At 39.5% G+C, this 72,089-nt stretch overlaps 2 pseudogenes; both read left to right on the top strand.

Moving 5' to 3' along the window:
• The first annotated feature begins 27,128 nt into the window (after window positions 1-27,128).
• LOC147431533 (uncharacterized) lies at window positions 27,129-27,617 on the top strand (annotated as a pseudogene).
• Window positions 27,618-28,174: 557 nt separating this feature from the next.
• On the top strand, window positions 28,175-59,561 carry LOC147431534 (uncharacterized; annotated as a pseudogene).
• The last annotated feature ends 12,528 nt before the right edge of the window (window positions 59,562-72,089 follow it).

The following is a 72,089-nucleotide window of genomic DNA, read 5'->3' on the forward strand; positions in this document are numbered from 1 at the left end:
AATTATGAAGCAATTGATCTCCAAAGCCCACATAACTAACTCAATTTCTAGTTTTACTATCTTCTATTGATAGACAATCAATCTTCTTATGAAAGGTAGGAGTATTTTGGGAATTTTGGAAAATTTTGTGGGGCATTTTGGAAATTTATGAAAAGATATTGGGGTTTTTTCCGGGATTTTTTAAATTTGACGAGTATTTTGTAAATTTCCACATATTAGAGGGGTATTTTGGTTTTTTTCATATATATTTATATCTATATGTCTTTATTACATTCATTGAGAGATTTTTATACTCAATTCAAATTTATTTGTGTGTGTCTATTTAAATATGTAGATATACATATATTTTTACATTGGTATATATGCATGTGTGTGAGCACGTGTACGTTCTTACACATCTATATATTAGTAAAAAAATATACATTCCATAAAAGTCTCAAATAGTGAAGAAGCAGAGATTGAAAAAGACTACATGCCTAAAAATGAACATTTGACATGCAACACAAAGCAGCCAACCTATGTAGAGGAACATGATGTTCCACGTTGTCGTGCTGTGACACGTACATAGTGGGAACGCATCCTACAAGAGTTATCTTGTAATTTCTTAGATACATAATTATCTTTCCTATAATGTACATATGCATATGTAAGTATAATAATACGCATATGTAAGTAACCTATTCTTACTTTACCATTAAAAAAAATAACTATGGAAAAAGCGTCAATAGCTCCGCCTCTTTAACTTGGGGCAAAAAGCATTGATTCTTTATTTCTACTATCTCATTATCATCTCACACCCTGGCTAGATCCTATATCTAGGGTAAAATCCAATATATATATATTCTATGTATTTTTCATATTTTTCTTATATTTCTTTTTAAATAGCTACTAGGATGGAATCAAATCCTAGTGGGACACTAGGTGGCATGATTTCAAAGATACATTTATTTTAATGCATTATTGCAAGCATGATTACAAAGCTGTGTCAAGGAGCAATGTCATGCTTTCATATGGCATGAGGTGTCCTTTGGAATCAAATGAAAGTCTAGGCTAAGGGGACCACATGAAGACTTTTGCTGCCAGAAATGGACCCTATTTTGATGATTTTTTTACACAAGGTTCCAATCCGAATTGGAAACTGATTTTAAAATAAAAATCATAGCTAATGAGCTGAAGTTTTTGCCCATATTTTTACTTTTTTATTTGAAGCCACGGTTGAGGAGATATAATAAAAATACTGGACCCCAATCTGCCCACATCATGCAGGGACAGCTCATTTACAACTTTTTCAATTTCTGTTCACACTGGCTTTCTCTTCTTGTGTAAACCCTTGGAGGTTCCCTTCACCTATAAAAGGGGACATCTTGTTCCTTGAAAATAACTCAAGCATTCAATCCATTGATGAGAGGAATTCATGAGGGAGTGAGTAGTAATGCCAAATTGTACTTAGCCATTAACATAAGCCTAAGCCTACACTTTCTCCTAGAAGAAGACTAGCCATTCTTGCAACAAGCTAACCTTGGAAGATCAACTCTAATCAAAGAAGGTCTTGGACTTTGCGTATCAATCAAAGTGGAGTTCTCCCCTCTTCTTCTCTCTCCATCAATAATGGTGCCAAAGGGTTTGTCAAGTAAGATGTGTTCTACATTGATGTTTTCTTGATTTCTTGTTGTTTTCTTTTTCATCTCTAATTTAACATATATATATATATCTAATATCATCTCCTTAACCAAATCTATCTCTCTCACTCTTAGTAATTCATCCTCTCTACAAATTCTAGGTTCTCTTTGCTACAGGTACATATCTCCCCGCAGTATCCTTATTGCCTACGGGCAAGAATAGGTATTGGGAGGGAAACTTCTCATCTCTTCACTTCTCTCATATCTACATTTCTCACATACTATCCTAGACGAATAACCCACATGATGATAATTTCTATCGCTTTCACTCTGTACGATCTATTAGAATTAACTTATGGATTAGTCGTAAAATACACTTTCAACAACATATAGTGTTTCTCTTTGGCCCAGGAATGCTCAATGAAATACTTCTATCACCGGATCCCATTATACTACCTCTCATACACTATAACTTTTCTTTCGATGTACGCGTAGTTATCTTGCTATGAACCAAGAGGATTTGTACACACAATTAATCCCAATCACTAGACAAAATATATATATTATAGTAAGCACAAAACTACAATTTCAAAGAACAATTCGTAGCCTATTTGGTCAGCCAAGATTGAATGCCATTAACTCATCTATTAACCCTTTCATACTACCCATGGTATGATATGACCATAGCCTTGATGTTTTCATCTTTGTGTTGTTTTGACACTCTCTTTTGTGTTCTTTCTTTGTGTGTGTGAGTGCAAGAGAGAATGAGTGGGGCTTCTTTGATTGCACTTCCTTTCAAACCCTAGTCTTCATGGCATCTATGGTTTAACTCCTTCATATAGTTTTTTTTTGAGGTCTCTCACAAACTCTCACAGCCATAAGCCCAGTGCTTTCTCGGCAAGACCGCAAATTTCTCGACATATTTTGGATGAACCCGACGCAAACAAGCTGGAGTGAGAGTACGTAAAGATGACTAGCAAAGTGGAGCAGCTATATGCTGAAATGAAAGAGCTTGCAAACAGATGCAAATGGCTTGAAGAAGAAGACCGGACTCAAAAAGAGATTCAAAGCGCTAGGCAATCCGTATATAATTAGCTTAATATATTCGAAGGCTATGATCCAGAAGGATATCTTGAGTGCTATGTGAGAGAGATGAGGCTTCAAGAAATTCCAGAAGCTCGGATGATTGCAGCATTTGTTGAACGTGTGAGTGATGATTTCAAGCACCAAGCTCAAGACTATGCAAGTGTATATGCAAGCAACTGGGGTGAGTTTTCTACAACTATAACACAAGTATGCTTGGAACATCAAGACCAAGAGATGGAGCAGAGTGGAAGTGGATGTGACCAGCTAGAGTTGGTGTCTCTTGTAAGCCATGCAAGTGTCAACGCATCCATACATGCTAATTTAGAAGCAATAATAGATGCATATCTTTTTCAAGATGCAAATTTATTGTAGGCAGATGAAGCAGACATAGTGGAAGCTATTTATGCACGTTTGGGGCTTGTAACCTTCACATCTCAAGATAATGACTCTCATGATGCTATCCAAGCACCTGAAACGGCTCAAAGCAACTTAGAGGATGATGCAAACTCGTTGGCTATGATAGATGATTTGGACGCTCCTTTTGATTTGTTTGAAGATGAACATGAGTGTATATACAAGGATGAGGATGCTATGGTTTTGACAGAGGATGTGAACGGAAAACAGGTGAAAGACGGCTATATTAGTGATGTGCTACAATCTACTTTTGAGCAGATCCAAGAACTTTTACCAAGTTTAGAAGGGCCGGATACCTATGCCGAAGACATATACCAGGATGAAGAAGTCATTATCAATGCTTTCCTATGCGAGGTTGATACATGTGGTACTACCCAAATGGATATGCCTAGCTGCGAAAGTGCTAATTTAGATGGGGTGACTGAAAATATCTTCCTTTGTGAGTATAGCTCTGCTAGTAGCATTGCGGATTGTGAAGTACCTCAGCTAGACGAGGTGGAAGAAGAGGAGTGCAGTAACAGAGTAATATGTTTGTCTTGTATATATGGGGTAGCAGATGTGATGCAGATGACTCATGAAATTGTGCCTTATTTAGAGCTAGATGCAGCAAGCTTTCACAATTCCATGGTAGAGGAAGGAATGACATATGCAGATTCTCTGCATGAGGATTGGGGTTCTACGGATGAAGCTATGAATCTTCAAGATTCACAAATCAAAGATAGAGAAATGTTTGGGAATGCTATACAGGTTGAAGTGACATCAGAGGATAGAGTAGAAGAGCAAGAAACCTCTTTGGATGCAGTCTGTGATTGGGGTGATATTTTTTATCTGTGTGAAGATGCAAATAAAGATGCTTGCCATAAAGTGCCTACTATACAGGGTTTTAAGAATTTCGGTTGCCTGCAGGTATGCAAACAATATCTGAGGCATAAAAGGGATTTAGGTCTTGTGTCACAGGGTATAAATTGCAAGCAGGTTTGTGAGCATCTATCTGCTATGGATATGAAGGGTATACATGGTGATGCCTTGAAGCAAGAAGAGGATGCTAGCTCTATTTTGACACCAGAGTCATGTAATGAAGAAGGATTCTCCCTAGATGAGTGGAGACATGATTAAGTTGAAGATAATTTAGTGATGGGTCAAAAAGGAAGAAGGGGTGAAGATATTGTGTCAGAGACTAACTCCAAGGAGGTTTTTGAGCATTCGGTTACAAGTGACCGGGAGCATACCTATCAGGATGATTTGGAAAGGGAATTCGACACCATATTTGAGAGGTATGCAAAGTTTTATGATGTAAAGCTGGAGAGGTATTTGGTAAAAGGTGAGAGAATTGATGAGAGGTTTACCATGTATATCTCTCGATGTTGAGAAAGGCTATCTAGAGGATTCTTTTGAGAATGAAGATGCAGATTCAGACTTCTATGCGAAAGAGGTACATATGGATTTAGAGGTTGGTGAGAAGGTTGAAGTGCAGTTTCAAAAATCTTTCAAGTATATTACAGGAAGCCTGGAAGTGTTTTTTGAAGAGGAGGATGAGGAACTTATGTCTCTACGTCATGAAGATTTTGCGCATAATGGAGATTTGTTACAGATGTTTTGGAGACAGATGTATATAACAATTCCGTCTGATCCAAGAGGAATTAAAAGATGCGAAGAATCTCAATGCTTAGTACAATACAAGTTTTTGAGTTACCCATATGATCCTGGAGGAGTTCATGGGATGACAAGGGATACAGTTGCTTTCACAAGTTACCATGAGGTTGGCACATGCCGGAGGATGTGCAGGTTTAGAGGGGGTGGATGTCGTGCTGTGACACGTACATAGTGGAAACACATCCTACAAGAGTTAATATGTCGTGCTATGACACGTACATAGTGGAAACGCATCCTACAAGAGTTACTAAGTTTCTAGCCTGCCTGTGTTGGGTTGCGGTCTGCATTAACTCCTTACACTCATTAGCTGAAATGGCCATCGCTGGAGAAAATGACGCAATGCACTTCGAGAAAACGCCATTCACAGAGAACGCCATTGCAAGGAAGAAAATGTCGATGCCTATCACAGGTATGACTGGCTTTTGCACATGTGTTTTTTTGCTCGTGTGTTCTTGTGCATCCTTGCATCGTGTGTGCATGTGTAATTGAGATAATGTGGCAGTTTTGGACAACGACGTTCTCAATCTTCTTGTCCAAGAATTTCATGGTCTACGCAACGATTTACGCAGCGAATTGAAGAATGTGAAAGAGGGTCTGAAACAGAATCTACAGAGCGAATTGAAGGATGTGAGACAAGATCTGAAACAGAATATACAGAGCGATTTACGCAGCGAATTGAAGGATGTGAAACAGGGTCTGGAACAGGGTCTAAGTAGCGGATTGAGAAACGTGGGCAGTCATGTGAAAGAGCAACTGGGCAAGGAGTTGGTAAAGTTTTGGGGAAAGTCAAGATTCACGCAAACACCCACAGATCTTGGAGCTCACGTGAAGGAGTGTGCAGAAACAACTGATCACTGCGTTCCACAGATTGTTTCTCTGCAGCTGGCTGACAAGGTATGGGCTTCTATGATGTGGAAGTGCTTGGACAAACCAAATGCTAGAATTTCAGAAGAGGATTTCCGAACAATTCTTAACGATGTTAATCAGGATATGTGCCACAATGTAATGAGTTTTACTGGTAATGCCCAGGAGGATGGCCATTACCTTAGAAAATTAGTAGATTTTACAATCCACATTAAGGGAAAAGCTCCCCTCCCTTGCTACACCACAGGACTTCTAAGTTTGCATTCGTTGCCTGAACCTGGCAAGAAGGGCAAACCAGACAGAAAGTATAATGGCAAGCCCCATGTTGGGCATGCTATTAGCAGGGTCATTTCAGTCATGGAGAATGCAGGTCCAACAAGAAGGAGAATATTAGTAGGTGTCACAAATCTTCGAGTCATTCAGTGGTTTACTGTGGAAAGGTCTTCAGAAGATGATCGTCATTATCAACTTTTCACTTATTCTAGAAGCCCAGAAATTTGTGAAGTTCAACGCTCTCTAGTTGCTGTTTTTATGGCCAAACCAGCTGATCTCTTTGTTTGTGGTGATTTGGACTTGACTCTTCATGGTCAAAACTTAACCATCAATTCCTACTTGGGTTCAGGTGTGACAAGCAGTGTGTACAAATGTGATTATGATGGCAAAGTTGTGGCTTTGAAAATGTATAAAGCAGGTGTCTATATGCCAAGGAAGGAATTGGCTGCCCAAGAGAATAAATTCTTGCAGCAACTAAAGGATGTTCCTGGTGTTCCATTTTGTGCTGGAGTTGCAGATGATAGCAGCTTTTTGGCCATATTTCCAGTTGGAAAGAGGATAGGGACAAGTGTGCCAAAAGGAGCAAGGAAACATTTGGCTGACCTTGTTGACACATTGAAAGTGGTACACTCCAAGGCTATTGTCCACAGGGATGTAAGGCTAGGGAATATAGTGCTTCTTGATGGTCCCTCTTTTTTGCTGATTGATTGGGGTTTTGCCTGTCACACGGGCCTTAAACTCACTTATCATGGCAGTTTGCTGACAGCTTCAAAAAAAGTTTTAGTGCAGTACATTGACCATAGGCTTGCAGTATTGTATGAGCCCAATGATGATCTTGTTTCTTATGTGAAATCGCTTTATCTACTATCCCAACCTAGCTTTGATCGGCAATTGCGCAGTGTTCAACTTGTTGGAGCAGGAAATGAGGTAGCACCAGCATCGATGGTGCTAGATCTATGGGAAGAAGAACTGAAGGGATGTCATGATTGGTGCAAAGCTATATCGTTTCTCAATTGTGGGAATGGATTCTGAACTGGGCATTAAACTCTTGCCCTTATTGTGAGGATGGGTTTTGAATTGTTGCCCTTATTGTGAGGAGTCTCTGGCTGGGGTTTGAATTTTTGTTTTTTGAAGCTGGATTACTGTTTCTTTGAGTGGGGTTTGAATTGCATACTGGAGTGGGCTTTGAACTGGATACTGTTTCTTGGAGGTAGATGATGTATGCCAAATGCGATATTGTTTCATGTGTGTTTGAGGGGTTGCCTTATTAGGATATTGCCTGTTGAAATGCACTGATTGTAGGGTATGCACATGAAGGTCAAGTTGAGCAATCTGGATTGCTTCAAACAAATCCAGCATGAGAGAATCCTTCCAAATGTAGCATGGTAACCGCAAAACGCATTTCAATGCCTCTTTCAACACAAAGGTTCTGGCCTTGAAACGTTTTGGTGAAACACTGAAACACCTAACATTGTGCGAGCTTCACCACCCACTTTAGTGAACAGCATGAAACTTTATAACTCAACTAGGCTACTTGCCCAAATGGGGAGAGAACTCCTAGTAATGTAAATTGGGTCAAGGGTGAGGAAGAAAGACAAAGACCTCTTCAAAGGCAAGAATCATCTTTCTCCCAAAGACATGGAGTGCTATCGTAAAGAGAATTAATGCTACAAGTGTGGTGAACAAGGTCATGCATATAGCGCTTGTCCTTTAAGGATGGCTAAGAATGACAAACCATAAGTATCTAAGTTTGCAACACGATACAAGATCAAAGAAGATGATGCATCATGCCCGTGTTATGCATGGGGCAAAGTACGTGACCAAGATTGTCTTAGTTTGACCCACGCTCCAACCACAACTTCATCTCTCAAGAGTTAGCTAGTAAGTTGGGTATCCATTGCAAGTCCCATACATAGTGTTAGTAGTAGTAGTGCAGACCCATGTCTTATGCAATATATCCAAATTTTTTATATCTACCTCATTTAAGCATTGTATACTTTATGAGAATAACACATACATGTTTAGATTCTAACCGTGCAAAATGGACATTTATAGTCCACCCACGCTCTTGATACAATTTTGCACGGCTATAAACTACCTTGTATATTGTTGATACCTCCACCGACTAATATTATTTTTGCTGCCGGATAAGTCTGATGCACTATACAATATCTACAATGAAGCAAGCAAATAACTTTTGATTCTTTTTTGGATAGTCTCACATATATCTGTTTGCCCTCTTTCTGCACAAACATGCATATTATGTTTAGCAGAAGATAAATTTGCTTATTATATGTGAAGTGTATATTTAAATACATATTAAATTTTAGAGTTATCTTGTAAATTTTTTAGATACATAATTATCTTTCCTATAATGTACATATGCATATGTAAGTATAATAATACGCCTTCTATCTCATCCTATTATTTATCTCAAGGGTAACCTATTCTTACTTTACCATAAAAGAAAAATACTATGGGAAAAGCGTCAATAGCTCCGCCTCTTTAACTTGGGGCAAAAAGCATTGATTCTTTATTTCTACTATCTCATTATCATCTCACACCCTAGCTAGATCCTATATCTAGGGTAAACTCCAATATATATATTCTATGTATTTTTCTTATATTTCTTTTTCAATAGCTACTAGGAGGGAATCAAATCCTAGTGGGACACTAGGTGGCATGATTTCAAACATACATTTATTTTAATGCATTATTGTAAGCATGATTACAAAGCTCTCTCAAGGAGCAATGTCATGCTTTCATATGGCATGAGGTGTCCTTTGGAATCAAATGAAAGTTTAGGCTAAGGGGACCACAGGAAGACTTTTGCTGCCAGAAATGGACCCTATTTTGATGATTTTTTTACACAAGGTTCCAATCCGAATTGGAAAATAATTTTTTGAATACAAATCTTAGCTAATGAGCTGAAGTTTTTGCCCATATTTTTACTTTTTTATTTGGAGCCACGGTTGAGGAGATATGATCAAAATACTAGACCCCAGTCTGCCCACATCATGCAGGGACAGCTCATTTCCAACTTTTCCAATTTTTGTTCACACTGGCTCTTCTCTTCTTGTGTAAACCCTTGGACATTCCCTTCACCTATAAAAGGGGACCTCTTCTTCCTTGAAAATACCTCAAGCATTCAATCCATTGATGAGAGGAATTCATGAGGGAGTGAGTAGTAATGCCAAATTGTACTTAGCCATTAACATAAGCCTAAGCCTACACTTTCTCCTAGAAGAAGACTAGCCATTCTTGCAACAAGCTAACCTTGGAAGATAAACTCTAATCAAAGAAGGTCTTGCACTTGGCGTATCAATCAAAGTGGAGTTCTCCTCTCTTCTTCTCTCTCCATCAATAATGGTGCCAAAGGGTTTGTCAAATAAGATGTGTTCTACATTGATGTTTTCTTGATTTTTTGTTGTTTTCTTTTTCATCTCTAATCTAATATATATATATATATATATATATATATATATATATATATATATATATATATATATATATATATATATATATCTAATATCATATCCTTAACCAAATCTATCTCTCTCACTCATAGTAATTCATCCTCTTTACAAATTCGAGGTTCTCTTTGCTACAAGTACATCTCTCCCCGCAGTATCCTTATTGCCTACGGGCAAGAATAGGGCTTGGGAGAGAAACTTCTCATCTCTTTACTTCTCTCATATCTACATTTCTCACATACTATCCTAGATGAATAACCCACATGATGATAATTTCTATCGCTTTCACTCTGTACGATGTATTAGAATTAACTTATGGATTAGCCGTAAAATACACTTTCAACAAAATATAGTGTTTCTCTTTGGCCCAGAAAGGCTCAATGAAATACTTATATCATCGGATCCCATTATACTACCTCTCATAGACTATAACTTTTCTTTTGACGTAAGCGTAGTTATCTTGCTATAAACCAAGAGGATTTGTACACACAATTAATCCCAATCACTAGACAAAATATATATATTATGGTAAGCACAAAACTACAATTCCAAAGAACACTTCGTAGGTTATTTGGTCAGCCAAGATTGAATGCCATTAACTCATATATTAACCCTTTCATACTACCCATGATACGATATGACCATGGCTTTGATGTTTTCATCTTTGTGTTGTTTTGACACTCTCTTTTGTGTTCTTTCTTTGTGTGTGTGAGTGCAAGAGAGAATGAGTGGGGCTTCTTTGATTGCACTTCCTTCCAAACCCTAGTCTTCATGGCATCTATGGTTTAACTCCTTCATATAGTTTTCTTTTAGTTCTCTCACAAACTCTCACAGCCATAAGCCCGGTGCTTTCCCGGCAAGACCGCAAATTTCTCGACAACGTGAACAATGGGCCTTGCACAAAATGCCTATTCATTGTAATAGGAAGTTTTTTGGTGTTGTGGGTAGGAAAAATTATGGTTACACTATTAATAGTCATGATACAAGTTTGGTCACACCATGCTTTTGGTAAGAAAGATGCTACAAAGTCAAAAGCATAGAGCAATGGCTATGGTTTTGCAATCATAATGTGGAGCACACAAAGGTATTTAAAAATCAGGTAAAGGAGGTACCAATAGCTCCTATGATCTGGCCCATTGCAAGGGGTACAAAAGTCTCAAGAGAAGAGCTCGCTAGTCTTACAATGGTAGGTTTTCAAGTGGCTGGTATTAGCACACCAAACTGCAAAGAAAATAGGTTTCCATCACTATTTGGAGAAGGAGGTTCAAGTAGTAGGCGATGAAAGTGGAGGCATGGTATTTCAAAAGAAGCACAAAAAAGGATTGAAGCTGCTGGAGTGATGGTTGTAACCTTCTTAGAGGAAGTCTCTATGATTCAAAAGAAACATGTTGTGTTTTGTATACGTATTGAAAGCTATTATGATGTTCATATCAAAGGTGAGCCAAGTTTAATATGTCCAAATTTTCAGAAAAGGGTGATACCTCAAAAGTAATTCATTGCTTGTAATTAGCATATGTATTATGTGTATGTGCATATCTTGGGTCTGCAACCTAAGGAGCACATGGCAATACATCAACCTACACTGAACGTGATCGATGTTGCCTTCATACTTAGTCAGCCCTATATTGCAATCCCCGTGCTATGAACCCTTCACTTTCTACATAAAAAATAGGCAACCCCATTTTGCCCCTCCCTCTATTTAGTGAAGTAGTATGCTCTCAGGTTTTTGATCACACAATGTTAGCGTGGCAATGTTTTCTATTTTTGATGATGCACTAATTTATATATATATATATATATGTATATGTATGTATGTATGTATGTATTTTTGGTTTGTGACACTTATTGTGCTGATAATCCATTTGTTCTTTTGTTTATAAACTTACCGGGTGGTTTTGAACATTGTTTAGAACATGTATATTTGCTCTAGAAAACGACTCTAAAAAGCTCAAAAAATTGTGCATTGTTTTAAAAAAACGAAAATAAAAACTCTTTAAAAAAATGCACTCTTCTCAAGCTAATAGGCTTGAAAAATTTAAGTAGCATATGGACCTAAAGCTAATTGAGATTCACTAAATAACTATCAATGAAGACGATATAACCAAAAAAACATGCAAAGAAAAAAGCACCCTGGCTTGCCGATGAGCGGGACAACATGGAAAAAAAAGGGTAAATTACCAAAATACCCCTCTAATCCATGGAAGTTTCCAAAATATCCCTCAAATTCCAAAAGTTCCCAAAATAACCCCAATATTTTGTTATAGATTCCCATAATGTCCTTAAATTTTCCAAAATACCCCTACTCGTGAGATTAAATTTCTCTTAAGATAAAAAAATTCCTAGCTTTTCATACGAAGATTTATTGTCTATCAATACAAGATGCTAAAATGAGAATTTGAGTTGGTTATCTAGGCTTTGGAGATGAATCGCTTCATTATTTTTAAACATAATCGCCTTTTTTGTGAGGTGATTTGTGACAAGTTATGTGCTAAGCACTCAAAAATAGATCTCAATTGCCAAAAAGGAATAGAGATGACAAAATATTGAAAAATTTGATCAAAATAGATTCAAGGATATTTTGGGAATTTCCACAAAGTAGAGGGATATTTTGGTAATTTTCTCGAAACAAAATGCGCCCGTGGCTTTGTCGACAGCATCAGACAGGTGTTTAAACCTAGCACAAAACAATTGTGATAGCTGCCCATTGTTATCAACAAGCGGGGGTGATTTTTTTGGCATGATTCCCTAATGCATTATAATATTTGAATTAGTTCTTGTTTTTCATGATCACAATATAAGGAAAATTTCATGGAAATCACGAATATTCCCTTCCATTATGAAGGTATTTCCCTCATCCAAAAGGACATAAAGGATGGAAATCATGAAGATAACAACTCCCACTGTTCATAGACCAAAATCTCTATTCTAAGCCACCATGACTGCTGCACTGAAGAATATGTAAAAAGCTATTGTGGGGGGGGGGGGGGGGGGGGGGGGGTGCTAGCGAAAGGAGAAGGTCTAGCCACAACTATAGGAGTATTTTTGTCGTTGCTTCGCCATCTCTAGAGACTCATGTGTGCCATCTGGTTGCTTGTCGCACAGGTGTTGTCCTGGCTGGCCCGCTACCTACGACCTGTCTAGTGCAGTATAATGGAAGATTCTACTTATTAGGCGCTCTCCGACCTACAAACTACAATTTTGTACAAGATATTAGAAAAAATGCTCCGTTGATGGTGCTACCTATAGAAACGACTTGTGGTTTACAGATGCAACTAGTCCGCACTGGTGCGGGCTGGTTGCAGCAGCAAACCACGAGTTGCTGCTACATGTAGCACCATCAATAGAGCAGGCATTGAAGCATTGTGAAATTCTTTCTATTTGGTGGGCCGTGATGTTGTGGAGGCATTGTTGAGTCAAAAAACAAAAAGAGAATGAAAGTTAATACCCACGAGAACAACCAAGACGCGTTTTTTGTCTGCTGAAAAACAAAGACTAATAAGAGAACAAAGCATAAGTATAATGGATGTCCAAAATGTGGGAAATGATAGGGCCTACGTGAGTCTGGCCAAAGATGAAGAGAAGGGTAGACTAAGCCTGTGTGAGGCCAGACAATGACATCAATTCAGCTTGGCGTGAGTTGTTGCGCCATCAAGAACAACAATTTTCTTAGCGATGTAGATTCCACAGAGACACTCACCCTCACTAGTTGATTTAAACAAGGGTGAGAGACAAAATAGAGTATCGAGGTGCATTGTGTTTGCTGTCTCTCTCTCTTTATGGCCGCCAATTGGTGATATGATGACCTGAACACATTGACAATGACTCGACTTTCAAGGATTCTCTCTAGAGAAAAATAATTAAAGAACGGATTTCAAAAACGCACACAAACTTCAAAAACCCTAATATATATTCACTGACCAATAAAGACGATATTATTACCCTGTGGTCCTAATCTCTGTGCACCTCTAGGCCAAGGTGTGCGGGGATTAGGCTTGACTAGAGATTGTGAGGTTGTCATGTATTGTCATGTAGTTAGTAAGGTGTAGTTATAACAAGAGTGTTTTAAGTATTTGTTGCATCATTGGTAGAGAAAGTATGGACAATAGGATGGTGTTTCCTTGTGCACATTGCAAGCATCAGAGCTTTCAAAATAAAAAATCTACGACTAGTACATATAAAATCACGATCTCTTTTTGATAGAGAAGCTACAAGACCTACATTATCAATCTCATGGTCTATTGACAGTAGATCAAACTCCGCAAGTAGATATTGCTCCAACTTCATCCTAGAGAAGACATTTTTCAAACGAGTAGCCATCAAATGAGTCCTCCCAACCAATACCTGATGTGGAATTTTAAGAATTAGAGATGGAGCAGATGTTACATGCGCTCTTTGACATGGACCCCATCATTGAAAACATAGAAGACGACAACATTCAAGGAAATACTACCAACCAACCTCAACCATCCCGTCCATATCGATGGCATGATAGAAAAAAGATAAAGAGGGCAAGATGATGTAGACTCTTGCATGCATGTCGCTTTACAAAGGTGCAAAAATCACAGTTATTTGTACTACTTTGGAAATGCTTAATTTGCAGTCGGGTGGTATGACGCTTCCATCGTAGAGCTTTTCAGGTAAATACATTTTATCTTAAGCATGATAGAGTGAGATTTACAATTGCATAATGTGATCAAGGGGCTGACTTGTTCATGTAATGATAGGTTGCTCAACGAGCAAACATTGCCAGAAGGGAATCACATTCGCCCTACTCATCCAGCCGCTAAAAAGCTTCTTACTAATTTGGGCTTGGATTATCACAAAATACATGCATGTCCTAATGATTGTATACTTTTTTGCAATGAGTAAGAAAATTTGGAATAGTGTCCCAATTGTGGATCAAACAAGTATAGAGAGGACACACAAGGAAAATTTATCCCTGCAAAGGTCCTTTGACACTTTCCTATCATTCCTAGAATAAAGAGGATGTTCAGGTGCAAGTCTATAGCTGCTTTGATCACATGGCACTCAAATACAAGATCGACAGACGATGTGATGCAGGTACCTGCTGACTCTCTTGCATGGAAGCACATAGAGGAAAGTTGACCTACATTTAAAAATGAACCTCGATGTATTCGCTTTGGTCTGGCAATGGACGGAGAAAATCCATTCGGATTAAGGAGTTAGTCATGGAGCACGTGGCCTATTTGTCTAAATAATTATAATCTTCCACCATGGATAGCTATCAAGAAGGGCCATCTGTTGTTGTCACTGATCATTCCAAGAAAGTACAAAGCAAAGAACATGGACGTATATCTAGCACCACTTATAAAGAGCTCCAAATCTTGTGGATAGGAATTGATGTGGTTGATATGTCCCAACCGATTGGACGATGAAATGTACATGTGCAAGGCATTCTCATGTGGACCATGCATGATTGGCCAGGCTTCGGTGAGTGTTCAGGTAAGTGTCTTTGAGACCCTCACACACATGTTATTCCTCGTTATGCCAACGCTTTTATATTTTAATTTTATGTTTTTTCAGGCTTGAGTTACTCGAGCAATCATGCATGTAATGAGTGATTGGCTTTTAGTGATTTCAGTCACTTGAGTGTAGCTTGAGTTAGATACGAGTTCTTTGTTGTTTTCCAAGAGATTGACAACCTCTTGTAGCCTCTATGCACTAGTCAAGTCAGATTCATCCCATGGTTTGAGAAATTAATCGTGGTTCTCGCTAATACTGCAATAAGATAGGATGGTGAGGTTAGACATGCGTCCCACACACTACATTTGTTCCTGCTTTCAAGATACTGCATGGTGATTATCCCTTTCGATCTCAAACTACTCTCACCTGTCAAAAAGTTTGCTACACTGGGACTAGGACTCCTGCTACTGCAATATTAGCTTGGTGTGGCATACTCCAGCTAACATTGCAGCACGACATATTCAGGGAAACACCATGTGCACAGTTATTGGCGATTGAGTATGCTGAGTGAAGAGCGAAGGGATGAACGCTCTCATCCCACCAATTACTCAAGTTTCCTTGCCCACCCACCACAATCAACGCTTCTTTGGCCATGCTTTCACCATTGATTCCATCAACCTCAAAACCTCCCCTTCTCAAACCTCCCATCCAAGTAGATGATTGGGTGGACTCTGTCTCTCTCTCTCTCTCTCTCTCTCTCTCTCTCTCTCTCTCTCTCTCTCTCTCTCTCTCTCTCTCTCTCTCTCTCTCTCTCTCTCTCTCCTTTCACACCTTCCGTCTTCAGCCACCTCTTTTGGTCTCCATGTGTAAGAGCCAAACATTTGACTATTATTTAAAATTTTTGTCTAGGTCTCTCCTCCATCAAAAAAGAACCCTAAAGTTGGCACTTGGGTAGGATTTTCCTAGGTTTCCCTTCCTTTGACTTTTCTCTATAACTACAGAATTGGTTTCTCCAGGTACTAAGCTCCAAAGGGCGGGAATTCTCTCTCTCTCTCTCTCTCTCTCTCTCTCTCTCTCTCTCTCTCTCTCTCTCTCTCTCTCTCTCTCTCTCTCTCTCTCTCTCGCACTATTGTTTCTTGGCCTCTCTCTACCCTATCCCGTACTACTTGCCCTGGGTTCTGTACTTGCAATTAGTTTGTTCTTGCTACAATGGCGCTCTTGTAAATCCAGTGCACTTGTTAGCGCCAGGCCCTCTTCCTCCCTCGACAATCCTTAGCTACATCTTCCTCCTTTGTGCACGCTGTGTTGCTCTTATAAGCTCTAACATCATTGTGCTTCATCAAATACGTGCAGGACGATAAGTGGGGCTCTCATGATGGCTTTTTTCTTCATGGGCACCCTCTACTAGTCAATGCGTGTGCAAGCGTCGTTTCTCCAGCTCGGATATGTCGTCCCGTTGTAGCTATATCGCGCTTGCGCTACCAGCTAGCTTTAGCCTTTACTTTAATCAGGCTTATTTTGAAGGTTGGTCTCACGCAACGATTTTTATTTACATTAACACTAGGTTGGTAATGGGACACTTTTATGTCCTGGGACACTTTTATGTCCTGTTAAGTGACCATTTTCCTTGAATTATTTAAAGAGTTTCAAAATGGATTTTGAGGTTCTATCTATCTAGAAAGTTGCCTCATGAGCTGAAAAAAATTCGACATTTTTTTGGAATATCAATTCCATCTTTAACCTTGTCCTTGCACAACATTTCACAACCTAAACTGTGTGGAAAAATGGGTCCTGTTTTTGGCTTTTTCAACTTTTTGCAACTATACCACTCTAGAATTCATGTTTGTGAGGTCTATAATGCTAGAGAACTATCTTTAGTAGTCCTCAACATGTCCTGATGCTTCTAGGGATAAATAAATGTTAAAGTTGTAAGTTATGACCAAATTACAAAAATTGTCAAATCCTGTTTTTTAGCCAATTTTAGCTCTTCTATGATTTTTTTGGTGGCTTTCATGATATCCAAATGCAGTTTTGATTTTCTATGTCGCATATTGTAACATAAAGCTAATATTCCTTGAGTTTTGGGGCACCTAATACCCTATTTTCCATAGTACACAACGATGGTTGATTTTTTCAATTATAGAAGAAAACGAAACATTCTAGTATATCAAGTATAGCTTTTTCAATATTTATAGTTTCTTGTGACAACTATAAGCATTTTGTAGCTAGTAACCATATCTAGTCATAAGGATCAAATTTGGCTAGATATTGAATAGTTTCTATGGGATTCTACAACTCATAATGTTGAACCCAGTTTTTTCATGTTTGCTGTATTTAGCACTTCATCTTTGTCCCCAAGATTCCCCTTGGTAAGAGATGTATTATTATTTTGACATGCTCCATGAATCCTTATGAACCTAAAGGACAACAGGGAACTAAGAAAAAATGCATATATTATTTGTATTGAGCGTGGCTATAGAAACTTTGATGATAGGTTTGCAGAATGGTAAAAATTCAACTTTTTTGTACATATTTCTTTTGGCAAAACAAAAAATAGTGAGTGAGAAGCAATCATATGTTCTGATCACCAACACATTGAAGTTAACTAGGGAATTTATCTCAAGTCCTACAAAAATCCCTAATCTTATTTTTATGCAACAAAACGTAAGAAATGACTGTTTTGATGAAAATGTAGTGGTCCATAAACTTTGGAGGCTTGGTGTGACCAAATTAAAGATGAGAAATTTTACAAGTTTCTTATTTTTCCCATGTGTAGTAGGCCTTGAACTATAACCTCATGAAAGGATTTTACAAAATGAGTGGATCTACTATGGTTTTGGAGGTTTTTTTCAAAACCCTGAAAGGACACTTTATGTCCTGTTAGGTTACCAACCTAGTGTTAATCTTTTGTATATTGTGCTATTTGAGGCATTTGGAGAGAGAGAGAGAGAGTACACCCAAGTCTTCATACAAAAGACATGCTAAAGAGAGAGACACAAACTTGTTTCATTGATTCGTAGGGTCCTTCAACGTAGTTGTACAACCCACAAATTTGTCAAGAAAAACACTAAGTGATTCTTTTAGGAGACATGCACATGGCACGGCCTATTGAGTCTTTAAAATTCTAAAAACCAAAAAGAATTCTTCGACTCATGAAAACTTTGAGTCAAACCTAATTGGGTCTCCCCATTATGGCCAAAGCCTTTTCTCCCTTATACAACGGTCCTTGTGGTTGGTAAATCCTTTGTCCCTCCTGCTACAGGCATCAATACTCTTTGCATCATCTATTATTACATGCATATGTTGCCTTGCAATAAACATTACAAACATTATTTAGTCGTTATCTATATCTAATGCTACAATTGTAGCGATTTTTGCATTCCACATGAAACCCAAAAGTTACATGAGTGATCTTTTAAAAAAATAAGATGACAGTGTTAGGCACTTTTTGGATAAGCATGAAGTCACTAAGTCATGCCAGAAATCTTGCCCACTAGCCTCATGTATATATTATGTGTACATAGCCCTGCAAGTTGTGAAATTGACCTTGCAAAAATTCACGTTCAAAGGTGTGATTTTTCCAAGCTTGAATGCTGATGTTTTGGGTTGTTCAAGACTTCAAAATATGGTTTTTAATAAGTAGTTTTATCCGTGCTTTATAGCTTGTGAATCGGACTTGTACATCATGAGTTATGAGCATCCGAAGCGGGCGGTCTCAACTTAGAAGGTGATTGCAGGTGCATGCGAGAAGGAAAACTAGGTCAGCTTGGGGGTCTAAGATTAGAAATGCTGAATTTTTATATTTTTGGAGATAGTCGAGGTGATGGGCTTCGAGCCATGTGTTACGGTGTGTCATTCGGTGACCGGAGCAATAAGGTATGCCTCAGGGAAAATTGTTCGAGAAGTCCTCTCATGCTTTGGGAGAAGCTGGGAATTTTCGGGGAAGCTGGGAAGCTTAGGGAGAGTTTCCATGTGGCATGGAAGTAATCCCACATGGGAAGAGGAAAGGGGAAAGTGGAGGGTACATAGGGCACTTTGGGTGCCCATTATGGTGTATCAAAGGTGAAAGGAGCTCTGTCAAGGCTTGGCTATGGGGGCTCGTGGGCTCATGGGGAAGGAGATGGCACATTTTGTGAGTTCCCACTACCTAGATAGGCAACTGGCCATTTTTTTGTCCCCGGACACTTGCCCCCACCCCATTTCTTGGTCAAATGGTTACCGACAACTCATTTTTCACCCAAAAAAGACCAAAATTGGACCAATTAAAAGGTGCCCAAGGAGAGAACCATGTTCGCTAAGAGAAGACAGAAAATTCTTTAGGATAAGAGCCAAGAAATCCCCCTTTTTAATAGCTGCAATTCCCTACACACCCTTTTTCCTAACAAGAGACTAGCTTTTTTGGAGCTTTTGAGAGATACACCAACTTTGAAATCTTGTAACTCTCTCGTCTATTGTCGGAATCAAGCATATGGATACTCTATGAAGGTCTACACAACACAAGATTGATCTTCACGGTCTTGGTTTTCAGAAATTTCAATCATGGTTTGGGTTAAGGTTGTTTCCCGCCCGACCTTACAGGTGTTCGACATAGGTGTTTTTTGTAGATTTATGGTGTTTCCTTCCGACGGTGTGGTGTGTCCAGGGGTTCTCATTTTCCTTCTTGTTTGCATGCTAAAATAAAATTGGTGCCCCCACTGAGGAGCAAGTGCTCCCATGCTCCAATTCTTGTAAAATATGTTTATTCTACAAGCAGTGAATGTAAGAGGGATGTAGGTCCTTATGGACAACCGCCTATGTATGTGAAAATTGTGGACAACACTTGAGGTGGTCGTATAATTGGATTGTAGCCTTTGGAGGGTCATGAGGTTTTGTGAAGCCAGGCATTGAGGTCCAGGTTACCCAGTGTGAGGTGGATTAGGTACTGGAGCGATCCATCGACATATCTTGAGTTTTCGACGTTACATGTAAGTGTTTTTGTGGCAATCGAACATGGCAAATGAATTCCCACAGTTTCATGGATTGCCTAATGAGAATGAACAGACTTTTATTGAAAATTTGGAAGTCAATTGCTTGTTGCAAAATATACTAGACCAAGCTATATTGTTGCGGCTGCTGCAATACAGTTTATAGGATGAAGCAAAATTTTGGTTACACAAATATGAGAAGTTGATGCAGGCCCAAAATCCAGGGGTGGTTTTGGACTACAATTGTGTGAAGCAAGATTTCTTGGCAGAATACCAATCCATCAAAGTACCTGATGAAGTTTGGCATGAAATTCTGAGGTACACTCAGAGGGCTAATCAAAGTGTCGATGATTTTGTCATGCAGTTCAAACGTTTATGGAATAAATGGGCCCGAGCTTTGGGGAATGAGATTCCTCCATCCATGTTAAAGAAGGAACATTTTTTGGCAAACCTAAAAGAAAGTCTGAAGTTCAAAGTTGAGATAAAAAGACCCGTCACCTTCGAGGAGGCAGTCGCTATCGCCAGAGAGAAAGAATGGAAGGCTCAAAGACTTAATGAATATGGAAAAGCGGTCCCTGTAAAAAATAATGGTGACCAAAAGGAGGAGAATCAGGTAGAAGCTGGAGGCCCCGTTGAAAGAGCTATTAATACCAAACAGTTACAACAAAAAATGCAAGACATGATGACCATGATGCAAGAATTGTGCCTTAGTATTATTAAAGGAGGTAGTCATGGTCGTGGTAGAGGGATAGCTCAAACATGTGAAGCTCATCCTAATTCTAATGTGGGTCGTGGACAAGGTGGTTTTGAGCCGCAGAGGAGGCTCATCCTCACTTGTTATAATTGTGGTGAACTTGGTCATATCAGCACTTATTGTCCAAAGCCCACAAGGATGGGAGGGAATATATTTCCACTTCCTCAGTAGATTCCAAATAGAGCTAATGATTATGCATTGGATATATGGGGAGATCAAATTATTGGACAAGAAAATCAAGCCTCAACCTCTAGCGGTCATATGGGCATTGTGTGAGTCGAAAAGAAAGAAGCAATGTGCTTCTAGTAGGCAAAAGAGAGAGGGAAGACTATGCAGCAATAGGGCCTAGCAGAAAGAAAGGGGAGGAGAAAGAGGGTGAACATGCAAAAGCCAAAGAGAAAGAGAAAGCCTCGTAGATGATTTGAAGTGGTGGATTTACCTTTGGGAGAAAGCCAAACAGCTTATAACTGAAAGGAAGACCTGATTGGGAGGAAAGTAGATTGTACTTTTGGATAGTTGGTGAATATGGTGCCCAAACTTAAAAGGCAGTGGAAGTCATTAGTGAATCCAGAAAAAGAGCCGAAGCATGGACAAGTCAGAGTGATGTCTCTAGAAGAGTTACCCGACATTTGTCCTGTGGTGAACGCTTGGCACAAAGGTGTGGGCATGGGAGAAGCCTACATGGATGGAGGTGCTCAAGTTTGTGTGATCACACAGTCATGTGTCGAGAGACTGGGTCTCATTATATGCAGAAGCTCTGGGTTCTGGATTAGACTAGCAAACCATGCCAAAGTAAATTTTTTGGGAATGATCAAAATTTGGAAGTTGAAGTCTTTAATGTGAAGTTTATGGTGAACTTTCATGTTATGCTAGTTGGTTTGGGAGCCTTTCCTCTCATTTTGGGATGACCTTGGTTGAGAGCTACTGGTGCCGTGCAAGATTGGGGCAAGGGAAAAATCGGTGTGCATGGAAAGAAGGGTGAAAAGAAAGTGTTTGTTATGACTACCAAATAACCTATGGCACTTGGAGATGTGAGTGAGAATGATGAGTGTGAAACTACCAGTGATGATAGTTTTGAAGGCTCAGAAAGTAGCACCACTTCGAGTTCCAGTGATAAGGGTGAAGTGTCATTCTTTGTTGTTGTATGAGGAGTAGAAATAAATTAGAGAAGTGTTGCAAATATCAGGGACTATAAATTCTTCAAGCCGTTTAGAGAAATTTGAAGATTTGATGCAACCTAAACAGGAACTGCCAGTGAAGAAAAATTTGACCCAAAATATGTTGAGTACTGATTTGACACAAGGAGAGAGAAAGGAGTACTTAGCAATGTTGGACAATTTTTCAAATCTTTCCATTACCTCATATCAGGAAATAAGGGGTTTTTTTGGGGGTCCTATGAAGATCGCACTAGTTGAAGGGGCAAAACCAACTAGACAGAAGTTAAGGAGGATGGGCAAGGAGAAAATGAATGCCTTAAAGGAAGAAGTAAATAAGCTTTTGGATGCAGAGTTCATTGTGCCAGTGGATAATGCTGAATGGGTGAGCCCTGTAGTAGTCACCCCAAAGAAAGATGGGTGTTGGAGAGTTTGTGTTGATTACAAGCCACTAAATGCAGTGACCAAGAAAGATCCTTACCCTTTGCCTTTTATTGATCAATTATTAGATGCAGTGGCTGGTTTTGAAAGATATAGTGTCTGTGATGGGTATTCAGGATACTTTCAGCTTATCCTTGCTCCTAAAGACCGGAAAAAGACTACTTTTATCATGCCATGGGGTTGTTTCTGCTTTTGTTTCTTTCTTTTTGGGTTGAAAAATGGGCTGGGAGCCTTTGAAAGAAAAGTAGATTGAGTCCTTACCCCATTCCTGTCAAAGGATTCATAGATGGTTTCTCTGTATACAGTTCAAGAAAAGAGCATGTTCAAAAGCTTCAAATGAATTTTGCAAGGTATGATGAATGCGGGGGCCAGCTCAATCCTAAGAAATTTCATTTGTCACAGCCACGGGTGAAGCTTCTTGGGCATGTAATTTTAGAAAACGGGATTGAAGCAGATCCAGAGAAAGTGGAAGCCTTGCTATTATTGTCATCTCCAAAAGATAGGAGACAGTTGGCCACTTTGATACAAAAAGTTAAATATCTATCTCGTTTCATACCTTTGGCATTACAGCTATTATATCCATTGTAGCAAATAGTTAAGAATGATCCCTTGGAGTGGTCTTATGAGTGTGATGATGTTTTTGACAGAGTTAAGGAAGTGTTACCTATTATGCAAGCTCGTGACTAAGAAAAAGAGTTTTATGTCAACCCATCAGTGGGAGATGATGCTATTGGAGCTATGTTATTGCAAAGGGAGAAGAAATCTTAGTATATGAAGGAATCTCAGTGGGAGATGATGCTATTGGACGTATATTATTGCAAAGGGAGAAGGAATCTCAGTATATGAAGCCTGTTCGTTATGATAGCAAAGTGAATACTCCTCATGAAAGAGATTTTTTTGAAATTGAATTGGTGATGACCCGTATGGTTTATGCTTGCAGATGATTCAGACACTACTTGCTACAAAAGTCATTCACCTTTCTCACCAGTTACTCATTGCTTTCCTAGCTGTTCAATAATTCAAATATATCAAAAACAGTGATGAGATAGGTTATTGAGCTCCAGGAGTTTTAGTCACCTTTTTGGTGGAGGAAAGTACTTGGGCTACCCTAACAGATCTTCTCACTTATAAGGATACTCCGGTTTTAGTCAAAGAAGAGGTGGTGTGGAAAAAGAAAGTCAAGATTCTTGCCATCTCTAATGCTTCACTATTATACTTTGATGGTTCTTATCAAAGAAGTCATGATGCTGCTTCATAAGGCATTGTTATTTATGATGCACAAGGGAAGCTTATGAGGAAGCAAGGGCTGAAACTTGATGTCAAAAGTAACAATGAAGCAAAATACATGGCTCTTGAAGGTGTTTGGATATTTGCTTACGATTGGGAATTAGACTCTTGTAAATTAAAGGAGATGCTTTGTTGGTTGTGAAGCAAGTTTTGGGAGTATGGAATAATAAGAACCCTAAATTAAGAATTTATGCTTCAAAGTGAAAGCGTTGCTCAAAAATTTTGAAGCATGGAGTTTGCAGCATGTTTCAGAGGTCTCAAAATGAAGAAGCTCATGATGCTGCCCAAGAGATGATCACTTGTGTATTTGTGGTAAAGGCAGATGCTCCTTTATATCATGGGAGGGAAATCTTATTAAGGAAGTGGATTTTCTATTGACAGGTCTTCTACCTACAGGTTTACCGTCTTCTAAAAAGCATGCGTTCACAAGGAAAGCTAGGAAATACAAAATGCTTGATGGTGTGCTTTACATGAAAGGGAGTGATTTGAATTTGTGTCGTGTGCCTTGGAAGGAGGAAATTTACAAAATTCTGGAAGAAAATCATGAGGGATCTTGTGGGGGGCATTTTTCCATGAAATCATGTTGCATAAAATTTTGCAAGAAGGTTATATATGGCCAAGTATTCAACGGGATGTTAATCATTGATGCAAGTAATGTTTGCCTTGTCAAAGGATGGGAAAGAGAATTTTGAAGCTTGAATTGTGAAAGACAATTCTAGCTTTTGACGTGTTTGAGGAATGGGATCTTGATGCCATTGGACCCTTAGCTATGACTAGCAAAAGAAATGCTTACATCTTGACAACAATAGATTATTTATCACGATGGACAGAAGCCAAGGCTGTCAAAGAGACTACTAGTAAAGAGATTGGAAAATTTGTTTATGAGTACATATGTTGCAAATTTGGTGTGCCACTAGAGCTACTTTTTGATAGAGGACCAGGATTTAGAGGAAAGCTGATTGATTTCTTATGTGAAAAGCTCAATATACAACATAGGTATAGTTCTCCGTATTATCCACAATGCAATCTTAATGAAAGATTCAATGGAGAGTTGGTAAAAATCTTGACAAAGATGACTCGAACACATGGGAAGACTTGGGATTCAAAGTTGCCTTGTGCAATATGGGCCTAGAGAACTGCTATAAAAACGAGCACAAGATTTTCCCCTTATCACTTGGTTTATGGCAAGGAAGCTTTATTGCCAATTGAAGTGGAAATTCGTGCTCTCAAGTTGTTGTCATTAGAAGATGAGGAGCAGACAAATGCATGGCAAAAAAGGTTATTGGATTTACAATGCTTGCAATTGGATAGAGTTTTAGCTTTGAGTTACTATGAGGAAATGTCAAAGAAGGCTTAGCTAAAAGCCAATGAATGTGTGGAGGATAAGATAATTGAAAAGGGTGATTTGGTGTTGCGCTACAATAGTGAGTTGGACAATAACTTTCAAAAGAAGTTTCAAATCAAATGGGAGGGTCCTTTTACTGTTGTGAATAAATTTGATAATGGCTCATATCAGTTAGCTGATTTTGGGCGGTGAACAACATAAATATAATGTTAATGGTTATAGATTGAAGAAGTATCTGGCACGTTTCATGAAAATTGTGATAGATGAAATGTTATCAATGGAGGGAGACAATGTTGAGACATCTAAGGATGTAGATGAGGTTTCTGGGGATGAAATGAAGCAGTTATTCACCCTAGGGACCTCTGCTTGTCATCAATGACTAAGCAGTTCAGGAGGGTTTGGAAAGCTATGCCATGAATGTTTTGGATAAGCATGAAGTCACTAAGTCATGCCAAAAAGCTTTCCCACTAGCCTCATGTATATATGTGTACATAACCCTGTAAGTTTTGGAAGTGACCTTGTAAAAGTTCATGTACAAAGGTGTGATTTATATTGAATTGTGATGTTTTAGGTTGTTCAAGACTCCAAAGTGTGGTTTTTGATAAGTATTTTCATCTGTGCTTTATAGCTTGTGAATCGGACTTGTACATCATGAGTTATGAGCATCCAAAGCGGGCAGTCTCAACTTAGAAGGTGATTGCAGGTGCATGCGACAGGGAAACTAGGACAACTTGGGGGTCTAAGATTATAAATGTTGAAGTTTTATATTTTTCGAGATAGCCAAGGTGATGGGCTTTGAGCCGTGTGTTACGTTGCATCATTCGGTGACCGGAGCAGTAAGGTATGCCTTGAGGAAAATTGTCCGAGAAGTCCTCTCATGCTTTGGGAGAAGCTGGGAATTCTTAGGGAAGCTGGGAATTTTGGGAATTAATCCCACATGGGAAGAGGAAAGGGGAAAGTGGAGGGTACATAGAGCACTTTGGGTGCCCATTATGGTGTATCAAAGGTGAAAGGAGCTCTCTCAAGGCTTGGCTATGGGGGCTCGTGGGCTCATGGGGAAGGAGATGGTGCATTTTGTGAGCTCTCACTGTCTGGACAGGTGCCTAGCCACTTTTTTGGTCCCCGGACCCTTGCCCCCACCCCATTTCTTGGTCAAATGGTCACCGACATCTCATTTTCCACCCAAAAAGGCCAAAATTGAACCAATTAAAAGGTGCCCAAGGAGAGAACCATATCAACTAAGAGGAGAGAGATTATTTTTTGGGATAAGAGCCAAAAAATCCCCCTTTTTAATAGTTGCAATTCCCTGCACGCCCTTTTTCCTAACAGAGACTAGCTCTTGTGGAGCTTTTGAGAGATACCCCAACTTCAAAATCTTGTAACTCTCTCGTCTATTGTCGGAATCAAGCATATGGATACTCTACGGAGGTCTACATGACACGAGATTCATCTTTATGATTTTGATTTTTAGCAATTTCAATCATGGTTTGGGTTAGGATTGTTTCCCGCCCGGCTTTACAAGTGTTCGACATAGGTGTTTTTTGCAGCTTTATGGTGTTTCCTTCCGGCAGTGTGGTGTGTGCAAGGCTATAGAGGTTCTTGTTTTCACACTAACAATTGTAGATAGCAAATCTTTCATCATTTGGGATAGTGTTGACCTTAGAAAATTAGTTTGGCCTTACAGGTACATCTTCTAATGTGCGTGCTTGTTCGATGGAGGTGAGCGAGGAAGTTGTTCTTGAGCTAACTAAATTTTTTATGGAAACCCAAGAAATAGAGAATCATGGAAGGAGAGTTCTTATTATTTTTTGGTCAATCTAAGACAAAAGCCACCTTTTTACATATATGGATTGATGATCATGTTGGGTGGGATGGGAATCTAGAGCTCCTTCTTCTGAAACAGAGTCTGATTCTTGTTAATTACTACATGGTCTATTGGCATAGGGAGTCTACTTTGGTATCTGTAGATGCTATCTTACAAAGAATGGAGGAACTTTCATCTATTATTCCTTCTAGAAAACTATTTCTGAGTGCCTCATATTATTATCTTTTGTGGAGATGAGCAATGGATGTCACAAATTTTATGGAATTTGAAAGATTTGATGTAATGTCTGAATGCTTTACTTTGTGTCAACTTATAAAGACTATTATTTTTTCATTTGACAAAAGTCAGGTTTAAGTGAAGAAATATAACAAATTTGAAATATACTCTATGTTCCATTTTTGTGTCAAATAGATGGAGCATAGAGACACAAGGCTACATAGGTACCAATGTAATTATAAGTGCAAGCATAGCACTCTTGGGTATGAGCTTGTTCGTAAGAGGACATATTATGAGCACCTTCGTCAGGATCGCAATGGGGATCTTCATCCAAGCATGATTATTGGAAATTTTGAGCATCCCACCTCCAACTCTCAACCTACTACTACGGTTGAGACTGCTCAAACATCATCACATCAAGCACCTAGAAAAAAATGGTGTTCATGCAAAGCATATTGCTATGGTGGAAGGTTGGTAGCTCCATCAAACTATAAAAGACATTGGGATGCTGAGGCTAGATATCGAGAAATAAACTCGGTATTTGGCATTCAAAGTATACATGATTCATGGTGTCAAGAAACAATTGTACCTACAAGCAAAAATTAACTTCAATCGAGTTTGAATTGTCAATCTCTTGAATATAGTACTTTTGAAGCTATCGTAGATGAAAATCATGATCAAGGCTTTGAAGAGAATGAGCTTGCTATCTTCCATGGCTATGAATATCTTGCAATTTTTGAAGGTGGTCAAAACCTTGAAGAGCATGAGAATGCAAGGAATCTTGACAATGAAGATCTACTAAACAAAGACCAAGAAAAAAAATAAAAGGAAGATCTGGCCGATACAGATGATAAGATTCTCCAAAAAATAGTTCAAATGCAAGTCTTATGGGATGAACATCGGGTCTCTATTGATTTTCAAGATCAGATGCTAAAGCTTTTGTTTGAAAAAAGCACAGAGAATGGTGTAGAGAGTTTGAGTTCTCTCTTTGTAAATCTTCCAGACAAATGGGAAGGCAACCTTGGTGGCATCAATGCTTCATCATGTTCGCCAAAGTTGAACACAATGTACAGAAGCCTCGGTGTGGTAGACAATGAGAGATACCTCATTTGTATGGGTCTAAAGGGTAATACTCATCATCCTGTTTTGTACGACCCAATAAATGAGAATAAGTATGTTGGAAATGTTGTGTTGTGCTTATGCCAACAACCTGAAGGATGCAAGGGTAGGAAATTGAAAAGGAATTCTCCTCGTTTTGTTGTGAAAGATGCACAAAGTGTGCTTTGCCACGAAAAAAAATGATTTTCTTTGAATATCTTCCTATTCAAAAGCAATTAGAGCTTATATCTTCTTCTCGTACCGTGTGCCATGATATCATGTGTATGTGTCATCATAAGAATAGATGGTTGAATCGATCGACCACAAATTTATCTATGGTTATTGATGAATTTTGGGATGGTGCCAAGTGTAAGGATCTTCAAGACTTTTGGAACCCAACTTCAACCTTTGAGCTTCGTGTCATTTGTGAAAGATGTAGACACTCTTACAAGGCATGGCCATCAACATCATATGCTGCTGAACTCCTCGAATTGGATTGAGTATCAACAAATGTATGCTTTTACATGCAAGTCGTGTTGTAGATTGATGAAAAGCCCGAAGAAGACCGTCAAGTTATCTCCCTTCTTTCAAAGCACTAATAGCTTCTTGCTCATTTTTGGAAATTTTATTTATACCTTTGTATCTTGATTGGATCTTTTCCTATGATGATTGTTAGGGAGATCCTAGAAACTTTGCACTACTTCTCCATTGGGACGGTTTTTGATCATAAAAAACGACACAAAAAAATTGCGGGGTTGTGGAAATTAGAGCTTTGAACTCTAGAAAGGACTTTATTTTATAGCCTATATTGATTTTATTTATCCCTTTCATTTGCAAGAAGATTATTGGAGCCTTTGGATATCTTCTTCATGTATTTTTGGAGCCACTAATTAGGGAGTTAAAGAAATTATATGTAGATGGACTTCAAGTTAATTTCAACTATCCTTATCACTTGATTGATGCAACATTGGTCTCGTCAACGGGCATCAGATTGCGTGCAATGGTAATGATGGTCACTAAACACCACTCTGCTCAATGCAAGATTGGGCTATTTAAGGATGGTGCACAACACTTTTGTCATAGGGACGAGGCATCTTCCACTTTGGATTCATCAACTCAAACTCTTAAGGGAGATATCTCTATGAAAATTGATCGCTTCCAATATCGTTATTCACCTCTGAAGAGAAGTATAATTGAAATGCAATTTGCCTTGTCTCAATCCATTAGAGTAACTTCTCAAACTCAACGCAAAGAGATACTAAAGAGTGTGGGTTTGAGTGGAAAATCAAGCTTATGGAGATTATATGAGCTTTATGGATTTGACTTGTGATTGGATCTTGTTTATGACACAATGCACATTCTCTCATTGAATGTTTTTCAAAAGTATTTATCATTTCTTATGAAGAAATCAACCAATGACATGAAGTGCAGGATTGATGATATATCAGCAAGGGCCCTCAATTGTGCTCCATCAACAATACGCCAAGCACATTGGCCTAGAAACCCAAGCAAGTATCATGAAAGCTACAAGGCAGAAGAGAACTAGAAATTTATACAATGGTGTCTTCCACTTGTCTTGTTGAAGGTAGAGGGTTTTCCAAAAATAGCGGAATAATTGGGACTCTTGTTGATTGATGTTGCCCACATATATTTTAACTATACCAGAGACCATGGGTGGTCTAAGGAGGCTATAGAAGTAGCACAACCCCTTCTTGCATCTTGGAGAGTCAGGAGAGAAGAGTCATTGGGTGCTTAATCTTCACCACTCAAGCATGTGGTAGGTATGACTTCTTTGTGGTCTTTACAAACCAGTTTCTCTAAGTCATACGCTCTCTGAGGTAATTCTGTATTTTATTCTAAAGGTAGTGGAGGGATTCTAGGTTATGTCATTCACCGTGGAAATCACTATGTTGTCTGGTGCTTTATATATGAACACCTTGTCTCTACATATATCAACATCAAGCCGAACAACAAAGAGAGTGGAATCTCCTTTACAAACTTCCATAAGAGATTGAAAGCTTGTTATATGGGTCTTGTCCTAAATTCAAAATGATAAGGATAGACTTTTTCATTATCACGGAGAGATCCACTTTGCAAACATGGCACCCAAAGAACAAAGGATGCACGAGTGCAATATTCTTCACTATCAACAATGGCACAAAAATGAAATCTTGAGAGTATCATCCATCATAGAGGAACTTAGCATATGGATGTGACTATCCATGTGGGAGATCCATTCATGAGAAAGGCATCATCATTGGTCCACGAAGGAAAATTTGGAGACTGCCATCAAGTGAGGAGCAATGATTTATGAGTCAGTATGGGTTCAATGTTGTTAAAGTGTTACAACACAAGAAGATTCTATTCAAAGGAGAAGTATTTAGTGTAGGAGATACATTTGTGGTGAGGTATGATAATTCTCAAGAGAATGTAGCTTCTGTCGATGAGTGGAAGCACAAATCAGATCCTTCTTTACTTTGTAATCCTAGGAAGAAATTCTACTATTTTGTGGTGCAGATTATTATAGACAGTCAATCCTGGTTGAAGAAGATGTTGAAAAGTTGAATGTGGATCCGATTACAGGAATGAGCGTACTTCAAGTCACCCATATGACTTTCTCTTGGGATTTTATAAGAAAAGTCAATTCACTACTACACAAGTTTATTCAGTGGAGGTTTTAGAATTGTATTATTTCATATGAGACTAAAGATCTAGGCATTTTTAGGCACCTATTGAGTGCTGGATGTATTGGATGTGTACCTCCATGGCTTGAGGAGAAGGACATAATCCAAGTGAAAGAGTTTGTGGATGAAGAATCTTCCTCTTGTCAACTAGAATATGCTATTTTTTGAGAGGTAGACTCTACTCTAAAGCGCATACGGCTAAGAAAACTTCAAGTAATGAATAGCAGCTATGTCCAATGGAGAACGACTATCGAAGATGAGGATTGGAAGCTTATATCAACTCGCTCATTCATAGTCCAAGGGTGGAAAGTTTTAAACCAAACAAGAGTTATAGATCAGGATGGAAAAGTGAAATTCCTACCATGCATGTGGCAGCAGACATGATATGCATCAAGTGGATATTATTTATCTCTTGCTCTATGTAGAAGCTATGCTTTTATGATGTTTTTTTCCAATTTTCATGAATGATTTTAGAGACATGTTATTTTATTAAAAGTTTATAGTGTCAATTTTTATAATTTGTATTCATATTGTACTTTCATTAATCACAAAGCTTAGATGTCTTTTTAATAGTATTTAAGTGGTGTCAATTTTTTTTTAAATTCATAGCTTAAATGGCTGAGAATGATGTCCCTATCCCTTCATATGACAACATCTTTGGCCCACCCGAACCAAAGTTAAGAGAGACAAGTAGAATGTATGGAATTAAGAAGCTTTGGAGATGTACTTCAACGAGAAACATAGAGTGCTCTTAACAAACTATAGGATGGTTAGAGGATGCTTTAAGACCTATCCTTTTGTGGAGGATTTGCACCACAATCCCCTTGAGCAACAGAAAATTCACGATCTTATTTCAACTAAGATCGATGAGTTAGCACCTTTGAAGTTTGGATTTGGCAAGGAAACCTACCAATGGGAGGAGAGACACATTTATTAGTTTGTACTGACCTATGCACAATCACAACAAATATATGATAAGAAGAAGACTATAAATGATGTAAGTGTGTATATATTTTGTAAGCATAAAGATATTTGGCTTAGGGGCATTAAGATAGAAATTAACTATTCTCATCTTACTACTCAAGTCACATGGCACTGCAAAAAAAGAAAATGGTGTTACTATTGCTTTGAAAGGTTCAACCATAGAGACGGTGTCAAGAAGTGCACAGTACGACTAGGAAAGCGCCGGGCCTCTCACTGTGAGGATTTGTCGCAAAATCAAGCAAGGCGTAGATGATTTTAAGCTAAAAACACACTGAAAAAGAACAAAACTCCATCCATGAAAGGTCCACTTTGAAAAATAACCAACACTAACTCAAAACTCTTGTGTGTGTGAAGATTAGGTGTAGCCTCGCTCCCAATTGCACATATGCAGTGCTCATTCGACCTGTTAAAAACCCTAAAATGACGCTTCAATTACTCATTGTGAACATCATGGAAGCTTCAGTACTTCATTGGAGAATCCCAAGTAGTTATTTGAGGAGGAAAAACCCTAATTGGAGGCCTCACAGCCTCAACCAAATAGTGGAAGTAGCACGCGATTGCACTAGCACCCTGTAAAGGAATGGTTGTATCTCCTTGCTCATATGCCCAAATGATCTCATTCTTGGCTCTAAAATTTTCCATACAGCTTAGGCAATGACAGCACCATTGTTGATGTGGCATTTTGAGCTATTTTTAGGCTATTTTTGACCACTTTTAGCCAAAAAAATGCCACTTTTCGTCCGTAAAAAGCCCAAATGAGCTAGGAAAAATCCCTAAAATTGTGGAAAATCCCATTGGGATCAAATTTCATGTTGAAACTCAATTTCACACTAGGTAAGCACTTTGGACGCGTCTTTTATGCCAATGCACGAAACCTGCTATTTTTGGTCGACACTACCCGCATTGAACTTTCTAGGCAAAACGAGCGTGCCACTTCGATACACTTGACATTTGTACATTCCTAAGGCAAATTAGACATGAATGAATGTGTTAAAACATGCAACAATGCCATGTCTCTGGCCTCACTTGCCTGGCAAGGTATGTACACGCCTACAATCATGGCATCCGTTTTTGCATATATCACACTTTGTACATTGTAGCATTTGGTACCACACATCATAAAAATTAAGAGTGAGGTATATATTATTATTTTCACATTATGCACGTGCCACGGCACAAAATACACCCCCTCTAAACATGCATATCCTCCGGCATGTGCCACAAATATCTTTTGCAGGTTCAGTCTTCATTTAAGTCCACACGCATGTCGATTTCATCATCACTTGCAACAAAATCTAGCGTATCATCCTCTTGTTCTTCATCCACATCCATAAAATTTTCATCAGAGCCTTCATTCTGACTTTCATGTGAATTAAAGGGATCTGTATCACCTCTTCTTTTGAATAACTTGATTCTTTTACCTATGATGGGAATCTTTTTTTTTGTCCCATCTAATTCATGCAAGGTATAAGTTTCATAACCATGTATATGCTGAACCACATAAGGACCAAACCATCTATTTGAAATATTTCTTATTGTTGAATGTTAGTTTTCAATACTACTGCCATACAGCAACACCCAATCACCTTCCTCAATAGCTTTAGGTCTGAGCTTATGCCTCTTATCAAATCTTTCTTTATTCTTTAACCTTGCATCTTTTCAATCATGCTACTAAATTCTCAATATCTTGAGGCCTTCTTTCTAACTGTTGTATGCGCAAAGCAAGAAGGTCTTCCCTATTCGTTCCATCTTCCCAAGGTAATACATTCCATGTGGGAATTACATCCTCAATTGGCACTATAGGTTTCTGACCATACATCAACTCAAAAGGCATATAACCAGTAACTGAACTATGAGTTGTACGATCAATCCATAAAGCATAAGGCAACAACCTAGGCCACTCTCCCATTTTACCTTTGTAGGCCTTAGCCAAAGCTTTAATGATAGGAGGATGCCCATGCTCCGATTTACCATTTCCCTCAAGATTATATGCAGTAGTGAGAGCAAAGTTTAATGCCCAACCAAGAGAAAAAATCCCTTGCTTTGTCAACATCCAACTCACCCTTGTCCGCTATTATTTTTCCAACACAACCATAATGGCTACTTACATCATCCAAGAGGAACTTACATACTCCTTCTGTGCTTTTCTTTCTTAGAGCACGACCTTCAACTTGGTTGGTTAAATCTTCCCATGCAAGCACTATGTATCTCATTTGCCATAAGCCCAGTGGCATTGTAACCAAATCTACTACACACTTGTAATGCATGGCCAATGGGTAAGTAGGGTCCATCATGATGACGTACGTTTGAATACATTTGACAGGTTTCACAAGACTCCACAAAGTGAGATACATCCTTATACATACCTTTCCACCAATACCTCTCTTTCATTTTAGTAAAGGTGGCCCATACACCTCTATGTCTATCATAAAGACTCTCATGAAACTTTTTCATAAGCTCATTTTGAACGTCCTTATCATTCACGACTCTCATCGGAATTCCATTTCTTTGTTTTGGATGCTTCCATAAGTACCCATCTTTCAAAAAGTATCCATAGTTCTTTCTCTGTATCCTTTTGAACTCTTGGTCAGTCCACCCGCTTGCCTTGTCAAAGTGCTTAGATAGCATGTAATGAGCAACGAGTCACCTTGATATAGGTCCTCTGTAAATGACTCAAGTGCATTTGACAGGCCAACATTGTCACCCTTGGCATAAGAGATACTATAGAACTGTGTGCTGACATCATCGCCCTTGACAACCATGTCTTCTTCATTTTCATACCTTGCTCTTGAAAGCATATCCGCAACTGGATTATCTTTCCCTACAATATACTTAAATTCTAGATTCAAGGACTTTATGTAGGCAATCCATCTCAACATAGCAATGTCGGGAGTTGAGCAGCTTGTGATCATTCCATGAAGCGGTAGACAATCAGTCTCCACTATTACATTTGCTCCTATCAAATACTCTTTGCACATTTCAAAGCTGTGACTACTCCTTATAAATCTCTTTTTACCTGTGGATAGTTGCTCACTTAGGACTTTTGCTCCAAATCTCACCACATATTGCTTGCCATCATCATCGTCTTGCCCAATCGCCCATCCAATTCCTGTGGGGCTAGTATCCACTATCACAGTTACATATCTTTCACATTCATAGTTTGCTTTCCTCAAAGTTGGAGACATAAGCAGCAACTTCTTTAATTTTCTCATGGCATGAGTATGCATTTCTTCCCACTGAAACTTTTGGTTCTTTCTCAAAAGTTGATACAAAGGTTCCGCTAGATGTGCATAATGTGGAATCTAGATAACATAAAATACGCATGCACCCAAGAACCTTCGAACCTAAGTGATACTTTTACATTTCTCTCTCATTCTCTAAATTATATCAATCTTTGCAGGACAAGGCCTTCTACCATATGGCTTGTACATATGTTCCACAATAAGAACTTCGCTCACACCAAACACTGATTTTTGGCTAGACAAGGTAAGGTTCACCTCTTCCAACCTTGACAAGATATTATCACAATCATTGATATGGTTTGCCACAAACTTGCGGCACCCCCTCAAGTCCAGAGCCACATCTACATTGCTTACATCACATCCTTTGATTGGCACATCATAAAGGAAAGGAATTGTAGTTTGTGGTATGAAGTCACGTAGGAATTTGTTCATACTGAAGAGGTCCGGGGCGGGCAACAAGAAGAGCAACCTCTAGACACCCTTCAAGGCTCCCGTGCTACTCAATGGGGCTGGGACACAACACAACACAAACCAAAACAACAAACGCCCAGCCAAATCCCAACTACACAAGGGGCACCACCTAGTTTCAGAGCGAACTAGGACGCAAAAGAGGGGAATCGTTAGAGCAACCCACAAACAAGCAAGGAATTTACACTAACCCTAACACCAATGGAACACTCTCACACACTAAAACACGAGAGAGAGAGAGAGAGAGAGAGAGAGAGATGGTGCTCGGGCTGCCTTAAAGTGTATCGTTAATGATCAAGCAAACATAAATATATATATGTAAGAAAGAGAGAGAAGGGGGGAAGGGGGTGCTTGTTGCACTAATGCCTTCTTACAAATCTGTCATGACCAATCAAAGTGAGATTAGTATTTGTTCAACATAGCCTGAGTAAATTACACCACAACACATGACAAGAAAAAAGCCACCCCAATCACTGTCTTAAGGCCAAGGGAGTCCTCTCCACCCTGTCGCCCTCTTACAGCATGTGGGATTTATGGCTAAATTGATAATAATACCCGGAGACAAGCTATCAAGAACCTAAATAAAATACCAAGACACTTACACATCATTATTGTCCATGACTTCACGTTGGAAGGGAGACAAGGTATCCATGCTTAGTCCAAATTCACCCTCCTTGATTCAACAAATGTTGGGCTTACACTAGTAGGAGAAATGATAGATTTCCTACTCTCAATTCAATGATCACTCTCTCTTACAATGGCATAGAGTTCCCTTGCTAATCACCCCTAATACAACACATACATATGCCTAATGCCAATGAGATTCCACTCAAGAGCTCCTTCTCAAGAGGTTGAGCTTGGCTTCTCAAGCTATAGCATAGTGCTCTTTCTTCTCCCCCCCTTTTTGTGCTAGCTACACCGTCCTTTTATAGCAATTTTGAAGGCTAGGGTTACTCCTCTAACCATGGTTGGGTTAGATTTTCAGCAATTTATCTAATTTCTTTTGCTTGGAATTATCAAGAAGTTGGTGGGGAAAGAGAGAGGAGAGACATGGAGGTGATAGGACTTTTCATAGTGGGTTAGTGTTAGTAGAGTTAGTATTAATTTACAAATGGAATTGGATATTTACAATGGGAGTATCCATGTAGGATACAAATAAGGAAGAAAAACTCTTAAGAGGTAAGAAAAGGTGGATTTCTTACAAGGTTGATGCTCCAAGTGTCTTGAGTAGGGCCAATTTTGATGCTTGTTGACGGTCCACTAGCTTTGACGGTACATTTTTTCTCCACTCTTGACCTTCCTTGAGAGACAAGGTAATTGAAGCTGAGTAATCAACCACCATGATGCTATCTTTTAAGAGAAGAGGCTGAATTTTGTGGTTTTTTTGATAGATATGGGTAATTTGGAGGAGGAAAAATGAGACTAGGTGGTCAATTTTGGAATGGAATTGTGTGTGGGAGGTATGAGTTCACCATGGTTTCTCTTACTCTTCAAGGTTGAGGAGAAGGTGAGTAGGGTGTAGAGAGGAGTGGTGAGAGGTGGGGATGATGAGTGGAGAAGTGTGTGTGAAAGAGGAAAATGATAAAGTGGAAGAGAGAGTGTGGCTGCATAGCATGGGAAAACTGGGGTCCACTAATAAAATCATAGCTCACAATTCGTAGCTCAAAAAAATATGAAAAAAATTTGAGGCAAAATTTCAGCCCACGATTTAGAACTTTTGTTTGTATCACCTTTTCAAATTCGGAGAGCAGGTGAACTTTAAAAATTCAGCAAAACCGACCATTTTTTTCCACTGCACAAGGTCCTTGTGGGGTCCTTCTTTGGATGATTCTTTTGAATACCTCCAAGAGTGAGCCCTCCATAGTGCATGTATGCATGCCACCTACCCTTGACCTTATTTGGTAGGTCTATAATTGAAGATATTGTTGAGATCATGATATAAGTGAATAGTACAACTAAGAAAATCCAATATTGAGGGGTCTAAAAAATATGTACATGTCAAATATAAATAATATAAGTGGAAAAAATATAAAGGGGTCAAAAGAAATCTCTCTCATTATGAGGCTACCATAAAAAGATAAATATTTTTGGTGTTCTAATTTTTTAGAAAAGAAACAAAATAGATGTAGGAAGGGAAAAATCACAATAGTGAAAAAATATACACATAAATAAAACTAGTTTTTTTGGATTTTTGTTGGGGTGGAGTTACACCAAATATAAGAGAAGCTTACATGAAAATATTTCTATATGGAATAAAGAGTATGAAAAATGGTAAGAAAAATTGTGGTAATGGTGAGGCAATGTACAAAGCATAAATAACACACACCTAGGTAGAAATATTTAAATAAATACCAAAATAATTATGAAAAAATCTTTTATTTAGGCCCTATATACAAAGAAATATTTACATACGCATGGGCCATAATATACTTATATTTTATTTTTTTTTGGCTCAACTAGCCCAATGACTAGCTAGTTGAGGGTTTTTTATTTCAGTAAGGAGATATGGGAAAGTTCCCCTAACGCACACGCACCTATATACATTGAAAGGGTGAGGGTAACCACAGTGTTTGAGTGATTTGATAGGGTGAGATAACTCACTATGGCAATTACAGAGAGCCGAAAAACGTCTATCATTAGCCCTCCCCCAGGATGATGGTATATTCATGTACCATCATAAAGAATCTTTTCCAAAGAGAGTGCTTCAGAGTCCTTGACAAGATCTTCATTGTTTGGCCCCTTGGAATTTTGGTTTGTGTTACACTCATGCTTCATGGAACAATACTTACATGGGATAGTTGCCTTTTGCTCTGGTAGATCCTTTGGTAGAAGGCGACTCAAGTAAGGCCTCAAGTGATAGCCGTTTACCTTCCTGGAGTGCTCTTTCCCATTCAAGTCCATAAGTTGATAGTAACTTGAATTGAAAGCCTTCTTGACTATGTATGGCCCCTGCCATCTTGTTTCAAATTTGGCATCAAAATGATTATCGAGTCAATTGTCATACCTTAGCACAAGATCTCCTTCATTGATGCCTTTGTCCTTCAGTTTCTTGTCAAGCTTCTCCTTTGTCTGTGTGGCTTTCCTCTTATAGCACTCGTATGCTGCTTCTCTTTTCCACTCAAGCTCAGCTAAGGTAAGAAGTCAATCCATCCATGCTTCTTGATCATCTTGTGTTGATTTTCCATGAAGTCGCATTGTTGGAATGTTTAGTTCAATTGGCTGTAAAGCCTCTTGACCATAGACCAAGTGAAATGGTGTGAACTCCGTGGCTTCCCTATATGTGGTTCGATACGCCCACAAGGCACCATCCAAGAAGTCATCCCAAAACTTTGTCTTGTTTTTCACCATCTTTCTAATGATGCCTGCAATGACACCATTAGCTTTTTCTACCAAACCATTTGATTGGGGATAGTAGGGTGTACTGTGACGATGTAGAATGCGAAGTTCTTCACAGACTTCTGTGAGCAATCCCTTTCTAAACCCTGGACCATTATCAGAAAAAATCTCCAAAGGTGTGCCAAATCTACAAAAAATGTGAGTGTAGACGAATTTTCTCACTGTCCTCTAATTTACCTTTGCCACACTTTGTGCCTCCACCCACCTAGTCATATAGTCTACAGCCACTAGAATGTAGAGTTTACCATTTTTTGTCCTAGGCAGAGGACCCATAGCATCAATGCCCCACTTTTCAAAGGGTCCATTTGCAAGCACAATTTGCCTTGGACCATAAATCAATCTTCTATTCCCATTTACATGACAATTGTGACAACTTTTACACCAATGTTGGACATCCACATGCAAACTTGGCCAAACATACCCCGCAAGCAAAATCTTCTTCACAGTTAATTCTTGGGAAAAATGACCACCACATGCCTCTTCATGAAAACCTTTTAGAATGGCTGGAATTTCCATGATAGTTGGTACTCTTCTGCACACTTTGTCCTTCCTTCTTTGATAGAGGGAGCCTTCTAGGAAGAGATACATGCTTGCCTTCTTCATGAGTCTCCTCTTCTGAGCTTTTGTGAAGTCTGGTGGAAACTCACCCTCCAAAATGTAGCCAATGATGGGAGCCAATGACTCCAATCCTTGGTACCTCGGTTGCTTCAGAGCGGCCGCCACCATGATGACCTGCACTTCTTCCTTTACACATGCAACGGCTTGTTGTGCAAGTAAATCAGCATCTTCATTTTGTTTCCTAGGAATATGATATAATTGCACCTCCTCAAATTGATTAAATAGCCTACGGATGGTATGAACTTTGGCCCTTAGTCTTTCATTTTTGCATGCCCAAATGCATAAAATCTGCTTCACAATGAGAAGTGCATCCCCTTTTACCATGAGACGTTGTATACTATGGCCAATGCATATTTTTAAACCATGAAGTAGTGTGTCATATTCTGCTTCATTGTTGCTAGCTGAACTTGGTAGATTGAACTTCTCTTTCATGACCACCTCTCCACTTGGGTTGAGCAACTCTAGACCTAGCCCTGCTTTTCCTGTGGCTCGACGAAAAGCTCCATCAAAGAACAAGGTAAAAGCATTAGGAATACTTTATGGTGGTGGCAATGGTAGGGTCTTTACTTCAGGCACCTTAATCTCCTTTTCATGCACCCTATAAGTGAGAATCCCTGCCAATTGTGCACGCACACTATCTTCTACCTTGAAAGAGTATTGAAACTCTTGCAACTCCATAATCCACTTTGAGATCCTAGTACTAAGATTCATTTGAGATGACACCCAAGGGAACAAATTCTCTGTGGTGAGGATTACAAAAGGTTTTGGGAGAAAGTAGGATCTAAACTTCCTTATCGCAAACATGAGAGAAATCATCATGATTTCTGCCTCCGTGTAGCCTCTCTCTAAAGCATTCATGACCCTACTAGCAAAGTAGATGGGCCGCATCCTGGTACTATAGGGATCTTGTTGTAACAACGCTGCACCAATTGTTTCTTTCCCAGCACTAGAGCTAACAAAGAATGTGTACTCCCAACAAGGAGTCATGAGTGTTGGTAGCTCTGACAAAATGGCTTTAATGTTACAAAAGTACTCTTCAAGCTCATCAGACCATGCAAATTCTACTTGTTGTGTCAACTTTTGCAAAGGATGAAGCAACTCCGAGGCTAAGTGAATGAAGTGTGACAAATACTTCACCTTCTGAATGAAAGAGATGGCCTCCTTAAGACTCTTCGGTGATGGGAGCTCAATAAGAGCCTTTGCCTTTGAAGGATCCACCTCAATGCCTTTATAGGAAACCTTGTGACCGAGCAAGATCACTTCATCCTCACCTATGTGGCACTTGTCGGGGTTGAGTTGACCTCCCATGTCGTAGAGCTTCTTTAAACCTTCTTCTACTCTTTGTAGATGCACTGATTTTGAGCTATAAATGCAGAAATCATCAATGAACACCCTAATTGACTTTCCAAAGAATGCTTGAAACACCATGTTCATGAAACGTTGGAATGTTGCAGGAGCATTTGTAAGACCAAATGGCATGACTCTAAAAGCATAACAACCCCAAGGAGTGATAAAGGTTGTTTTCAATTGATCTTCCAATGTGATACCTATTTGAAATTAACCTGAGTAACCATTGCACACAGTGTACTTCTCATGACCAGCTACCTCATTTAGTATCTCATCCTGAAATAGGAGGGGAAAGTGATCTCTTTTTGTTGCCTCATTGAGCGGACGGTAATCCACACACACCCTCCACTTTCCGTTTTTCTTAGGAGTGACAACAACGGGAGAGACCCACTCTGAATTCTCCACTGGATAAATGAAACCTGCTACTAGAAGCTTTCTTACCTCCTTGAGTAAAGCCTGCTCCTTGATGACTCCTAGCCATCGTAGCTTCTGAGCCTTAGGTGTGGCCTCTGGCTTCAACTCAATTTTGTGTTGAACAGCATCTACTCCACGCACATCGGTGTAGTCTTTAGCAAAAAGCCTAGGAAATTTCCTTAGCACACATTTGAACTCCTCTCTTTCATCCTTTGTAAGTGTTGTAGATAGCATACCTTCTAGAATTCTTTCATCTTCCACTTTTTGGTTCTCTTGGGAACCTACCTCCTCCAAACCTTGACAAGAGGTCTCTTGGTTGGTTGTCTTAAACCTTACCCCCATGACTTTGATGGAAGACTCCTCTTCAATAATGCTGCCGCTACTTTCTTCTTCTGAAGTGCTATCAGTCCAACCTTCTTCCGTCTCACTTTGAGATGATTCTTCATTGATCTCCTCTTGGCGTTGCTCCTTCATGTCAAAGACAACCTTCTTATGTTGTCATTCCTGCAAATTAATTTCCCACTCTCCCAATCCTGCAAAGCTCGCATTTTCATTAGCCATGGTCTTCCTAGGATAAATGGATAACCACTTCCCTTGGTCGACATAACATAAAAATCCACCGCTTTCTTAATGCCAAATGCCTCTACAAAGACATTTTTACAAATGCCTACACACCTAGCCTTGCTATTGTTTGCCATCTTGACTTTGATTTCAGGTGTCTCATGGATGTGCATGCCTACTCTTTGCATGAGTCCCTCTGTCATGATGCAAATTTGTGCACCCCCATCCACTAGACCTTTCCTAACCAATCTTCCTTTGATGTAACAGTCTAGCACCGGTGTAATGTCCTCATTCATTTCAGCTTGTGCAATTTTTACAACAGGCACACTCTCTTTTACCTTTCTCCTAGTGCTAACTGCCCTTGTTAAATCCCTCCTAACTTGTGGACATAATGCAAGAAATTGAGGCCATGAGATATCAGGACCCTTACCTCTCATGTCTTCCAACAGGTTGTATGGAGCCATTCCATGTCCAAGAGGAAAGTCTTGGAGGTTGATACGACGTCGAGTCCTCTTAGCTTCCTTGGTCTCCTTTGCCTTCTTTTCTCGTCCATGGTCACTTTGTGATGTAACTCCTTCTTTCTCCTTACCTTTCCCTCGGCCACGCTTAATGCCATTTGCTTCCATGTCAACCTCTCTTGAATTTGTCACCACTACCACATGCACATTTGGATCTGGCAAAGGTGGAACTCCTTCTACCCCTTGTGGAGGTGGTCTTGGTCCATTTGGCCTTTGTAGAAGCCTTGGTTGTTGACCAGCTCCTTCTCCTGCATTCATCACCGGGTAATTCAAGTTAGGTCTCCCTGGCTCTCCACGGGGCCAAGGACAATTATACATCCCATGTCCAGACTCTCCGCAATTCCAACATTGCAAGACTCTCCTAGTTCGTGGCTCTCTCTCTTTTGACTTCTTTGCTTGTCCCTTTGGACCTACAGCTTGTGCAAGGTGAATTGACAGGCTGCTTAAAGATTCATTTAACTTCTCAATCACTTCAGCCGTTACCTCAGGAAGCTCCCTAGATGTTGATGCTTGTGACTTACCTTTGGGTCTAAGACCTTCTATTGGAACCTCCCCCCTTAAGCACTTGAGTTTCCTATACTTCTCAGCAGCCCTAGTTTCAGCTGCATCAAAAGTAGCAGGTGCACCCGCCTCAACTTTTACCTTAAGGTCAGGAAAGAGTCCGGCTATGAACCTCTCCTTCTTTAAAAATTATGCACCATCACCAGGGTTAGCAACATTTCGTATCCATAGAGCCCAAAGACGTAGAAACTCTTGCTTGTACAAGTAGTAGTCATCTAAGTCTTTTTGCTTATGAGAAACAATGTCTTGCCATAGTTTTTGAGTATTTTGGGGATCAAAGAAGTATCTCTTAAAACGATTCAAAACTTCTGTGTAATTCCCTTACACTTCCTCAGGCAAAGAGTCAAACCAAGTGCTAGCATCTTTCCTGAGGACCACCTCAAACATTTCTACACGTTCTTGATCAGTTACTATCCTCTTGATACGGCAAGACATCTTGAAATTCGCTAGAAATAATTTTGCATCCTCTCCAAGCTCTCCAAAGAAAAGAGGATATCCAGACATTTGGCGTTGGCTCTCCATTGAATTGATTTCAAAGTGACACATTTTTGTTTTTTCTTTCTTTAAAAGATTTACACAATAATATTTTCTAAATTGCAATCTATTCTACAACAAAATAAAAATATTGACATCAAATGACCTATGATAATCAATAAGAGGTAGAATGACAGGGTTTGGTGATGCGAGAATTTCTCCTACTCTTTGGGCACCTAACATGAATACCATACGTTGTTGAAAATGGATTTTTCTACTAATTGCAATGTTTACTCTAATGTGTGGAGTGAAATGAAAGGGAAAAACTTGTATTCCTAGGCCATTATCCATGGTCTATGCATGACCTAATTCTTAAAACAAAACAAAAATATAGACGTCCAAACTAAGGTCGTACCTAATGAGAGGCAAAATAGAAGGATTTACTGATGCATTTATCTCTACCAACCTAAGAGGACCTAAAATTCTACGAATTACTCGCTGAAATTGCAACTTAGTACTAACAATTATGTGTACCTTTTGCCTTGCAATGGGAATGAAGGGATCATACAAATAAATTACAAAACATACACAAGCCTTTCCTCGGTGGGGGCACCAATTTGAAGAGGTCTGGGGCGGGCAACAAGAAGAGCAACCTCTAGACACCCTTCAAGGCTCCCGCAACACAAACCAAAACAACAAACCCCCAGCCAAATCCCAACTACACAAGGGGCACCACCTAGTTTAAGAGCGAACTAGGACGCAAAAGAGGAGAATCGTTAGAGCAACCCACAAACAAGCAAGGAATTTACACTAACCCTAACACCAATGGAACACTCTCACACACTAAAACACGAGAGAGAGAGAGAGAGAGAGAGAGAGAGAGAGAGAGAGAGATGGTGCTCGGGCTGCCTTGAAGTGTATCGTTAATGATCAAGCAAACATAAATATATATATGTAAGAAAGAGAGAGAAGGGGGGAAGGGGGTGCTTGTTGCACTAATGCCTTCTTACAAATCTGTCATGACCAATCAAAGTGAGATTAGTATTTGTTCAACATAGCCTGAGTAAATTACACCACAACACATGACAAGAAAAAAGCCACCCCAATCACTGTCTTAAGGCCACGGGAGTCCTCTCCACCCTGTCGCCCTCTTACAGCATGTGGGATTTATGGCTAAATTGATAACAATACCCGAAGACAAGCTATCAAGAACTTAAATAAAATACCAAGACACTTACACATCATTATTGTCCATGACTTCACGTTGGAAGGGAGACAAGGTATCCATGCTTAGTCCAAATTCACCCTCCTTGATTCAACAAATGTTGGGCTTACACTAGTAGGAGAAATGATAGATTTCCTACTTTCAATTCAATGATCACTCTCTCTTACAATGGCATAGAGTTCCCTTGCTAATCACCCCTAATACAACACATACATATGCCTAATTCCAATGAGATTCCACTCAAGCTATAGCATAGTGCTCTTTCTTCTCCCCCCCTTTTTGTGCTAGCTACACCGTCCTTTTATAGCAATTTTGAAGGCTAGGGTTACTCCTCTAACCATGGTTGGGTTAGATTTTCAGCAATTTATCTAATTTCTTTTGCTTGGAATTATCAAGAAGTTGGTGGGGAAAGAGAGAGGAGAGAAATGGAGGTGATAGGACTTTTCATAGTGGGTTAGTGTTAGTAGAGTTAGTATTAATTTACAAATGGAATTGGATATTTACAATGGGAGTATCCATGTACGATACAAATAAGGAAGAAAAACTCTTAAGAGGTAAGAAAAGGTGGATTTCTTACAAGGTTGATGCTCCAAGTGTCTTGAGTAGGGCCAATTTTGATGCTTGTTGACGGTCCACTAGCTTTGACGGTACATTTTTTCTCCACTCTTGACCTTCCTTGAGAGACAAGGTAATTGAAGCTGAGTAATCAACCACCATGATGCTGTCTTTTAAGAGAAGAGGCTGAATTTTGTGGTTTTTTTGATAGATATGGGTAATTTGGAGGAGGAAAAATAAGACTAGGTGGTCAATTTTGGAATGGAATTGTGTGTGGGAGGTATGAGTTCACCATGGTTTCTCTTACTCTTCAAGGTTGAGGAGAAGGTGAGTAGGGTGTAGAGAGGAGTGGTGAGAGGTGGGGATGATGAGTGGAGAAGTGTGTGTGAAAGAGGAAAATGATAAAGTGGAAGAGAGAGTGTGGCTGCATAGCATGGGAAAACTGGGGTCCACTAATAAAATCATAGCTCACAGTTCGTAGCTCAAAAAAATATGAAAAAATTTGAGGCAAAAGTTCAGCCCACGAGTTACAACTTTTGTTTGTATCACCTTTTCAAATTCGGAGAGCAAGTGAACTTTAAAAATTCAGCAAAACCGACCATTTTTTTCCACTGCACAAGGTCTTTGTGCGGTCCTTCTTTGGATGATTCTTTTGAATACCTCCAAGAGTGAGCCCTCCATAGTGCATGTATGCATGCCACCTACCCATGACCTTATTTGGTAGGTCTATAATTGAAGATATTGTTGAGATCATGATATAAGTGAATAGTACAACTAAGAAAATCCAATATTGAGGGGTCTAAAAAATATGTACACGTCAAATATAAATAATATAAGTGAAAAAAATATAAAGGGGTCAAAAGAAATCTCTCTCATTATGAGGCTACCATAAAAAGATAAATATTTTTAGTGTTCTAATTTTTTAGAAAAAAAAACAAAATAGATGTAGGAAGGGAAAAATCACAATAGTGAAAAAATATACACATAAATAAAACTAGTTTTTTTGGATTTTTGTTGGGGTGGAGTTACACCAAATATAAGAGAAGCTTACATGAAAATATTTCTATATGGAATAAAGAGTATGAAAAATGGTAAGAAAAGTTGTGGTAATGGTGAGGCAATGTACAAAGCATAAATAACACACACCTAGGTAGAAATATTTAAATAAATACCAAAATAATTATGAAAAAATCTTTTATTTAGGCCCTATATACAAAGAAATATTTACATACGCATTGGCCATAATATACTTATATTTTTTATTTTTTTGGCTCAACTAGCCCAATGACTAGCTAATTGAGGGTTTTTTATTTCAGTAAGGAGATATGGGAAAAGTCCCCTAACTCACACGCACCTATATATAGTGAAAGGGTGAGGGTAACCACAGTGTTTGAGTGATTTGATAGGGTGAGATAACTCACTATGGCAATTACAGAGAGCCGAAAAACGGCTATCAATATCATTCATCATATGTGCAACTGAATTAGTTTCCCCTTGAGGTAAGGTGCACATCCTTACTAGACCCAAGCGTGTCCTCTTGGTAGTCAGGCATGTGCTTTCCATTGCTAGTTGGAATTGATCATACCCTGAGTACAAACCTCCCATAGAATATATTTCCCTTCCTGCAAATGCCTCTGCAAACTCATCGACAACTGGCCCTATACCCACATTTCTGATTGTCACCTTATTTACAGGTTGCATATCCTAAATAAAGCGTAAAGAACCATTTTTCTTTGGAACTGTGAACCACCTGTTTGAATATGGAGCATAAGAAGGCTCCAAAATACCCATCTTGATCTTCTCATTAAGCAACTCAATGAGTTTCGCCAAATGAGCCTTTGGAATAGGAATAGGCCTCAAGTTCCAAGGTACATGAGGGATAGTGAAGATCACCATAGGAACAACAATGGATGGATCAACACACCCTATCTCATAGGGCTCAAATGCAAAAGCTTTTTCGTGTTTGTCAAGCATGTCTTCAAAGCATATCTTTTCATCTTTTGTCAAACTGTTCTCGCAACCAACCTTTAACTCCTTCAAAGAATCCTGTGTGAACTTGTGTCCAATCTTGCTTGGGTCACGAAGGCTAGGTTGCAAAGCATCTTCCTCCATCTTATTTGTGCAATCTTTTGGTAGAGGTAATGCCACTGGTTTCACTTTCTTTGCCACAGACTTATACTTAGTCTCCACTCGTACATCCACACATTGAGCATTTTTGAAATCCTCAATGACCTTGTACATTTCTATTGACCATACTTTCACGATCTCACTTCCCATTCACAAACTGACATCCATGAAAGACTCCAAATCTTGCATAGTATGTATCCACAAACAAACACTTATCAAACACACCTGCAATGCATTTATCATCTTCTAGCAAACCATTCATCTTCAAACCTCTTTGTACATTATTTACATGTTGTCGTTCACCCTACTTAAAGTCCTTACACTCTGTAAAAGCAATAGATCCATAGTCTGATAATCTTACAAAACTTCTAGAGTCCTTTGCATATACATCATGCGAGAGCTTTTCTATTATTATACCACTGCAATACCGCTCTACAATGGTACATGGACAAAACCCCTCATATCCCTGTAGCCCTTGATTTCTTTGTTTGTCTTTGGCAAGGGTTTCTCTCTAAGACTTTCACAATTCCTTTCATGGTCCACACAAATAGTAAGGAATTGTACTGCCCACTTCCCATCCCTGCTCCTTATTCTTGCACCTGGGGGATTCACTCTATATACAAAACGGGATGCCATCTGTGAGCGGACAACTTTGATAAAACCCCTATATACGACTCATATTAGGGAATACAACCCCCCTTTCTACGCTTATACAATAATCAATGCAAAAAAATATCATACCCCTATCTTAGATAAAAATTTGAGTCTCACATGATCTAACTAAGTAAAACTAGTCTAAGAGCATGTAGCATAGTGGCAAGCTGTTAACATACTAAGGAACCACTTTTATTGATAACTAGATGTATCCTCAATGTATCTTAGTTTCACTTTCAAACTATTGCCCATTCAGCCTACACTCTACCTACTTGTCCAATTCTGACCCATCTAAATTACTCAAAAGACATGGTTATAAAGTTTTTTTAGGTTCTCCGTGCAAATTTGCATCTATACAAACTCTTTATAGCTTTCATCCCTCTAACAAATGAACTATAATCACAAAATAAGAAATTGTTACAGAGAAGTGTTAGTTCTTGCATGCATCTTTGTAGCTATTGACTCACAAGTTCAAGGCCCCAGACTCTTTTGGAAAGCCATGATTTTGAAACAAAAAAACTTCCTCTCATTTTCTCCTTTTCTCACTTCTCCCCCCCCCCCAACATTAAATATATTACCTCCTTCATTATTTTTAAGCTTGGGAGATAAATTATTGGGGGCCTGCTCCTCACTTATACACTTATGCAACTTGTGAAAATAACCCCCTCCCCTGCACTTACGTGGTGCGGTAAGTTTTACATGGTGAATCCCCCAGGTTCTTGCATAAGCTAACCCATCATCCATTACCTTGGTTTCCATGCGAGTAGCAATGATGTATGGCTACCCAAGAATAAGAGGGTATGTAGAAATCTCCTGCACAAAGAAATTTTGGTCATCTTTCACATCCCCTATAGTCACCTTAACATTTGGACAAGCTCCATGCAGCTCCCCTGATGAGTTGTTTGCTGCACGAATCATCCATCCATGATTTGGCCATTTTACTTTTTGATGAAGACTATTTGAAATGAGGTTAATTTCTGACCCATGATCTATCAGCACAAGGTATGGATCTTCTAAGTCTCCCACTTTTACCAGGGTCTCAGTAGTTGCTCTTGCCAAGTGGCTCTTCAAGTAGTAGCTCTTGTGAGTGGTCTCTACTTCATCTTCATCATCCAAGAAGGAAACGTGTTTTACTCCTCCCCTAGACTTGTAGCATCCAACAATAGCTTCTTCACCTTGCTCGCTATAGAACTGTACACCTTGTGCATTTAAAGTCTCCTCTTCACCCTATACATGGATAGATTCAGTAAGAGACTGTCGCTTCCTCTTTATGATATCAATTATTTCTTCGTGGAATTCGCACTTTGCTATACCAAGGACCTTACCCAAGGTAAACTCCACCTTACTGTTTATAATCCTCTCTTCCAAAACCTTTTTGAGATCCATTGTTGCCTCTATATCGGATTGGAGTTTGTAGGCCGGACCCTTTGCTTTGGATTTTGTTTCATCCTTCTTCTTTTCTTTAGAGGCTTCTTGCATAGGCACTTCTGAGACAGTCATCTATTGTGGGGAAGGTGATCTTGCAGGCACTGTTTCTACCTCCACTCCTCGTGGTCTTCTTTGAAGGCCCTTCATCCCCATTCTTGCACCTACGTTTCTCTTCAACAATGGCCTCATTTTTTTACATTTGGCAATGTATGCATGCACTCACAAAGAGTCCACAGGGTCATTCCAACCTGTTTCAAGCCAAATGCAATCTCCAACTTCATGTAGAACCTCGGTAGTCATTTTATCCTTCATGGAAAACTCTATAGTGCATGAGCATAGCTCTCCAATACCATTAGATTTCTCTTCTCCAACTTTCACTAATCCTTTTCTCTTAATAGAATCCGCCTTCAACGCATAGGCGGCTGCCTCAACCATTGAGATGGCATGGCTGGTAGCCATGTCCTCAACTAGCTTCTTCATCCCGCCTTTTTAAAGTTCGTCCCCAAGAGCTTACCTGCTTCACTTAAGTGAATTTTTCCATCTTTAAAGAAAACAAGCTCCTTTGCCAAAGCGTCTTTAAAACTTTCACAATCCCTCCTTCCATGGTCAGTACTATCGCACCATATGCAACTATTTACAAAGCCTTCTCTGTTTTGAGCTCTTGCATTCCGTTGACAATATAATCTAGAATGGACTTGTCACTCTTCGGAACCACAATAACAGGCTTTATAGGACTCTCGGGAACACTTGGGACTTGAGTAGGGTTAACTATCATCTTGTCTCTTCATCGTTGTCACTTAGTTTGCAGCGAATGGTGTCTTCAACTTTATTCCAGTTGGTCTAAAATCCTTGTTCCCCATCCTTATCCTCAAGTAGTAGCTCTAACTTCTCTTGAATCTCTTTACATGCAGCCTGCAAAAAGAGCTCTGTATTCTCCTAGTTTAGGGTAGCCTTTTGAGTCCTCGAAATTTGATTATAACGGCATTCAAATTCCCTTAGCAGTTAGATAGGCAAAATCCCCTCTTTTGGCCGAGCTACCCACTCTAAAAAAGTCCTCTTTGTTACCCTTTCGAAGTCCTCCATGAAATACTCTTCCTTAAAGGATAATTTGAATGCTTCCCAAGTTTCCCATGCTCATTTCTAATTCCCCTTACATGCTCTCTGATCTCAGGAACCGCAGCAAGTTCAAAACTTTGCACCATCTCTACTTCGGGCACTCAATGAAGCTCCATCTCCTTTACATATCCACAAAGATACTTTGTTACATCTTTACCTTTAAATTGGTCCATTTTCTTCACCAGAGATTGAACTGCTTTGGTTGAGGAGAACTCCCTCCTTTATGCAACTTGCTGCTGCTACATAAACACTGAAAAATCTTGAAACATTTGCATTGTGACTGGATCAAACCGAACCCCCTGATGCTCTTGTTGCTCCATAGCTTTAAAACTTTGTTTTGAGACCTTCAATGAAGCTTTTGAACCCTCACCCTAGCCTACTTCACATTGGGTTCACCAAAAATGTGTCAAGAATACTACAAGAGGTCACTTAAATTTCGGTGCCACATTACTGGCATCACTGGCGGGCGTCGATATATGTGTGTGTATGTATGGAGAAAGCTAAAGTTTTTAAAAATTTTGATTTTCAAATTTCCAACGATTCTTCCGGCACATGTTCTGACGTTAGCGCGCATGCACTTCCCGACGCCCAAGCCAACATCTGTTCTGACATCTAAGCCGATTTTGTACCGACGACACCTGCAAAAAACAAAATTGCGGGCTTTCTCTGTGCATTTCACTTGTTCTTGCGCGTTTTCTCAATATCTCTTCTTCCCCATCTCACACAGATCTGGTGAGAAAGTCGTCGAAAGTGCTAATCTTGCTTGTGGATTAGCACATAACAGTATGGTGAGATTGTTTTCATGTTTGCTTGTAGATTTAGGATTTAGGGTTTAACTTTGTGTTTTTGTGTGCATTTTTTCAGGTTCCAGGACTTTTACAACAACTTTCATTGCTTAAATAGGAAAAATGTAAGTGCTCGAACATTTAAATGCATATTAAATTTATTTAAATTACTTTGTATATTACTGAAAAAAATTCATGCTTTAAATTTTCAATTCTTTAAAAGAAATTATGGTTTGTGATGTGAAACCTCATTTTAAATTACGAGAAAAATTTGTTTTGGTTTATGAAAAAATCTTGTGTTGAAGAAATTTTGTCTAGAATTATGTCGTTTTTGAAATTATGTAATTGATGGGGTTTATGTTTTAGGGTAAGTTTAGGTTATAAGTTAAGTTAAATTAAGTTAGGTTAGGTTATCTTATACGTTAGGTTGCGTTAAGTTAAGCTACATTGTTAGGTTAGGTTATACACTAGGTTAGGTTAGGTTACGTTAGGTTAGGTTAGATTAAGTTAAGCTACGTTAGGTTAAGTTATATTAAGTTAGGTTAGGTTAATCTATATTAGGTTATGTTAGGCTAAGTTAGATTATCTTATATGTTGTTAGGTTAAGTTAATCTATGTTAGGTTAAGCTACGTTAGGCTAGGTTAGGTTAAGCTACGTTAGGTTAGGTTAGGCTAAGCTACATTCGACAATACGGCAAGCCATAGAGCTTACCCACAACGCATATTAAAAACAACACAATGGAGATCCGTTCGTCAATACGGCAAGCCATAAACCTTACCCACAACGCATATGTATTGTTGGCAGGCTCTATGGCTTTCCGTATTGCCAACGGCTCACCATTGTGCTGTTTATATGGCCGCGAGTGGTTTTCAAGTCCTTAAATAGCTAAGCGGCCCTGAAAATAACACCATGGCAAGCCACTTCACAATATCTCAAGCCATAGAGCTTTCCCACAATGCATATGCGTTGTGGGAAAGCTCTATCGCTAGGCGTATTGCCAAACGGCTTGCCATTGTGTTTCTATATGTTTGGAAGCGGTTTTCAAATCCTAAAATAGCTAAGCAATCCTAAAAACATCAGAATGGCAAGCCTTTTGGCAATACGGCAAGCCATAGATCTTTCTTACAATGCATATGCATTGTGGGCAAGCTTTATGGCTTGCCATGTTGCCAAATGGCTCGCCATGTTGTTGTCTATATGTTTGCGAGCAATTTTCAAGCGCTAAAATTGCCTCGTGTCTCTATAAACAACACAATGGCGATCCGTTTGGCAATACGGCAAGCCATAAAGCTTTTTCATAGTTCATATGCATTGTGGGAAAGCTCTATGGCTTTCCATATTTCCAATAACTTGCCATTGTGTTGTTTTTATGTCCACAAGCGGTTTTCAAGCCCTAAAATAGCTAAGCAGTCCTAAAAACAACACAATACCAAGCTGTTTGGCAATACAACAAGCCATAGATTTTTCCCACAATGCATATGCATTGTGTGCAAGCTCTATGGTTTTCCCTATTGCCAAAAGGCTATCCATTGTGTTGTCTATATAGCATGAGCAATTTTCAAGCTTTAAAATTGCTTTGCAGCCCTAAAAACAACAGAATGGAGATTTGTTTGGAAAAACCAAAAGCCATAGAGCTTGCCCAGAATGCATATGCATTGTGAGAAAGCTCTATGGCTTGCCGTATTGCCAACAACTGGCCATCATGTTGTCTATATGTTTGCGAGCCATTTTCAAGCACTAAAATTGTCTCTTGTCCCTAAAAACAACACAATGGAAATCCGTTTGGCAATACGGCAAGACATAAATCTTGCCCACAAGGCATATGCATCGTGGGAAAGCTAAGGCTTTCCGTTTTGCCAACGGCTCGCCATTGTGTTGTCTATATTTCTACAAGCGGTTTTCGAGTCCTAAAATCGCTTCGCAACCCTAAAAACAACACAATGGTGATCCGTTTGCCAAATTGGCAAGCCATAGATCTTGCTAACATCACATATGCATTGTGGGCAGGCTATATGTCTAGCCGTTTTGCTAAACACCTCACCATTGTGCTGTTTTTATGCTAGGTTAGGTTTAGGTTATAGGTTACGTTAGAGCTAGCGACAAATTAATAATATTTTGAACGCAATCAGACTTAAAAAGTGCACTGAGACTTCAAGGACCTTAATATATAGTCATTGAACAATAAGGATGAGATTATTACCTTGTGGTCCTAATCTCCGTGCACCTCTAGACCGGGGTGTGAGGGGATCGGGCCTGGCTAGAGAATGTGAGGTTGTTTGAGCTAGCAGCAAATAGTTGAAAAAATGCAATCTAATTTTAAAGGTGCACACAGACTTCGAGAACTTTAATATATAGTCATTGACCAATAAAGAAGATATTATTACCTTGTGGTCCTAATCTCCATGCACCTCTAGATCGAGGTGTGTGGGGATCGGGCCTGGCTAGAGAATGTGAGGTGGTCATGTATTGTCGTGTACTTAGTAGTGTGTAGTTATAACAACTAGAGTGTTTTAATTATTTGATGCATCATTGCTAGATAAAATATGGAGGATAGGATGGCATGTGCGAGTTGCAAGCATCAGATCTTTTGAAAACAAAATATCTGCGACCAACACATATGCAATCACGGTCTCTTTCCCATAGAGTAACTACAAGACCTGCGTTATCGATCTCATGGTCTAGAGATTGAAGGTTTGATTCCACAAGTAGATATTGCTCCAACTTCATCCCCCTGGAGAAGAAGATTTTCAAACGAGCAGCCATCGATTGAGTCCTCCCAACCAATACCTGATGTGGCATTTCAAGAAGTAGTGATGGAGCAGATGTTGGACGCGTTCTTTGACATGGATTTCAACATAGAAGGCAACAACATTGAACACAGTACTGTGGACCAACCTCAATCATCCCATTTATATCGACAGCATGATAGCAAGGATGAAGAGGGCGAGATGATGCAAAGTCTTTCACGCATGCCACTCTAAACTGGTGCAAAATCTCAGTTCTCCGTACCACGTTGGCAATGCTTAATTTGTAGTCTGTCTATGGTTGGTCTGACGCCTCAGTCAAAGATCTTTTCAAGTAAATACATTTTATCCTAAGCATGTTAAAGTACAAATTACAATTCATATAACGTGATCAAAGGGCTGACTTGTTCATATAATGACAGGTTGCTAAATGAGAAAATCTTGCCAAAAGGGAATCACACGCCCCCTACCTATCCAGCCGCTAAAAATTTTCTTACTAATTTGGGTTTGGATTATCAAAAAATACATGCATGTCCTAATGATTGTATACTTTTTTGCAATGAGTATGCAAACTTGAAACAGTGTCCTAATTGTGGATCAAACAAGTACAGGGAGGACACACAAGGGAAATTTATCCCTACAAGGGTCCTTCGACACTTTCCTGTCATTCCAAAAATAAAGAGCATGTTCAAGTGCAAGTCCATAGCCACTTTGATGACATGGCACTCAAATACTAGAATGACAGATGATGTGATGTGGGTACCTACTAACTCTCGTACATGGAAGCACATAGAGAAAAGTTGGCCTACATTTAAGAATGAGCCTCGATGTATCCGCTTTGGTTTGGCAATGGATAGAGTAAATCCATTCCGATTACGGAGTTCGTCATGGAGCACGTGGCCTATTTGTCTGGTTAATTATAATCTTCCACCATGGTTCACTATCAAGAAGGGCCATCTGTTATTGTCATTGATCATCCCAGGAAAGTACAAAGCAAAGAACATCGACGTCTATCTGGCACCACTTATAAACGAGCTCCAAATCTTGTGGACAGGAATCAATGTGGCTAATATGTTTGAACCTAGAGATGAGGTGTCAAACACTAAAGCTGATGTAGAGAGCGACGAAGGAGTAGAGTTCGATGACAAAGATGCAAGTACAGATTGAGATAGACATCTTTGGTGCATTAGATCTCATAGAGGATGAGAGATCAACTAATGACTTTTACTAGGAACTCTTTTGTAAAACTCTCTTTATTAGTTTACAATACACTTTAGATGTTGTCATTTGTGTAGCAAATTTGTTAATTTGTTATTTGTATTGATTAAGCATTCCTTCTATAAACTAATGTATTTTGTGGGTGTTTTTTGTGTATGATTAGCCATGGACGATGACGATGAGCCATATGCTCCTAGTTTTAGTTTTTCTGTCACTCCGGTCGGCATGTCACCCGAGCAGATGGGCTCGTTTTTGTCTCAGTTCACACCAAAGCAGATCGCGATGGCACAGCACCTTTGGGCAGCAGGTCCCTCTAAACCTACTACGATCGACCCTACACCCGAGTTTAGTGTGGTCCCTACACCGAGAAGCCCCACATCTCAGTCTAGTGTGCCCCCTACGCCTAGGACTCGTGTGTCCCCTACACCGACGGGTGGTTCATCCTTGAGACAAGGTAGGCGTCGTTCTGGAGGCAGTGGTTGTTGTGGTAGTGGTTCTATCTATGGGGGATCACAGGAGCATGATCCTAGCAAGGTGTACAAGAGCAAGGATGGGGCTGTTGTGGCAGATAGGGTCGGAAAGGCCATGCAGCGCAGGATTCGACAGCTCTATATGATTCAAATTGGTCACTCTGTGATGGAGGTTTGGGATAAGATCGATCTTGAAAGAAAGAATTTCATCATCGAGGCCATTCACAGAGAGTACAGGCCCGCAAAGGGGTACGATCCAGTCTCGAACTCCTGGATTTTGAGCGTGGTGAAGTCCACAATGTCACACCGTCAGTCACAGGCGAGAGACAAGTACAATGACATCAGGCCCAAGACAGCATGGTTGGACGCAAAGGAGTGGGCGGGGATTGCACGAGACACAAGGAAATCCTCAGAGATTTTAGTAGTAGAGAGATGCAGCCAGAGCACGTTTAGAGTCTGTTGGAGCGTCACATCTTGGGAGTGGAGGCTACGATACGCTTGGACCTAAGTTTGTAAGTATTACACGTATGCTTTAAATTATTGATAATGTATATGTTATTTGAAGATTTATCTAATGATTAAACCATAATTTTGTAGGAAGTTGCCGTGAAGTGTCTTCCGACACGCCGAGAGAAAAAGTATGGGTACAAGCATGGACTTGTGGCCCTTTTGACCCAGCTCTGCAAGAGGAGGGAGAGGAGGGAGACTGAGAGGCATTACCATGAGGGTCTTCTCACTCAGTGATTGTTTGCATATGTACAGTTTTGTAGTGTTTATGTTTATGGTTTATGCTTATGTTTATGGTATGGCACAGATGTTATGGTTAAGGTTTGACAGTCAACTTAAGGTTATGGTTTTGCTATGATGGTATGGCAATCATGTGATGGCTATGGTTATGATTATGGTTTAGGTTATGGTTATGATTATGGTTATGGTTATGGTTTTGCTATGACAGTATAGCAATCATGTGATGGTTATGGTTGTGCAATGATGGTATGGTTGTTATGGTTATGGTATGACAAGCAAGTTATGGTAATGGTTATGGTATGGCAAACAGGTTATGTTTATGGTTTTACAGTTTTCGAATCATGTTTTAATTATGGTTATAAAATTTTTATGTTGTTATGCCATGATCAACCTTTTGATTTTGTGGTTATGTTATTCTTACAATTTTGCTAACTGCCATACACTCCCTCTTTAGCGTCAGCTTGTAGGTGGAGTGCGGTTGCTTGTGCACTCTTCCTTTGGGCAGAGAGGGCCGTTTTATTTTGTTCCAGTACATGTAGCATCAGTTCCCAGCCCTCTCTGCCCAAAAAAAAATGCAATTTTGATCATCGGTACAGAATACGGTATGCGCGTCGGCACAAACTACTAAAACAATGTTGAAATATGCTATAGAAATACCGATGCTTATTTCATAGCGCATTTCGAAGGTCATTTCAAAGCTTGTTCCGACGATACGAAACGGGCGTCTCTTTCGAGGCCTATTTCAGCGCTTTTTAGCTCTAAAAATAACTTTATTTCGACGATACCTACATCGATTTTTGTGTGACGTGTTGTAGTGGAAGTGCGCAGTGCGACTAGGAAAGTGTCGGGCCTCTGACTATGAGGATTTGTAGAAAAATCAAGCAAGGCGTAGATGATTTGAAGCTAAAAACACACTAAAAAAGAACAAAACTCCATCCATGAAAGCTCCACTTTGAAAAAGAACCAATAATAACTCAAAACTCTTGTATGTGTGAAGATTAGGTGTAGCCTCGCTCCCAATTGCACAGATGCAGTGTTCATTCGACCTGTTAAAAACCCAAAAATGACGCTTCGATTCCTCATTGTGACCATTTCATGGAAGCTTCAGTACTTCATTGGAGAATCCCAAGTAGTTATTTAAGGAGGGGAAACCCTAATTGGAGGCCTCACAGCATCAACCATGTAGTGGAAGCAGCACGAGACTGCACTAGCACCCTATAAACGAATGGTTGTATCTCCTTGCTCATATGCCCAAATGAGCTCATTCTTGGCTTTACAATTTTCCACACAGATTAGGCAACGATGGTATCATCATTGATGTGGAATTTTCAGATATTTTTAGGCTATTTTTCTCCATTTTTTGCCAAAAAAAATATCACTTTTCGTCCGAAAAAATCCCAAACGAGCCAGGAAAAATCGCTAAAATTGTGAAAAAATACCATTGGGCTCAAATTTCATGTTGAACCTCCTTTTTCCACTTGGTAAGCACTTTGGACACGTCTTTTCTGCCAGCACACGAAACTTGCTATTTTTGGCCGAGACTGCCTACATTGAACTTTCTAGGCAAAACAAGCGTGCCACTTCGATACACTTGACATTTGTACATTCCTAAAGAAAATTAGAGATGATTTAATGTGTTAGAACATGCAATGGTGCGAGTCCCTGGCCTCGCCTGCCTGGCAAGGTATTTACACGCCTAAAATCATGGCATCCGTTTTTGCATATATCACACTTTGTACATTGTAGCTTTTGGTCCCACACATCATAAACATTAAGAGTGAGGTAGATATTCTTATTTTCACATTATGCATGTGCCACGTCACGACACCGGTACCTTTCTTTCTTATGTTAAATGTATATGCCATGTGTTTACTTACTTATGTGTTTGTATAGGTGTCTAGCATTGAGCTAGTAAACGTAAACCCTAAATTATGTGATGATGTGAGAGTGGAGACTCATGTGGAATGTATTGGTGACACAAAATCAAGCTGACGGCACATCGAGATTAATTGGTTCATTGAAAATGGTGAGTCTTTTCATAACTTAATGAATTGATTGTCTTTACAAGAATTATGAGCAAATTTTAGTACTTTCATGTTCCTAAGTTTAAAATTGAAGCCTTATGAAATGGTTTATCCATTATAGACACAAGATTTACTCTCTATGTGGGTGGAAGAAAATCGAAAGTATGGAGTCCTCATTGCAAGAGCAGGTATATGTTTTTCTTGAGTAATATAGATACATAAAAATTAAACGATCATAAAAAAGTTTTTTTGTACTTTTTTTGTGTCTTCTATAGGAATTTCAGTTTGAAGATCTCAATTTAGATAATGTGGATGGATCTTTTCTGTCTTTTGGAGAATTGTTATCAAATGGCAATGTAAAAAGAGTCAAAGCCATGCACGAGCAAAGAGAAAGTCTTTTGAGTGACATGCCAATGAAGGTAATTCCATTAATGGCATGTGTGTTTTGTTTTTACACATAAAGATTCTCATATATGTTTTATATTATTTTAACATTAGTTGGGATATGAGAATGTGGATTCAGTTTCATCATCATGTCAAGCAAATAATCATGAGGCTTCACAAAAAAGTACTAGAGAGAGAAAGGTGACAATCTCGACTTCAATAAAGTTTTAAATATTCTTTCTTTGACTTGTACTCAATGTAATAAGGTGCATAGTTTTTGTTAAAGTTCTTCAAGAAGATTACATATTTTGTTCGTGGGATTATTTAACAGATTAGTACAACGCTGAAAGAGTCTCTTGCTACTAAGCTAATTGGAAAAGAATTTTCCAAGAAGATAAAAAGGAAAACCAAGCTAGTGTTGAAATAAAGTTGACTTACATGTGTAAGCAATAATCCAAATTTCTTAATACTAATCTCTTTTTATTGAACATTTTAGGATGACAAATGCATTGTAGGTGACATATCAAATGTGTATGTTCCAAATTTTGATGAAGTAATTCTAATCTTTTTTATATTTAGCTCTTTTGTTACCATATATATAAAATGGGTCTTCATAAAACCCTTTGTTTATAGTAGTACGTTACATGTTTATGTAGGTTCCATCTTTAAATGTGGAGGAGGATGAGACTATTCTCCTTAAATACTTTGATCTGCAGACAATTGATGACATGTATCTAGTTTTAAAATCTAGTTACTACATGATTAAAAGGGAGGAGAGCTTATTTTTTTAGCAAAAGAAAGGTTTGAGTTTGGAGGAAATGAGAGTGAATGTGGTGAGGTGGTTGGTTGATAGTGGGAGGGTTATCATTGAAAGGTAATCTGACCATGAGTTGACTTTCGATGAAGTGAAAGTTGTTTTTATGTAAGTTCTCAAGTGCTAAACAGACCGTGTTGAACATCATATTTCATGTTATTTGTCGTTCACTTGGTGATTGAACATTTTATTGTTTTTGAACCAACTGATTATCTCTTTTGAGATGATGACGTTATTTTTTATTTGCAAAGAGATTAAAGTTCAATGTTTAAATGTAGTCACTTTAAATCATAAGTTTAACAAGAGTTTAAAGAGAAATATACTTGATTATGAGTAGTTTTATTGTTACTTTGGATTGTATGGGATAAAAATGTTAAAAAAGATTTGATCTTTTTTTAGTCAAAGTTGTTAGTTTATTGATTAATGTAATGTGTGTTATAGTGGATGATCCAAAAATGACGCGAAGTTGGCACATTGGTTGGTATAAAGGCAAAAAAATTATTAGTATTTATCTATAAATCAATCAGTTTGTTTATTTTTGTAAAAAATAAATTTAAGTGTCCATTCATTTTTTATATGTAAAATTTTGTAGGACGTCCCTCCAATTTTCTAATAGCAATTTTTTATGGACGTATATCTGCTTTTCTATATGTAAAAGTTCCAATGAAGCCCTCATCTAATTTTCTAGATACACTATCTAAGAAATGTTCCACTTTTTTCTACATTGCACTTTTTCTAATTTTAATTGTATCAATCTAGATCAAAAGTATATAGAAAATTCTCTTTTTATATAAATGTTTCAAAAGTCCTTGTGGAAACCTGGTTCACGGAAATGCAAAGGATTGCTTGGTGTGAGAGTCTCTCTTTACGTTGTGCATAGCCTACTGCCTTTGACTGCGAGAAAGGCACCAGAAAGGCTAGCTTTTGAGCTTCCCTGGCGAGTAGGAATAAATTGAAACGAACTGCCAATAAGGGAGGAAATTGGAACACCAAGGATGTAGGAGAGCTTGGACTTAATCCATGATAAGTATGCCGCTGCATTAGTCTTTGCCCAAAATACAGCTTCATGATACCATCATCCATTAAAATTAGTTGATATAAACTCCCTGATCTCACATATTATGGCTCTTGAAATTTGTCTTTGTGTGGATATACATGAGCCAACTGTAGATCCTGCAAGAGGTACATGTAATGGTGCATTCATTTAATTAGGTTGCAAGTGTGAGATTCCTATTTCTTGGAAGATAAAAATATAATGTCCAACTCATGTATGTAACTCAGTCTCTATCTCACGTAACTCAAAGTCTGGTAAGCTGTACTTTCTTAAAAAAAGTAACATGGTGCAATTTGATTTACATTCAATTTTGGTATTTAAGTTTCAAGCATAATTTTCTTAAGCAAGCATAATGGATTTCTTCCGATAGGAGGGATTTGGAGATATGTTGTGGTTGATAGAATCTTATTAGTATTGAGATTTTCTTTTAGTTTTTTGTTTTATTTGTTTTAGAGGGCTCCCCCATAGACACTCTAAAGGTTTTATTAAGGCCTCCATAAAAGTGAAGGGTCTTTCACCTAAAATGTCTCATTGAAAATGTAAGGGTCCTTCAACCACCCTCTACACTTGAGAAGCGCTTTTATAACTTGGTATAGGAGGTCAACAAGTCAAAAAGAGAAAGTTTACTCCCAATTTCTTGGTGCAGACGAGTAGAAACTTCTTGTTTAAGGGCTTATGGGCACACAAATGAATTTTTATAGGGCCCTTGAGATTTAAAAGGGCCAAAGTTTTATTTAGAGGATTTATGGGGGAGCCCTCTTAGTCCTACATAAGGAACTTTGGGCAGCTTACCATATGGAAAAAAATATATAATTGCTAGACGTCTTACTAGTTCCAATACACACATCTAGTAAGAGTGCAAACTAGCAAGAGCGATAATACTCCTAGATGCTTCAAGTAGTAATTCTATGACTTGTGGCCTCATGGTTATTTGTTTCTTCACGTCTACTATCATGTCTACCATCACCATTGCTTTTTTGTTGTTACTCTTCTTTCAACGTAAGATCATGCTCAAGCTCGTTTGGTAGATCTTCAATATTCTCCTTCTATCATTAAGAATAGAAAGCCCCAGAAAGGCCGACTTATTTCTGTATCTCTTTGTTTGAAGTCGAATTTTGCTCACTCTTTCCGGAATCATCCCTACCACCTTCACCTAGTGTGGGATAGGAGGTGATGGTGGTGGCACGGAGAAGTAGCACCAGGAGGGTTTTAGGTATTGATAAGAGAGGCACGTGTAGAATGAGAAGAAAAAGAAAATGTGAGCGTTGATGGAGGTAGGTTAACTAGTGGAAAAAGCACTAAGGAGGATAGTGGTGATATCTTCGATAGCAAGGCACATGACAGAGACGATGGACATGGAGGTGGACCGACAAAGACAACAACATTGGGGGTGGCTAGAGTTTGGTACTCATACGGGCCATAGCTTTTGCATTTCTTTATCAAGTTCTTTACTTCGTAAATATAGAAACTCTTAGTGGCCTCTAGCTTGAGCGATGATCAATTTGCCTCTCCACGTGGCTCACTTATGTGTCAAGAAAGGAAAGAATCACATCAGGCTTACCAAGTAAAGAAAAAATTATCATCTACCTATTGTACCACGATGCTAAGTGACATTGGATGGAGAGAGAGGATCGACAGTGGAGGCGAGGACATGAATCTCCAAGTGTGCTAGGGTAAAGGGGCCAATATCGGACCGGGGTCCAAAACAAGGCCACCTTTAAAGTAAATAGTAAATATAACCAAAAAATATGAGAATTATGATTGGGATGGCATTGGGAATGGTAAGAGCATAATATGACCTATCTTTTCATATCAATTTCATTGAAAAGTGTCAATTCTATTAAATAATTCATATCATTCAAGACTGAATGTCCCTCTAATGGCCCCCATGTTTTAAGTGGCCTTGTATTGGCCCCTTTACCCTAAACATGGCGGACAAGTAGAGATCGAAAAAATTGTCAACGTGGCCAAGAGGTTGAACTCCCCACCCAAGGCAAAGACCCCTAAACAGACTATTCATGTGCAGATTTTGTACTCGAGTCAAGGAAAAGAAATAAGCCTCTTATAGAAAGTATGAGCATAGAGCCGCCTTTTAAACGAACTAGTCTGGCCGGCCGCCTCTCTCTCTGACACACACAATTGCGCGCTGTGCAGTCGGGAGACGCAGACACACAGTCGGATTAGCGAGGTTCCTCCACGTGTGGGGGGGGAGGGGTTCGTCCTTTTAAATTATAGTATAGTATAGATATAGATATAGATAGATATGCCATGATCACACCATAGGCAATTGTGTGGGCAGCTTCTCTCTCTCTCTCTCTCTCTAGTCCCTCGTGACGCGTCTGGAGAGGCAACCGACATCTCCCTCCCTCTCATGCACTCCACATGGACTGTCTCTCTCTATTTCTCACCAGTTGAAGAGCCATCTTCCCTGCATCAATCTCTGTTACTCGTGCTTAGGTTGTTAGGTAAGGGTCGAGGAGCGCTGCCTGAGCTTTAATGTCATGGAAAGTCCATCCATCTACGAGGCATATTGGGAAAAGAGTTGGTTCTCATTTCCGAGAGAGAGAGAGAGAGAGAGAGAGAGAGAGAGAGAGAGATGGCTTGTAGCCATGGGTGATCACCTCGAGCATCTTCACCACTGTCATGACGACCTTGCCTCGCAGGCTTCAAGCACCCCCCACTCAACCTACTCACAGGTGCTTTTGGCTAGGTCAACCGTAGCCTCCCTCTAGCTGTAAGCCCTCCTTTTGGTAGCCGCCTCCTCTCCCTAGTGTCTCATCCTCCATCTCTGTATCCAATGGATCATGTCTATGCTTGAAATCTTGAAGGGGAGAGAGAGTGTGACCATGCACATGCCAAAAGTGGCCTCCCAAAATAAAATAAAATAAAAAGAAAATCGAAACATGCTTTGATGTCAGTGGAAAAACGTGAGAACACATGGGTGTGGTTGTACAATTAGTTAAGAACATCGAGATTGAACCACCTCAATCGTAGGCTATACTTCAAGATTTTGAGCGTTGAAAAGCGTAGTTTGATGTTGATCATGCCAACAATTTGCAGCAAAAGACGGCGCAGCAAAGAAGACTCGCTATGGCAATTTCTGTTGCATCGTGTAAAAAAAGTGTGCCCCAATAGACGAAGACTGACACACTCCAAAAACAGGATAGGCTCTCACGATTGAACCCCAATCTCAACCAATCCATACTGAGCACGACAATCGCTCTGTCCAACTAATAACGTTGCTTTATGTGTACACTCCCTCTCTTTTGTATTAAATAATTGTACTTCTTCTGGAGCATGTCCTTTTATGGGAGCCTTTCCCCTAGTAACCTCCCAACCTTATCTCTTATAGAGCCCCAACTAGCATACATGCCGGAGACCTTGCCTTCCTAGCCACTGTAGGACCACGGTAGTTATAGGCTACTACCCTACTCTTGGAGCAAGTGTAGAAGAAATCTTTCGTCCATTCTTAGATGTTTTGTATAGATCGAATGTAAAGTAATAATTGCAATCACAAAAAAATTAGGGCACATAATAAAAGCTCCTTAAAGTATCCAAAACAATCTAGGTTAGTTTTATGTTTGGCAAGCAACTCTAGATTCCTTTTGCAAGCAATATGTCGGCATGATTTTGAGCCAATTTTTTAAAGTGGGATCACTAGGAGATACCTTGGAAACGAAACTAAACGAAATTGAAAAGAAAAAGCTTTTCACACAATGTTTACAACGAAGTGCCACCAAAAGAACCTCAATACATCAATAAAAGATTTTATATATTTTGTAGTTGTATTTACTTCACAACGTCCATGTTTCCCCAAAGTAGACTTCATGTATGTCAACAGAGGTGAAGTTAGTAAGCTCGCGTGCACGTGGATAGAGTGTGAGCCTCTCTCTGTAGACGCCTGGGTTCAAATCTTGCTCGCGTTCTCGGGTTGACTTTTTGACCGTCGTCTGTCACTCTCAAGATTCCCTCCTTTAACCCCCTCCGTAGATCCCTCTACTTGGGGTCATTTTAGACTCCATGCCACTTAGTCCTGTGGCCTTACCTAGGCTATTTCATGCACTCGTTTCTTCTTGAATTTCAAAGTAGCAATGCATTTTACGACCAAAATTTCAATGACATAGTATGCAAGGATTTACAACTTAGTTTACATTGTCCATCTGCTAACCTTCTAAGCATCAAGGCCATATGAAATAATTATACTTTGAACTATAATTTTAGCCAATAATTTTAAATATGTGAGTAAGTATCCCAATTTTGTAATTTTAAAAAAGGAAATAGTAAACAATAGGTGCTTCGTGGGCTGTTTAAAGAAACCCTTTCTTCGTTGAACTACTATTGGGGGTACATAGGTGCTTCGTGGGTTGTTTAAAGAAGCCATTTCTTCTTTCAACTACTACTAGCCGGTATCCCCTACTGGCATCTATATATTATATTAAAAGGGCGGCAGTAAGGCTCCACATGGTTGCAAATCCCTGCAGGCCATGGCCTTTCCCTCTCTATTTTTCTCTCTCTTTGGCCTTCCTAGTGCATCATGTAAGACCGAGGGAAGATAGACACGCTCATAACCACCCAACCTGCCTATGTATAGCCCACTGTCCCTCTGGCTCTTAGCTATATATATCCATTGTACTGCATGTGTATTTGCAGGCCCTTAGCCAGGACCGTGCCCTCCCAGCCCTACCCTTGGCATGACATTCCCCTCTTGAAGAAGTGTTTTTTTCCTCGAAAACAAAAGTAGTAGTAGCTTCATGAGAACACTAATGTTTTCCACAATGGCATCCTTCATGGATCCAGCAGTTTGTTTGACCGAAACATGGTTCAGTAAGAGGTCCAATCAAATCAAGAATAACATCTTGATTTTGCATATTGTTGTCCATTGCAACCATCTTGTGTGATCGGCTAATATCCAATCATAGTCCGTCTAAAACGCACATGAGCATGCTAAACGAGTTATAACAACAAAGGTACCCGAAAGAGAATCTCTTGTCATTTTTCATGAAACTAACTTGCTGACATAACTCATCAACCAAGTTTAAGTCCTTGAATTGTTCTCATATTTCATCAGTAAACAACCCCACCATAAGTAGTGTTCAAGGTTGAGAACCTGACTTATACATGAAGAGACTATACCTAGTCGCAAACATGCTTTAGCTTATGGTAAGAAAACTCCAAATAGAGCATTTAACAGTAGAACAATAAATGCTTACTAATTGGATTGCTTGTGCTAATGTACGCACTTTGTATATCCTTTAGCACAAGATTACACTTAATTTGTAATATGCCTATCCCCTTGGATAACGAACAATATTGAGGTGTTTTTCCCACGGCTTATAGACAGTCTTCCCAGATGACTAGTAAACGGGGATCACATTATCGTACAACATTGATGAGGAATCAATAATGTCTGCAATAACCATCGTGGTTAGCTTGAAAGATCCACAAGCACCCAAATCGAGCCATGATCTCTATTGGTGATTGGTAGACCCAAAAGTATTCTCATAGAGATACTGCACAAAGAGTGCAAAATGCTTCATAAGAAACTACTGTTATGAATATGCATGTTGCTCCAAATCATCCTTTGCTAAACAGTAGGGTCCATAACACCTAGTAAGCAAAAAACAAATTCGAACATGTATATCCATGATCATCCTTGCCAATACTCCTAGCACACATGTAAAGGGGAGTGTAAATAGTTTTAAAAAGAAACTAAATACTTTCTATTGCAATCATTTGCAAGCCTTGCTGAATGTTGTATGAACCATAATAGAAGGGGAAACAGAAGGTCACACTTTTGGGTACAAACAATGAAACTTTTTCATTAACAAGTCATAGCCTTGCTATATGTATAAACAACCGCCTATAATGTTGTTTAGCAGCACTTGTACCTTAACAAGTCTTTCTAAGTATCCGACAATTTGTGGCCACTGAAATTGCTCCCGATAAGTTTACTAAAAATTGTCTAGAAAACAGATTTGACTAGCACCTGGGGACATCGTCGCGACCACTACAAGAGGCTCTTCATATTAGCGACGCTCAAAAAAAAAATTCCCGGCGTCGCTATGAGCGTCGCTATAAGCGTCGCTATGAGCGTCGCAAATTTATTTGTAAATTTGCGACGCTCATAGCGACGCTTATAGCGACGCCGGCTGGGGTAAAAAAAATAACCGAGCGCGCCCAAAAACTCAGATCTCAGATCTGAGTTTTTCGGCGCCCTCAAGCAAGGAGCAGGTAACGCTCTCCCTCACTCTCTCTCTCTCTCTCTCTCTCTCTCTCTCTCTCTCTTTTTCTTCTCCACACACACACACACACACACACACACACACGAGGAGAGGAAGGAGAGCCAGGTATGCTCCTTCCCTCTCCTCATTCTCATGTTCCCTTCCCCTCTTTCTCTCTCCCTCTCTCTCTCTCTCACACACACACATACACACACACACACAGTGTTTTGTGAGAGAGAGAGAGAGAGAGAGAGAGAGTACAAACAAAAACAAAAACGCACACACACATACATAAACAAAGAATGCACACACACATGGAGAGAGAAAAAGAGAGAGAGAGCATGCATAAACAAAAAACGCACGCATTGAGAGAGGAAAAGAGAGAGAGAACATGCATAAACAAAAAACGCACACATTGAGAGAGGAAAAGAGAGAGAAAACATGCATACGATCCAAAAAAACGCACACACATTGAAAGAGAAAGAGAGAGAAACTAATTTAACGTCGTAGGAAACTAATTAAAATTAAAAGACCTAAAGATCTAGCCGACGAGGAGTTGAACTAAAGACCTATTATTCAAGAGGGAAATGGCATAATCAATCTATCATACTTGGCATGGGTGATAGAAAGGTTATACCATTTATCTCTTTTTATTGGCACACACATCCACACACGCGCACACACACAAGAAGAAGAGAGTTATAACGTCGTAGGAAACTATCTTAAAAGACGTTAAAGATTAGGTTATATGTAGACTTACATTAAATTAGATTTAGGTTTATTTTTAACTAGATTTACGTTTATTTAAGCTAGATTTAGATTTACGTTATATTAGATTAGATTTAGGTCTCCATAGACTGCGATGCCTGCATGAAGCGGGTGAAGAAAGCCCTCAATGGAATATAGGGTATTGCTGCCTTCACTCATGGTGGGCTCCGTCGATCCAAAAGTACTGGTGAAATGTCTTCAGAAGATAGGGAAGAAGGTGGATCTTCAGGGCGGCAAGAGTCACTACATCCCCGACACAATGACCATCTAGACAACCTCTAGTCATTAGACTTACGTTAAATTAGATTTAGCTTTATTTTTAGTTAGATTTACGTTTATTTAGATTTACGCTTATTTACGTTAGATCGAGTCCACGCAAGAATTACTTACGGTTTAGGGTTTAGAGTTAGACGAACAGTGAAAAGATCTACTGTGAAAAGATGTTAAGATGAAGTGAAGTGCTACAGCTAGAGAAGAGGCAAAGGGATTTTGTCCACTACATGCAGTATCATGTAGACGTGGGTGTGTAGATTTCTTGTACCCACAAATATAGGTATTGACCAATAAAGACGAGATTATAACCCGGTGGTTCTGATCTTCGTGCACCTCTAGACCGAGGTGTGCGGGGATTGGACATGACTAGAGAATGTGAGATAAAGAGAGAGAGAGAGAGAGGGAGATAAGACGAAGAATGCCAATAGAATATTAAATTTGTTGTCCAGGTTATAAGTTTTTTATCCTCATTATGAGTAGCGACGAGGATGTGGGACCGTCCAATCGAAACACCTATCTCTCAACGAGGGTCTTATGTCCTTGTAATCAATGCAAGCATGCTGTGCGACGGACAAGACGTGTTTCTTTGCAGCACGTTCGCGAATTTGGCGAGTTCGATCCATCTATTATAGATCGAGTTGTTGCCAATTATAACTCGTCGGACTCTGACGCTGGCCAACAAGCAGCAATCTTGCAACCCAATAGACGTGTTCGCAGGCGCTTTGGTCAAGCAGCATATGTGAGGCCACAAGATGTAGCCTCTGACAGCTCGGGAGATGATCATGCAGAGCACATTCCCAACGAGGCAATGTCTGAGCCCGAGATTGATGAAATGATCGAGACGATCATGGATTCAGAAAGGCTTATCTATGATGATATGAAAAGTGAAGCCGATACGTCATTGTATAAGGGAGCACGTATGTCTAGATTGAAAGCACTCCTGGTTCTTCTCAACATGCAGGCAAAGTTTGGATGGAGTGACACTAGCGTCACAGCGCTTTTCAGGTGATCTATTACAATTAGTTTACTTTAATAGAACTCTAAATGTATAATGATCTGATAGATTTTTACACGACTGTATCATATTTTTATGTTGTGTAGATTGCTGAAAGAGCACATACTACCAGCTGACAATGTGATGCCAGATTTCCGAGATGAAGCAAGAAAGATTTTGCGAAACTTGGGGATGGATTACAATTCTATCCACGCTTGTCCTAATGACTGCATTCTTTTCAGAGGGGAATACACAGACATGGAGAAGTGTCCGAAATGTGATTCCGAAAGATATCGAGTAGATCTCCACGGGACAAAAATTCCACAAAAGGTTTTGCGACATTTTCCTTTGCTTCCTCGCATCAAGCATTTCTTCGAATGTAAGTCCATGGCCGCCCTAGCATCATGGCATGAGGAGAATAAATCTTCGGATGGTGTGCTACGAATTCCTGCAGATTGCGCAGCCTGGAAACATATAGATGGAACATGGTCGGATTTTGCCAGGGAAGCTCGAAATTTGCGCTTAGGCCTGGCTATGGATGGCGTAAATCCATTTGGTCAAAGATCAACATCTTACAGTGTATGGCCCGTTGTCATCGTCAACTACAACATTCCCCCGTGGTTGACTACGAAGAAGGGGCACCTATGGCTAAGCTTGATTGTGCCAGAGCGATATAAAGTGGGGAATATGGATGTGTATCTTCGTCCACTATTGGAAGAGCTACAACAATTGTGGATTGGCATAGAGGTGGTGGATATGAGCCGACACACAGGACGACGGAATGCTTTGATCAGAGGTATTCTAATGTGGACCATGCATGACTATCCCGGGCTAACAGAATGCTCAGGTGATCTATTGACACTCCTCACTCAGACACTGTAAATCTTGTTTTTTCCCATAGTTGATCTATTATCATGTGTATACATGCAGGGCTTCAAACAAGCGGATACAGAGCATGTGTCACATGTGGACCTAGACTGAATGCACGTAGGGCACCCTCACTGAAGAAGCAAATCTACGAAGGTCATCAAGCGTATCTTCCAGAGAATCATGTGTTACGCGACGGCTTTTTGGGAAGAGAGCCACCAAGGATGTCTGCACAAGCATGGTTAGAGCAGAAGGAGATGTGCGATGACGGATTGCCTCCAGGGATGAAGAGACTATCTCTATGGTATGAGTTACCATACTGGCCCCGACTCGTGATCAATCACTTGCTCGATCCAATGCACATATTCAAGAATGTGGGTAATCTACTATGGGACCATTTGACCGGCAAGAAAGATACTTTGGGAGCCAGAGTTGACCTTAGAAATGTGGATCGTATGGAGCAATATTGGCCGCAAACAGCGTCTGATGGATCGATAAAACTCCCTAAAGCACCATGGATTTTCACAGGAGCCCAAGAACGCAAAGTAAACGAGGCCATTCGATCTTTGCGGACCCCCACTGGCGTAATGCACTCGCTCCGAACGTGTTTTACTAAAGAAGGAAAGCTTACCGGTTTGAAGTCACACGATTGGCATAAAATGTGTCAGGTACGTTCATAGTGGACTTTAATATCATTGCATAAAATGTGGACTTTAATATCATTGCTACACATACTTTACAGTTTATCTTACCGGTTGCCATTGAGGGATGTTTGTCTCTCGACATCCGTAACACAATCTACAAACTTGCAAAGCTGGTGCAATGGATCTCACAAAAGGAGATCGACGTAGACTCCATACCATTCGCCAAACTAAATGCTGCGGAGCTTGTGTGCATGTTTGAGAAACATTTTCCTACTACAATGCTAACCATTCAGGTGCATCTTCTTGTTCACATAGTTGATGAGGTGGAAATAGCTGGCACAGCTCATTCCAGATGGATGTTCTTCTTAGAGCGTTTCATGAAAACGCTTAAGGGATATGTGCGTCAAAAGGCACGTCCGGAGGGTAGCATGGTAGAAGGTTGGTTGGTATCAGAGTCCCTAGTGTACATTGGAGAGTGGCTAGACGGATTTGATAAATCCCGGGACACGCTATGGCGAACCATAGATGATGAGCGCATATCTGGGATTGTCATGTGCAATCTCGGTGTTGAGAAGAAGATGACGGAAGATCTAGAGGCTAAAATCAACCGATTTTGCATGCTTCACAATCCAGTGATGCAAAAGTGGATTTCACAATATGAGGATGCAAAGCAAGAGCGACAAAGGGCACGAATCGAGTGGAGACGGGGAAGACGACCACCGATGCACTATCCAGCGGTTCTGGAGAGCCTACCAACCTTCATGAGCTTAAGATGGTTGCACAACCAATTGAAAAGCGCACAACAATGCGGTGACGAAGTGACTGAAGAAGAGTGGGAGTACTCTCGGGGTTGCGCGACCAAGGTAAGTTTGCAATGTACGACTAGCAAGTGACTTTATTTATAAACGTTTGAACGGCCACTCATAATCTTTGTTCGTTGTAGTATAAGTCATACACAGCAGCATGGTGTAAAGGTCGACATTTTAGGGTGGAACGAATCGACAAAAAGCGTTTTACTCAAGATTGTGGAATCATGGCAAAATTTGAACAGTTTAGTCGACGACGTTCCTCTGATGCAGATCCTGTGGTGGCGGAACTCACTTACTTCGGCACGCTGCAAGAGATTTTGAGGATCGATTACAGAGGATTTTTTGTCGACTTGTTTGACGTGCAATGGTTCAAGATAATCATGGAGGGTCGCAACGCTACTGTGCGTAGAGGAGAGTCTGGTTTTCTTGAGGTGGATTCTACTAAGAAATGGACTGACCTAAGAGACACTTTCGTACTACCCGAGCATTGTGAACAAGTAAGTATATAAATAGTTAACATCCCCCTTTTACAAATTATGTGCTTGAAAGCTCTCATGTAAGTTATGTGGCTCTGGCAGGTAGTATTTCATCCTACAAAGTCTACATCAAACTGGTGGTACGTCATAGAGGTAGCCCCTCGTAGTGCAAGGACATATGAAGGCTACCATGTGCCAATCACAACGACATCAATGGAGGAGGTCAGAGAAGATGCTCAATCAGAAGCCGCTGCGGTGGTGCCAGACGAGCATCAAGATGCTACTACTCTATATGGGGTGCATGCAGAGGAGCTACAAAATGAAACAGAGGATATGTGTTTAAACGGAGAGCTCTATATAGATATAGGAAGTTATGCTGAGTTATGCGAGGATGAGAGAGAGATCTCTTAAAGCCACAAATATTGTATTTGAACAATTTTGCTCCGTGTTGTAAAAGCTCTGGTTCTCTAAGTACCTTCCATGGTGTATAACGCTCTTTTCTACTCGCGCTCACATCTTTTGATTGAAAATTCT

Source organism: Adiantum capillus-veneris, chromosome 21 (genome assembly GCF_014529385.1).
Source record: "Adiantum capillus-veneris isolate H3 chromosome 21, ASM1452938v2, whole genome shotgun sequence".
In the NCBI taxonomy this organism is placed as follows: domain Eukaryota; kingdom Viridiplantae; phylum Streptophyta; class Polypodiopsida; order Polypodiales; family Pteridaceae; genus Adiantum; species Adiantum capillus-veneris.